At 44.7% G+C, this 68,650-nt stretch overlaps 9 protein-coding genes across 16 annotated transcripts in view; all 9 read right to left on the reverse strand.

Annotated features, from left to right (window-relative positions):
• Nucleotides 1-15,709: 15,709 nt before the first annotated feature.
• Nucleotides 15,710-16,406, reverse strand: LOC27206435 (E3 ubiquitin-protein ligase rnf146). The gene has a single exon (XM_016174871.3). The coding sequence runs from the start codon at nt 16,255-16,257 to the stop codon at nt 15,949-15,951; it is 309 nt and encodes a 102-aa protein (XP_016035889.1). The 5' UTR covers nt 16,258-16,406; the 3' UTR covers nt 15,710-15,948.
• A 7,023-nt stretch (nt 16,407-23,429) lies between these two features.
• On the reverse strand, nt 23,430-27,752 carry LOC6729238 (G protein-activated inward rectifier potassium channel 3). 5 transcript variants are annotated; one of them, XR_001599886.3, is made up of 6 exons: nt 27,412-27,752; nt 26,720-26,967; nt 24,677-24,951; nt 23,841-24,623; nt 23,672-23,790; nt 23,430-23,608 (listed from the first exon to the last, which is right to left on the reverse strand). XR_001599886.3 is itself a non-coding variant. In XM_016174869.2 (5 exons), the coding sequence occupies exons 2-5, from the start codon at nt 26,965-26,967 to the stop codon at nt 23,511-23,513; spliced, it is 1,404 nt and encodes a 467-aa protein (XP_016035890.1). In that variant the 5' UTR covers nt 27,412-27,752; the 3' UTR covers nt 23,430-23,510. The 5 variants fall into 5 exon arrangements, 2 of the variants coding, with proteins under 2 accessions (XP_016035890.1, XP_016035891.1); XR_001599885.3 differs by having other exon boundaries at nt 23,672-23,787; nt 27,412-27,750; XM_016174869.2 differs by lacking the exon at nt 23,672-23,790.
• Nucleotides 27,753-28,408: 656 nt separating this feature from the next.
• Nucleotides 28,409-29,855, reverse strand: LOC6729239 (serine/threonine-protein kinase GG21441). The gene has a single exon (XM_002104524.4). The coding sequence runs from the start codon at nt 29,726-29,728 to the stop codon at nt 28,490-28,492; it is 1,239 nt and encodes a 412-aa protein (XP_002104560.1). The 5' UTR covers nt 29,729-29,855; the 3' UTR covers nt 28,409-28,489.
• A 1,114-nt stretch (nt 29,856-30,969) lies between these two features.
• Nucleotides 30,970-39,300, reverse strand: LOC6729240 (juvenile hormone esterase). 3 transcript variants are annotated; one of them, XM_016174868.3, is made up of 8 exons: nt 39,194-39,300; nt 36,906-37,076; nt 33,755-33,859; nt 33,115-33,251; nt 32,159-33,057; nt 31,927-32,096; nt 31,586-31,866; nt 30,970-31,528 (listed from the first exon to the last, which is right to left on the reverse strand). In XM_016174868.3, exons 2-8 carry the CDS (start codon nt 37,056-37,058, stop codon nt 31,339-31,341), a joined length of 1,935 nt encoding a protein of 644 aa, XP_016035893.1. In that variant the 5' UTR covers nt 37,059-37,076; nt 39,194-39,300; the 3' UTR covers nt 30,970-31,338. The 3 variants fall into 3 exon arrangements, with proteins under 3 accessions (XP_016035893.1, XP_002104561.2, XP_016035892.1); XM_002104525.4 differs by lacking the exon at nt 39,194-39,300 and having other exon boundaries at nt 36,906-37,118; XM_016174867.3 differs by lacking the exons at nt 36,906-37,076; nt 39,194-39,300 and adding an exon at nt 35,084-35,666.
• A 1,803-nt stretch (nt 39,301-41,103) lies between these two features.
• Nucleotides 41,104-45,146, reverse strand: LOC27208053. The gene is made up of 4 exons (XM_044923421.1): nt 44,826-45,146; nt 43,389-44,692; nt 42,734-43,001; nt 41,104-42,674 (listed from the first exon to the last, which is right to left on the reverse strand). The coding sequence occupies exons 1-4, from the start codon at nt 45,085-45,087 to the stop codon at nt 41,317-41,319; spliced, it is 3,192 nt and encodes a 1,063-aa protein (XP_044779356.1). The 5' UTR covers nt 45,088-45,146; the 3' UTR covers nt 41,104-41,316.
• Nucleotides 45,147-45,253: 107 nt separating this feature from the next.
• On the reverse strand, nt 45,254-47,129 carry LOC6729241 (UDP-glycosyltransferase UGT5). The gene is made up of 2 exons (XM_002104526.4): nt 46,852-47,129; nt 45,254-46,792 (listed from the first exon to the last, which is right to left on the reverse strand). The coding sequence occupies exons 1-2, from the start codon at nt 47,111-47,113 to the stop codon at nt 45,444-45,446; spliced, it is 1,611 nt and encodes a 536-aa protein (XP_002104562.2). The 5' UTR covers nt 47,114-47,129; the 3' UTR covers nt 45,254-45,443.
• Nucleotides 47,130-47,404: 275 nt separating this feature from the next.
• LOC6729242 (UDP-glucosyltransferase 2) lies at nt 47,405-49,209 on the reverse strand. 2 transcript variants are annotated; one of them, XM_016174866.3, is made up of 2 exons: nt 48,769-49,209; nt 47,405-48,704 (listed from the first exon to the last, which is right to left on the reverse strand). In XM_016174866.3, exons 1-2 carry the CDS (start codon nt 49,118-49,120, stop codon nt 47,410-47,412), a joined length of 1,647 nt encoding a protein of 548 aa, XP_016035895.1. In that variant the 5' UTR covers nt 49,121-49,209; the 3' UTR covers nt 47,405-47,409. The 2 variants fall into 2 exon arrangements, with proteins under 2 accessions (XP_016035895.1, XP_002104563.2); XM_002104527.4 differs by having other exon boundaries at nt 47,405-48,719.
• Nucleotides 49,210-49,307: 98 nt separating this feature from the next.
• On the reverse strand, nt 49,308-51,289 carry LOC6729243 (UDP-glycosyltransferase UGT4). The gene is made up of 2 exons (XM_016174865.3): nt 50,850-51,289; nt 49,308-50,787 (listed from the first exon to the last, which is right to left on the reverse strand). Exons 1-2 carry the CDS (start codon nt 51,103-51,105, stop codon nt 49,421-49,423), a joined length of 1,623 nt encoding a protein of 540 aa, XP_016035898.1. The 5' UTR covers nt 51,106-51,289; the 3' UTR covers nt 49,308-49,420.
• A 15,502-nt stretch (nt 51,290-66,791) lies between these two features.
• LOC27206434 overlaps nt 66,792-68,650 on the reverse strand; it is a 2,484-nt gene continuing 625 nt past the window's right edge. The window contains exons 1-2 of the mRNA XM_016174862.3: nt 68,549-68,650; nt 66,792-68,328 (exon numbers count right to left, since the gene is read on the reverse strand). The exon at nt 68,549-68,650 is cut by the window's right edge and continues 625 nt beyond it. Coding sequence (XP_016035899.1) covers nt 67,145-68,323 — 1,179 coding nt within the window. The 5' untranslated portion in view covers nt 68,324-68,328; nt 68,549-68,650 and the 3' untranslated portion in view covers nt 66,792-67,144. The remainder of the gene's footprint in view (nt 68,329-68,548) is intronic.

A 68,650-nucleotide genomic window follows, 5' to 3' on the forward strand; every position in this document is an offset into this window, starting at 1 on the left:
CTTGCCGTTCGCGCCAAGAGTGTTTGGGTGAATGCCTAATGCTGCAGCAGTTGCAGTTGCATTTGCAGGGGGCGGGAACTCGCAGGAACCCAGGAGCATAGGACCTCTGGCACTCCGATGTATTCACAAGTGTACATAAAAATAAAATAAATAAGCCCGCGCTGATCTTCATTTGTTGTTGTCGCTCAGTTGACATCGCCTTTGGCATGGCATCGTCATCTACATCTCCCTGACATATATTTGCATAGTTTTGTCGAGAACAAAATGGCAGCAGCGAAACAAAAAGAAATCCGTTGACAAGTGTCTGTCAGGGACATCGTGCCGGGCAAATTTGCATGTGGTCGCATCTCACGCTTTGGACATATCCAAAAAAAGTTGGAAAAGGCTAAGACTCTAAGGACATCGACACATGGAGCACCCTTCTACCAACCGTAGACACTTATATTTCATCTCTTGTCTAAAATTTCAAAAAAAGTTATAAATAATAAGGTATTATAATAATAATAAATACATTCATTCGGTTGTGGTCTGAAACCCAAATTTGGTAGGGCACAACAATAAGAGAAGCTAAAAGTGTACCGGAAATTAACTGAAATATGGAACACCAAAGATGTTCATCATTATGATTGTACCATTTTCAAATACCTTCTTCAAGGGTATATGCCGAAAGCAAAGATTCGACTTGTCTTATATATTGTGGTGAAAATGTTGTTGCTGTATTTCCTCGTCTTTATTTTTACCATCTTGTGTTTTGTGTGTCGATCTCAAGCGCACCTTTATGGTCTATTATACTAACGGGAATGCCCCGAGAGCAACGACAATAATAAGCAAATTGATTGAAATATGCGATATCATGGTAACCGCAACTCAAACGGAAACGGCCGCTCCCTCCCGCCGCCAACAGCCCACTTCCCTCCACTGACCGCCCACCAACCCACCTCCCCCACCGCTGCCAATTGTGTGGTAGCGCATTAAATGTCGATTTCGTTTTGCACCCGCGGCCCAGATACGCAACTTGTGATACGGGAAGTACGCAGTGGTGCCGGTGGTGCTATAGCACTATAGTGGTGCAGCAGCAGTGGTGCTGGGTCACTGCCAATGCCATGCGAACGATGAAGCAGGGGTGCGGCCTCAAAATCCCAAATCCCAGCGATGACGCCCACCCAGCCGGCCCAGTGGGCAATCTTGGATGACTCTCCACCGCTTGCCTTTCGGTTGCCGAGTTGCTGAATGCCGAATTCCGATACCGATACCAATGTTAATGTGCTTTAAATAAATCATTAGCGAATTGTTTGGGGCCATAAAGAGCAATGAGGATTATGGCCAGTTCGATTGCAAGTGTTGGCCAGGCAGTTTGCATTTAATGGCCTGAACGGAACCGGGCATTCCAGTCTAGAAAGGGGAAGTGAATGCAGCTATTGCGAAAAATAGATACATGATTCGATCTTCTTACAGTTCAGTATGTACAATTCTTCAGCATGTAACCCGCTAATTGCAATCACCGTCTAGTGACAAGCGGCTAATTAGCCTCCAAGAAGCTAGAATCTCATAAAATAACACGTTGCCATGCTGACCAAAAATTTAAGACTGGGCCGTATTGATAACTGTTTTAGCTCGTGTGCGTTTGTCTGGCGGTTTTTATTGAATTTTCATTGATTGCCGATACAGATACCGAAAGCAAAGGCAGAATTCTTTTTCAATTGCCGACTGTTTTTGGGCGTTGCGCGTAATTAAAACGCTGTAAAAAGAGCAAAATGTGTTAACCAGTTAAGACCGTTTTTAGTATATATTTTTTTGCTCCCTTGGCAATTTTTTTGTGGTCAGTCCCCTTGGTGATGCAATGCCTTTAATGTCCCCACAGAGTTTTATATATCCATATATCTGGCTGTTCGGTGCCGTCTAATAGATACTTTCCATTCGGCACATGCAAATGTATGATTTCCTGGCCGTGCCATGCCGCAGCGGTCATAAATAGGCAATTTGGCGCTCTAGCCGTTTAACGCCAACATCATCAGACCGGGCTCGCAACGAATCGAATCGAATTGATTATCGTGCACTTAACACCAACAGGTCTTTAACCCGCAACGAGCTGGTATACCCTTAAAGGTTTTCTGTGCAACAATTTGGGGAAAATGTTTTCAATCAGAAACGAGGCGGTAAGTGCCGCAGGAACAGGGGTACTTCATAGCCTTGCAAGAAGCCACTTCCAATCAAGGCCAGCTCCCATCTAGAGTTTGAGCCACAGCATCATTATCAGCCTCCGTGCTGATTATCAACATGTGCACTGGCTGCTCAACAGCGCCGCATGTGCTTTTGCCCTCGATCCATAGATCAAGATCATAAATAGCAATAAGCCAGCCAGACAATGTCTGCTAACTGTTTCAGGCAATCAATCAATCCATCTGCCGCAGCAGCAACCGCTGCAACTTCACTGCGATTTCAGCGAAACGCGAGTGCTGCTGCTGCCTGTTTGGAAAGTTCATTCAGTTGCGCTTCAGTTTCTAGCTTCCTTTGGCTAAGGGGAAAGGGTATCATGGCATCTTGGTGTCTTGGTAACTGCGAGCCCGGGCGAAGCTTACAGGGTACCAGCCAGTTGATTGCGGCAAGTGCTGGTCTCAAAACGTGATCGATTGATTCGCGCGATCGCTGCAAGAGCCATGGCAACGGCAACGTCAATATGGCAAACGGCAAGTTCAACTAGCCCGTTTGACTGACTGACTGACTGACTGACTGCTTGCTGACTAGATAATTGTGGCATTCTGCGGCTGATGCCACTTTTTGCACTAAACAGCTGGGGCAGACCGCATAGCTGCATTCCAGATCCCGAGCCCGGGATCTGTGGGCCAAACTAGCTGGCAATCTGTCAGCCTGACAGTTGGCCCAGTCGCGCACAGCTCTGCCGGCTTTCATGATTGATGATTGTTGAAACGCGAACAAAATTATGATTAAATAAGTAATTGTAGCTAAACAAAAAGCAGCAGCGATGAAGACCACGATCGGCTAAATGCTAAGCGGCTTGCCAGTTTGCTTCTATGTTTTTACAATTTTTTATTTTTTGGCATTGGCCAAGTGCAGTTAGCCGGCAGCATCGGCGATCATAGCTTGGCTCGGCTTGGCTTCGCAAAAACGTCAATGTCAAAGACGGCGACTCTTGGACGACGATGACAAGGTCTAGTTCAGAGTAGTTGTCGATTTTTCTCCGCTAGCTAAGGTCAAAGGCCAAAATGCCAATCACAATCTGGACCACTCATACTCACACACACAACATATAAAGCGTGAAATGTTAGCGTAGACTAACTCCAACTTAGCACCCGTAATAAATTCAAAAGCGTTCGGCAATTAAATCGTAAATTTTTACAACTACAAATTTACAGTTATTAAAAACATAATTTGTTGTTGTTGTCCGCCGTTATTAATTACTACAACAGTCGGGTGTCACGCTGTAAAACAACAGGTGGGCAGTCGGTGAGGCGGGGAGTCGGCCCAAACGAAAGACTTAGGCAACGAACTTGAGTTCAATCAACATTTTCAATTAAAATGCATTTGTTGTTGCTGCAGTACGGCTGCTGCTGCTGCAAGGCAAGTCATGGGTGTAGTGGCACGTTTTTGTGCACATTATGCTGCGGCCAGGTGCGAGGGTCGCCGCACAAGTTGATGAGAAGGGGCCCCTCTTGATTGAGCCGATCCCTCAAGACAACCGCCTCCGTTTCCCGTGGAGACTGAGCACGTGTTCCAGCGTGGTCTTAGATTTTTTTGTGTTTTGCTATGTCAACCCTGTTGCTAATCGTCCATATTTGCCAATGTCGTTCGATCGCCTGCTCGCTGGTTAAACTGAACCATTTGCTCGACCGATGCTTATCGCCAAATGTGTTGAGTGTGCACTGGCATAACAAAAACCATAACAAAGCCAAAAACGAAACTGAACAGATGAAAAAATTAATTAGAACAAAATGCACAACGAAAAGTTATTTACAAACAATGGGCGTGTCGCGTCGAAGCAAAAAGCATTTAGAGCTCGTATTTGTTTTTGGCCAGCACAACAATTGGCCAACAATTTGTGGCAGTCCGCAAGTCACAACTGCAGCCGCAATCGCAGCCACAATGGCAGGGCCTATCGCGATTTGTGTTCCTATGAATTATTTGCTAAATTGGCTGGCCAACAATTGACGAAAAGGTTTTCCATCTGCACGGACGAACCGGTTCCTGTAAAACACACACTCGTAAACCAATGGCAGACAGTTTCCAACTAATTAGGCGTGGTGCCTTTTAATCAAAACGATTAAAATGCTTTCGGACAATATTTTTCCACGCCTAATCAAAGACTTTATGCCATTTTCTGCCTGACAGCTGTGGCCACTTGTGGCCAAAGCGAAGTGGGGACCCAACGAATCTGGACTCGGAAATGGGTGGCCGCCGAAGGGGGCGGTGGAGGCGGGGCGTGGCCATATCAAATTGTGGTACAATTTATTAAAAACGAAATATGTGTGAGCCGGGCTAAGTCGGGCCAAGTCGAGCCGGGCAGCCCGCAGACGATAACAAGTTGTCGAACCAGATGTCAAAGCGATTTGCAAATATTTGACAAGTGCAAAACAACAAAATAAGCCAACGGGTTTGCGGAAGATCGCGAGATCTGTAATAAAAACAGGGGACGGGAATTCTTGGTGGGAAAATGATGTTGTTTGGAAATAAGTCTTAGATACCGAGTATTTTGAATGTTCCAACCTATTCAATCCTGTGTTTCGAAAACATATGAATATCTCAAATAGTCTTGCAATTAAGAAAACGTAAGAATCAGGGCAATAAAATATATTCAACGAACAATAAAAGAAAATATCTTATGTTAATGCCAATAAAGACATAAAATAAATTCCCATCCGAATACGCATGTTCAACCACGTGGGCCATTAAGATCGAAATCCCTGCGTTGAATGCATTTTTGTCCGCTTATCGCGCGACCACAATCTTCCTGCGAGGGCCACAATTTCGCCGAGGCAGCGTCAAAATAATAATAACATAAAATTTTATTTTATTTTTATTTTCAATTTAATTTTATTGAAAATCATCTCAAAACAAAATCGAACCGAGAGGCAAAGCACAAAGTGGAAAAAACAAGAAAATAAAACCGTATTAAATATCCAGTCGCGTGGCCGGAGAGGGGCCCTTAAAAAACGAAAAGAAAATTTAATACAACAAGCAGCAGCAGCGCACGCATTAAAACCGCAAAAGCCTCCCCCTGTCACTCACCTTCACGGCCATTGCCATCGGCTGGAAATGGAGATGGAGATGGGGATCCTGGAGCCCGGTCCACTGGCCACTTTTCGGCCATTGTCAGCTTCGCAAAAATCTGATAAGTCGCATTATAAGAACATAAAAACACCCAAAACCAAAAACCAAAAAACCCAAAAACAAAACAAACCCAAAAACGAAACATGCACGAGGGAGAGAAAATAATTTCAGTCGAGCATCGATCCCACAACGAAAAGGAGCGCAGGGCGGGGCTGGATCCCCATCCACATCCCCGGTATTAACAACTGCAGCAGCAACAACAAGGCCAGGCCAAAATATGCAACATGCATGTTGCGGCTGCTCTTGTTGTTTTTGTTGCTGCTGTGGTTGCCACTGCAAACCCAAGGGGGGAAACTGCATCCAAGATTTTGACACAACGAGATAGGCATATACTTGTTATCAGTTGTAAAAAAATATTCAAGTCATTTTACATATATGACATATTAACAAATGGTTAAATTTTTACAAATTTTGAATATAATTAATGTATTTATGGATCCGTATAGTTTTAAATAATCTGCCACTATAGTTTCATATAGTATCTAAAAATCTGCTTATACCCTTTTCAAGGGTATTCGACGGGGAAAAAAAGAAAAAGGCGAAAACGAAGCGAAAATATTTGGGGGCCATGCAACGAAATGAAGTTGCAACAAGATACTTTACTTTACTTAAGGGCAAGTAGATGCACAACTGATACTCGGACATGGGAGAGACTTGATTTCGGCCCCACTCCCCGTTTAATTTCTTGTGCAAACTTCGGGCCACTTGATGTGGGGCGTGTTAAGGCGGCATTGCATGCTGCATCTCTCGGCCGTCTCTCTTGGCCAGCATCTGCCCTCATTTGGCCAACATCGCTGGCATCGCGAGGACATGGGGTATTGGCATTGTTTTTACGGCCTCATTGGAGTCGTTAAGCTGCGTTACGTGCGCATCATTTTGAGGTGTTCAATTAAAGTTTTGCAGTTCCCGGCTCGTGCTTGCTTTGTGCTTTGCTTTTAATTACTTCGACTTCACGTTGAACACCAGCTCTGGGTTGGAATATGGAATATGGGTTGGGATGGGATCAGATCGTCCATCCATCTTGGCCTGGTGTGGCAATCAAGGTTCGGCCAGGCCGAAATGCCGACAACAAATTTAATTGTAAATAGCAATTCCGACAACTACGGACAGCGAGGAAAACGATCTGCCAGTGGGGTCTCAAAAGTATACACACGTTCGGGTATACATATTAACTTAGCCATGAAGAATAATAAGCAATAGTATATGAAGAAAGGGTAATCAAACTTCGGGGGTTTCCTTTGCCACCAACTATACCATATTGATTCTCTTGGGCGCTCATTTTGTGGCTCATTCACTTGACTCTTCGCCTATTTATAGCCGATTTCATTTGGTGAAACTGTAAAACGCCTTTGGCCTTGCCAACTGATTGATGGCGTCGACATCGCATCGCTATAACATTTTGTTAGATTTATTTTCGGCTTATTTATTATTACGCGTACCCAGATAGTTGCTTTGATGGCGCGGCGGCAGCGTGATGGGGCAGTTTGAAGTGCATTTTTGAATCTCTTCTTTTCGTTTCGTTTGGCATTTCTCGGCTGAGTAACTGAATAACCGAATGTTTCGGGGGTCCATGGGGGTCTATCGTAGGCCTAATAAACGGCCAATGCGGAACCGCAAGCCTGCCCAAATTATTCGCCATCAGACTAATTACTTTGGCACTCGCTCGGCTGGCTTTCATCTCGTGTGGCATGCAACTTGAAGTCGAGTCTCGCGGCCAAATGCAGTCAACACTTGGGACTGGATGTGCGGCACTCTGTGGGTCAGATCGACCGCTGGCCATGGAGGATTTGCTGAATTCGCTAGCTTCACTGGCCACCGGTCAACACAACCTACTTACCGCGCTGGCACACGGAGTAAAAAGCCACAAAAGGTGATGATGGGGTTGATTACTCCGCGCGACTTTCCTTCTAACTCAACAACTGTACAAATAATCAAAAAATTTTTGGCGCATTTAATTTGATCGCCAGCACGTTTTGCTCCATTCGGTTGCGACTTTAATTGAAAACGATTTTCGGGGCGCCGTTTCGAGAGCAGAGAGCACAAGAAACTGACTGACTGCAGTCCCAATCCCAATCCAAATCCAAATGCGAGGGTCCACTATTACCCATTACCCAGTGTCAAAATCGGTGCACGTTTTCGATCGGCTTTCACCCATTTCGGTGGGCGTTGGCAAGGGCGAGAGTCTCATTTCGCTGGGGGATTTTACTGCGGCTTTCCGACTTGATGACCAACTCGAACCGACATTAGATGGAGCAAATTATAATCGTATTTTGGGGTTGAGTTCGGTTCAATTACTGATTAAATTAGGGGCAAGGCTGGAGCAAAAGTGTTTGACAATGGGCCAATATCACAAATGGATCATCGACTCGAAAGAACCTGGCAGACTATTCAGGAAATGAATCCCCATCTGCGAAGGCCATAATATTTTGGTTGAATTCCATTCCTTAATATACAGTTTTTGCAAACTTTTTACGAGTAAGACCCCCCATAAAAATCGGTGTGAAAATAGCTAAGCTCTGAGCACGCGCCCCGTCCATAAAGTCCGGCATCTCTGCCAGCGTCTCAGCCAGCACTTGACCCAATGCACAGACAATAGATTTAATTTCCATTCGTCCGATCCTCAGTTTGGAGCGCGATGCGGGTGTGGCGCATCTCCGGCCACGTTTTCTTTCTCGTTTTTGATCTCTGCGCCTCGATTAGGGCGACTCATCGCCAAACTCAGCAGACAACAGACAACAACGGCAACTGGCACAAAGGGTAATAATAGAAACAGAAATCGGGCAAACAAATTGACTGATGCCAGCCCCGCCACCAAATCTGTACCTCTGTCGCCCCCAGTGCCCAATGCCCAATGCCCGATGCCCTCCCATAAGGTGCCCTTCCAATTCATTTTATGCCCTGTTAAAAAGTACCATAACTTTTGGATCATGATTACAAATGTTATATGGATTAAATAAAGTGATAATGATATTTATCATTTCATTTTATTTTATCTTGTATTTAATGTTTTTTTAGTTGCATCCCCATTCGTCATAAGTTGTGTAGATAAACTTTCAAAATGATATTATTGTAAGCGATTTTATAAATAATTCAAAAATAGTTTCAATCAGCGTCTAAATTAAGCTATTTAGATAATGGTATAATTTAACAACGGCACAAAATAATAGTGGTAATAGTGTTATTACAACGTAAAGGGTAAATAAAACTTCGCTGTGCCGCGCCTGTCGCACATGAAATTTGATTATTTTTTTGTTTTCTGGTTACTTTTGATTCAGTTTTCATTTTCATTTGGGGAGGGGTCAGCGTTTGGGGCGTCTTGACCCGGCTTAAATGAAAAGCCATATTTCTGCGGATGCCTGGCCCCAGTTTCTGACGTGCGATCGATTGCGCCTGTCCGAAAGCGAAGCCCTCGCAAATTTGTAGCTGTCCGTTGTAGCCAAGATTTCGGTTCAGTTGGGTTTTGGCCTGATTTCGATTTTCGGATTTCGGATTTCGGGGTTAGGCAGCACAGCAAAAGTCATGCACTTGCCGTGCGGCCAACGGTCGATGAGAGCGGCTTGGCATTGCCATTGCCGGAATGGGAATCGGAATTGTCTTCTAATTAAGTGCATTTCGTTTAATTAATTTAAACTAACTGTAAATTGAGAGTTTGACTGCGAGTTTTGGGCGCGGTGGCGTCGTCTGCAAAAGCCAAAAAAAAAAAAAAAATAGCACTGGCTTTTGCCTCCTTCGATTCCAGAAGGTGGCTTTCAGGGGATTAGGCCCAGCATTTGAGCTTGTTAAGGCTGCCGACCGGGGACGACCAAGTTTATTAGTTCGTGCCTTCATTTCGTAATTACTTCAATTGATTCTGCACTGCTGATGGCAACGGTACTGCAACTGCGACTCTGAGGACTCTTGGCCAGCGAATCGAACTGAGCCCGGCTCAAACCGAGACTTCATTGCAGCTCTTTGCGCGCTTCGTTGCCTTTGATTGTAAATCAGTTTACTTTGCCATTTAGAAGCCTTTGTGTGGCTGCAGTTGTTGCTTTTGCTGCTGGCTGGCTGTTTGGGCTGGCTCTTTTGGTAGTTTGGTACAAAAGGTGAAATCACGATTTTCAAGTGCATCGCCATCGATACAACAGCGACTCCGTCTCGCTTGGGCCGTTGCAAATTGTAACTCTAACTGTACAACAGGTTCAAAGTATCTCCTAACAGGTACGCCTGCCCCGAAAAGGAGATCGGATTTGGACTGCAACTGCAACTCCAACTGCAACTGCGACGGGGACTACTCTACGAAGTCTTTAATTATCGCCCAGCTATGCCAGCGATTCGCCCCCAGCGTGGATAGCACTAAGCAAATAAACATACCATGGGGTAAAAAGTTAATAAGGCTTTCCTTATTTTCCCATTTGGCATTCCAGAAATCACTCAATTAGATCGCGACCGGGGCAGGCGAAAGGCCGGCAAATTGTGGCCATAAACCAGGGCCATGGTCATTCCGGCTCACGTGATAATAATCATGTGCGGAGTTTGATTTAATAAAGTAGCTGGCAGCCCTGGCGGGCAACTATAACAATAACTTTGGGGCCTTAATCGCGCCTAAACGATGGAGGAGGATCTCTTTTTTTCCGATTTCTGTGGAGGGGCAGATGGCTGAGAGCCGGGTCAGGAGGCTTCAACACCTAGCTGGCTGACCCATGGCCAGCTAATTGACAGTATCGTGACTAAAATCAATTTGTTGTGAGCAGGCACAGCAACAAATTTTCACGGAGGGGAGGCCCATAGTCCATAGCCCCGAGTCGGGATAACCAACTGCTCCCTCTATGAATGATTTACGATGCGTCGTTGCCGCGTTGACCCCGGAGTTCGACGTTGTTGAAACATCAAAAACACAGAAACAAAGACCCCGGCGACCATCAGCGACGCCCGCTCATAATCAGCAGCACATAAACAACATTTCGCCGACCACCGATCGCCGAAGATCGTCGGTGATTTCCTTCCAAAAAGCTAAGGCCCCAAAACCCCAAAAGCCTCGGTCCCCTTACCCATTCCGATGTGTATCCCATCATCCCATCCTATACAGACATTGGCCAGACGAACATAATCAGCCGGGGCAGTGGGTGTCCAACAGAGAGCCAAACCGAACCGATCAGCATCTTCAACATGATCATTACGTTTGTTTATTGGCGAAAATTTAGAAATTTATTGCTCATTCGTTACGATACCGAAATGTGCGTTATGTTGTGGCATTATGGAAAGCCAGCTCTGTTCTCACACTTTGGGGCCATTGACAGGTAAATACTTATAACTTATAACTAGCCACACTTTTTCTCTCTTTGTTAAATGTGCATTTAGACAACATTATCGTCAATCAACGACTGGATATGGTATGGCTATCTCTCCGGGCAAGATTAGGCCGAATTACGAGGGCTCAAACACAGGGTTAACAGGGGGTTTCCACCTTGGCGTTTTGGCTGATTGCAGACAAAAATATACGCACAATTGTGGTCAGGGGTCGTATGTTAATTACCCCAAATCACCGATCAATAATGAAAACGCTTGAATTTATTTTTGGCCAAAAAGAAAAATAATAAAACTTTATGGGTCAAGTGACATAGCCGTTTGGCTTGTTAAATGACCTGATTAGCCAATTAGAGAGTCATCAAATATGCGCATACCGAAATCCAAAGTCGATAAAAACGTTATGAATATGATTTGAATGCAGAATTTAGTTTAGAGTCTATATAAATTTGAATACCCCACAAGTGGACTTCCGTATCGGTGCCATAAACCGGAGATTAATCGCCTTGCATCCGCTGGGCCTTCAGAATGGACCGTAACTGGAGCAGCCACCCTGCATTGACGTGATAAAGCCGCGTAATTAAAATATGAACAGCGTTCATCTGTTGGCCCAAACATCATGGCCTGGCGGTGGAGAAACGCTGCTGCTCCATTTTAAATAAATGTTTTATGGCAACAGAAAGCACACAAAGCCAAGAAAAATGCCAGTCGCATTAGCCGAGGCTCAAGGATAGAAAACCGGGCACGAAGAGCGCTTGGCTCTCACGCGGATATGGTTTAGATTGGGTATATATGTGAGGGGATAGATATGTGTGTGTTGCCAAAAGGCCAACACATGGCCAAGATTCGATGCTATAGCTGTACTGAAGCTGAAGCTGCGGGAGCTAATAAATTTTCCGATGTCTGTTGTCGGCTCGCTGCCTGCCAGCCAGGCTGCCTGCCGTTTGACGCTATTGATCGTTAAGTAAATTGTCTGCAATTATGCCAAAAGGGAAAATAATAGAAATTATAACGAAACCGCTCTGCTGGCTGTTGACTTTTGTGTGGGGAGCCCGGTGAGAAGTTTCCGATTCGGCTTCGGATTCGGATTCAGATTCGTATACCTATTCGAATTCAGGCAGTGACAGCTGGATTTGCGCATTAGTTGTGCCGCCTTATCTGGCCCGGAAAATGCTGGCGATCATAATTCTCGCTTAGGTGGCAAATTGCTGGCAGTTGCCAATTGCATGTGGGTCAGGCCACTCACGAATCCCAGGGCTCCAGACGTCCTGACATTTATATATATTTATAGCTCGTGCAGCGGCCGTTAATTGTTGCACTCTTGATAAGTGAAATTTACCAAGTTTGCCATTGTGGCTTATACGACACAAGCCATCGCATAAGCCTTCGCATGGAGCACTCTTTGGCTGCCTGGCCAGCTGACTGACAACTGACTGACTGGCCAACTAACTGGGCCTGTGTCAGCCTGTGTCGACGACTATCGCAATGTTACATCCGTGCGTGCTGTCAATTAACATGGCCAACAGCCGAATCAATTAAGCACTGGCCGGCGATGCTAATAATGGCCACGCCCCAAATGGCCAGAAGCCTGTCATAAGCCAACCGACAGACAATCTGCATTCCGAGGGCGATTCCAACAGAAGTCTGAGTAGTCTGGCCAAAAGCAAAACCAAAACCAAAAACCGTTTGATTGATGCTTGTTGCCGGCTAGCAGACAAACTGCTTAATTGGTAAAATAAAAAAGTGAAATAAAATCGAAAATCTGCATTGTTGATTATATAAGCGCCGCTGGGTTGACAAATGTTTAGGCAGGACTCTGATCCTGTTTTCACACATTGTGCAACACGATTGAGCCAAGACAGTTGAGCCGTGTTTTCTTGGTCTCTTGCAAACTTACTATTTTTTGTTTGTTTTGCGTTGCCCCGCCCGCGCATTGTCACTTTCCGTTGAATGTTCGATTTCAATTGGAAATCGGTGGTACGTGTAAAAATATTTGTGCAACTGACTGCGTTTTTCTTTTGGGCAGTTTCTGTGTCTGTAACTGTTACTGTTTCTGTTTCTGATTGCTGCCTTTGATGCATTTCAAATGAGTTGATTTATGGCAAGTTTTTGGCTGACTGAATGACTGCCTCACCGACTGACTGACTGACTGACGGACTGACAGACTGCCATACTGACTGAATGACGGACCTCTGCTAACTGGCTGGCTTGTGGCTGTCGCAGAGCATGCATGAATGAAGGCTTGTTGATGTTGTGACAGCTCCAAAAACTGGCCAAACTCACAGACATGTTAAACTGCTTTAATTACTCCAGCCAGCATATGTATATACCTATCTACATATGTACATATGGCTGATTTTTGGTCCATAGATTTATGAGAATTTATGCCGCACCCAGTCGAGTCAGAGTCACAGTCGAAATGGAAGTTGAAGTTGCAGTTACAGATACATTTTGTGTCCCACTTTATGCTGAGCTGCCCTTAGCCAAAAGGAAAGTTGGACAGGGACACGGCGGAACCTATCTTAACTGACCTGCAAATAGTTTTATTTCGAGCACAGGAAAACAGCATTTGACGCCCACGCGAACACACGCCATATACAACTGGCCCACATGCTAACCTTAGCCTGCATTTTCCTAGTCTATTTTTTGTTTTTCTTTTAATTTACCAGCATCTGTGGCTGCGGGAGGACTTTGATAAATTCCGCACAAACACACAAGTAATTTGAATAATGAAGCGGGGGCCTTAACTGAGTTAGGGGGCATCAATCTGTCAACGCCGCGACGTCGCATTCTGTTGCATGCGCATGCGCACAGTTTGAGTTCGATGGGCTGCCTGCCACCGGCGGTCGGCCGCCAAAGAGCGCAGCAGTCAAGACATCGCGTGCCGCCGGTTTCGCTCCTCCTGGCCTGGAAGCCAAATCCGCAGCAGATCCGCGGATCCGCAGCTCCGCAGACGACCGCGTGGGTCGTCGCAGTCATCGTCGTCTATCAATTAAACAAAGCGGCGCGGCGGCAGCAACATCGACATCAAATGCAAGGCCGGCACGGCTGCCAGGTACTATGTTGAGTAGGACTCCAACTCCAGACTCGACTCCTCGACGCGGGGACCGGGTCTCGAGACCCCAGTCTTGGACCCAATCCCGATCCCGATCCGTCCGGCCACCCAAAACGCTGCTCCAGTTGCCATTTGAGCAGCGCTTCCGCGCTCTCGGCCAACCAGTTTCGTTTTGCTTGTTTGTCGGCACTGCAAAAATTAACGTAAAACATTTCATTTAATAGCTAAATTAATAAAAAATAAATTTGAAAAACAAGTGAGTTCAATACTGCTTGGTCGAATTTATAAAGAATTAAAATTTGTATAATCAATAATCTTTTTTTGCACTGCAAACTATTTCTTTAAGTGCAACCGTTTTGTTTGACTTGGTTTGGTTTCGTTTCGTTTTGTGTGTTTCGCGGGTCTCGTGCAGGACAAACATGGAGCATTATTTAACTACACAATTCGTGCAACTCCCACGCATGCAAACGGCAAACTCCAAACAAAACAAAGCTCCCCCGAAAAAAACGAGGCTTTTCGCCCGCAAAAACTGAAAGCGAAAAATGCGAATTGAGGGTCTTGAGGTCTGATGGCTGATGCCTGTTGGCTGGTTGGCTCTCTTAACTCTTAACTGATGGCCCAGCGACCGAAATTGGCGCAAAAATGTCACCAGCCTGCACTCCCAGTTGGAAGGAATTGGGTGGATCGAGGGAATCTCGCGCAGCCATCGATCATCGCAACCGGCTGAAAATGTCAAATTGGTTTATCAGCCCACAGGAAAGGCGGCTTTAATGTCAGTTTAGCAATTTGACAAATGACTTGCGATAATAAAAATGCTGAAAATGTGGCACGTTGCCTGCTGCATGCGGCTGTGTTGATCTGTTGAAATCCGACCATTCGTTCAATGAACCCTGGTCCTAGAGTGTGGCCAAAACCAAACTGGCCACAATTATGCTATGCTGTCCTATCGAGAGCTGCTAATCGGCGATAAGGCCAGCGCCAGAGCTTGTTAGCTTGTTAAATCACATGTAAGCGTGGCTAAGTTCGAAGATTGACGATCGCACATCGCGGCCATCGTCGGACATTCATAAATGAGCAATCGCCGGAGTGTATCGCATTTCAGTTAGTGCAGCTCAGCAGCCCGAACAACTGCCACAAATTACACGCAGCCCGGCGACAAGGGGCATTAATAATTGGCCAACTAAATGCCATATCGAAGTCGCCTGGCATGTCTTATCAATAAAACTGTTTGCCGGCCACGCCCGCACACACGCACTCCCAGGCAAAATTCGTATCGTTTCCCCTCTGCTCTTGTCCCTGATTTCGATTCCGATTCAGATTCAGATTCCGATTCCAGGATGACAAATTGCGCAAATCCATGAGATAGTTTTTGGCTCTTAGCATTTGCACGATCGCCGGGCCGTTGCATAATGTGCCGCCTAGATTTGTATCTGCTGAATGCGCCATGTTGTTGACTCAAAACGCTGTCAAAACGGCCAGCCAGAAATGATTCGTGCGATAAAGCGCCAAAAAAGACAACGGCAAACAAACAAATGCAACAAATGCAGCCAGCAGAGTTGGGCAGTTTTTGGGGTTTCTCGGACTTGGGCTAGGCCCGCTCCACTGACCGCCGGTCAGGCACGGACATTTAATAAACATTTTTGCACCATTTTTCAGCCGCCCGTTTGGCTGCCGCGACTGCCGCTGTCACTTCGGCTAATGGCCATCGTTAGCTGGTCATCTGCGGTCGGGCTTATCAATTTATCAGCCCGACTGCGCGGCAATTAGCCAGTCTAAGCGTCTAATTAAGTTGCGCCTGCACCAGCAGATACAAATGCTGATCGATGGAGCAGCCTCGGCACTTGCAGATGGATGAGCAGTCGCCGAAATGGCTGAGATGGCGATAGCCAGGCATGGCTGTGCTTTTGGCCAGGCTAAGCACTTGACTGGTTTAAAGCTCAGGTTCTTATGGTTTTCTTTTATTTGCCATATTTTGGCATACCGATACCAGCAATTATTAATCTGTTTTGAAAGTGCGTTTATTTAAATTTGTACAAACTTTTATTGAAAAGTTTTGATGTAAAGTGTACTTAATTTATAATTTTTGGTTTTTGCTTTTTAGCCCTTACATCATTTACTGAAATACAGTGATATATTACAGCAATCATCCTTCTGCGAAGCATTTTCCAAGAAAGATCAGACAAAAATGTTTGACGATGTGATATAAATATATATAGAAATATATAAGGACAAACAATATCACAAAGCCTTCGTTACGATACAATCTAGTCCCGCCTGCTCGTCAATTCCACATCCCGGTAGAGCTGTTCGAAGAACCAGCACTCCTGTTCTGAAAGGGTCAGCACAAGCGTGTCCATTTCAGTTCCGGGAAAGAACTCGAGTTCCTCTGCAGAATTATTGGACGGAGGAGGCTGGATGTCCGCTCTGAAGTCGCGTCTGCAGAGGGGACAGCGTGAATCCCGACCCAGCTCCAAATACTTCTTGAAGCATGCCGCGCAGAAGGAATGACCGCAGGATATGAGGTGCGGATACTTCTGCTCATCTAAACAGAAAATGCACGGGTAAGAAGTCATGATCACTAAATCGGAATTCCAAGTGCGGATTTCGCGTACTGGCTGCACTTGTGTCACTCTTATATTGTTTGACAGGTTGTGGAATACAAAATATAAGGGCACACACACATGTAGACAACGCTCTGTTTAGTAAAAAACTAATTTTTTTTAGGTTTCCCAGACCTTTTGCAATTATCGTCTGGCTTGCTGTGATTCAACGATTTTGGCCACACTTAACTGGCAACATTTGACAATAATAAGTTATTTATTGAACAATCTTATAGAACAAGGTAATTTCATATATTTAACTATGGAAAAGAGCCAAAAAGTTGATTAATTTCGGCATGAGTTGGCAGGAGGTCGTGATGCGAAATCTGGCATAATGCCGACATATATCGATAACATTGTTAGCAAAGGCAACACCTCACCACTTCATCCCAGCTGCACCCAGTTCTTGATGAAGTTCTCATTGAGATCGTGTTCGGATCGCCGCAGCCCGTTCCCAGGCAGCTCTTTTGCATAATTCCATTTAATCTCGGCCAGAGTTGAGGGCAATTTTCAATTTGCCTTGCCGACGACGCTCCTGTGGCTGTTATTGTTAATACTTACTCGTATAGCCATTGTTGTTGCTGAGTCGCCGTGTTGTTGCCATTCAAATTGCATTCAAATCAATTACATTCGAACTAAACATAATTCATGTGGTATGGGTTAATACAACAAATTACAACTGACATTTAAGCAGAAACATGAAACGGACAATTTAACATGAGCCGCAGCCAGAAAGCCAGAAAAAGAGAGACATAAAGCTCCACGAGCTCCACAAAGCCAACTTTTGGGGCTTACTGGGCTGAATGGGCTGGCTGGCAGGCATCATATGCAGTCGAAAAACGGCCAAAAAGATACAGATACGAAAACCGAATTCAACTTGAGTTTCAAGTTGGCCCAGCCGCGGTCGACAATCAAAGCATAAGGCTGTGTGACCTTCAGTATCCGTAAAATGAAAATAAACAAAAAGACTGAAAAGGCACGAAAAAAAGTGCAGCCCCACCACACACAGGCTAAACAACAATAAAATTCTTTTCTCACGATTGTTGACTTTAACACTTGCAAGGGGAAAAAATGACCAAAAAGCAACGTAAAAAGTTTCGAGTGCGAGGTTACACTTAAAGAAGTTAAAATTGTATTATTTCAAACAAATTTACAAAATTAGAACATTTAAATCGCACTACAAGAAAGCCTTGATCTTTATATTTTTGATTCAGAAAAAATGCATTCTTCAAAATGAATATAATTTCAGATGAATACAGGTTCTCCAAGTGTACGAGTATTCACTGTCATTGCCTGCGAGTGAGAAATAAGCCTCGGCACAATGAAAATGAGCAACTGCTACTGGGAAGTGGTTGCCCGATCTTGCGACAAATTTGCAAGCGGCGATCTTCAGGCGGAAGACGTTGAACTGCCCTGCTCCACATGCATTTCAATGGAAGCGCAATCGAAGTGGAGATAAATGTTCTGGTCAGCTTTTGTTTTACTTAATTTTATGTGCTTTGCATACTTTCGCAGGGCCAGGGCACGGTATTAAGCATTTTGCCAGCGTGCCGAGCTCATTTATTTGCTGCACTCTGTTTATCGATTGAATGCATTCTGGTTTTTGCCTTCTGCAATTAAGTGAAATTTATGTTACTGCTGGTTCGTCGCTTGAGTCTTTTGTTTGCGGGTCGCGCGCCAAGGCACGTAAATTGCCAAAAACACAGAGACGCAAAAATGTGTTTCCTACTTAGCGTGGGCAGACAGTAAGCCGGCTCTGGCACTGGCCAGCTCACATTGGCTATCCTGGTCCCCAGCTCCTCGGCTCCTCATTTTAATCCGCCGCGTTGGTGGCGTGCATACATAATGCATAATTACCGGTTTCACTTTTCTCTCTCGTCTGCGATTATCTTGGCATGCCTTGGCGTTTTTATTCCACTGTACAGATATTTTATTTTACAGGCATTGCGGTTTTATTGCCTCGCTCGTATGGTTTCTTCATTTTTAATTTTTATGATGTGTTAATGGATATTTTTGTGACATGACCTCCTGGCGTGCCGTTGTCGTTCGTCAAGCCCTGTCCATCCGTCCGTCGGCCGGTATTAAGTTCAAAGCCTCAAAGGGGGGAGAACCCGCAGAAGAAGGAGCAGGAACTCGCTTCGAGCCCCAGCCGTATATTATGTAATCTCTGCCAGTAATTGAAGCTATTTAAAGCTCGTTACATGGCAAGGACAGTGGAGCAGACCAGGGCGTTCATCCCAAAAGGGGCTGTCAATCAATCTGAGCGACTTAGTGCAGTCAGTGGGCGCTAGGTGGCGCCGCCACTGGCCCTCTCCCATTTGGCCAATCATCGCGGTTAAGTGAGCTCCACGCAACCGAATGTGACCCAATTCCATCCCGGCTGGCGACTATCGACTTGTCGCTCAAATTGCACGCACAGAGCCCTCGGACGCGGACTGATTACAGGGCCCAGGGCATGCAATTTGCATCAATAAAACTGGAGGCAGGGAACTGGTATCTGCAATCTGCATTTGCTGCTCCTGCTGCTGTAGGTCAGTTTGCAAAGCGCAAAAAGCAGTCCAGGCGTTGATTTGTTGCCCGCTTCTGCATTCTGGGCCTTCAATCAAGTGACGATGGGCGCAAACAAGCAGCAGATGGACTCATGCCCCTCCCCGACTTTCATCTCGGCCGCGTCTTAACCCAAAGCTTCTCTTATCGGATAAGAGCCAGGCCGATGGTTTGACGGGTGTCGGAGCCACTTGATCGGCCAATAATTACTTTCTCTGCGGCCTGTTATTGATTTCGGCTGATTGCCGCCATAATTTTATTATGCATCATTAAGATAAAGCTGCCCCAGCCATTTGCAAATTGTTTACAGCATATGAAATCATCTTGAATATGCCCAAATCTCCACCCATCACATCTCGTTCCCCAAAATCTGTGATCATTTTCACAGGCCTCCGAAATAAGACTTTCCAAAAAGCCAAAGACCAAAACATTATTATGTGCAAATGTGAAAGGGACCGTTGAAAAACCCATCAAGAAGTTCGGAGGGAAATAAAATTACATATTTGGTTATTGGTCATTTGAATAGAAGCCTCTTGTAAATGTTACTTTTTATGAATGGCCCGAAATGATTCATATTTTATATTGCCTAGTTACTGCAAGTTGATTTTGGGGCCTTTGAACTCTCTGGTCAAGCATCCAGTTTCGTCAGAAAACCATCAAGCATGAAGGTTATAATTTTGAAAAATTAAGACGGCAACCATGAAGGATAAGCGTGCAAAAATTAAGCAATAACTGGAAGTGGCTTTATACAGTATAGTTCCAGAACACTGAAAGTACAACACATTAAACTTATTCGATTTGAATGATCTATACTTTTTAAAACAGTAACCAAATTTGCGGAAAATTGAAAAAACCCAGATTTCCCAAATTTGAAAGCAAATCGATTGGGATTTAAAAAACAAACTCAGCGAGGTATAACAGTCCATATTTGGGCTACTTTTTTCAATGTTATGATCAAAATACCGAATATTTTTTCACAAAAAATTAAAGAAATGATTTTTGCAAAAATATGAATATTTAAGTTGGGTTTTTTGACTATAACTAGACCAAAAATGGCCACACAGGTAAAATAAGTACCGTTTTTTACTCCTAATTACCAATTCTAACCATCCATATCACTTTTTGACGGACTCCGTAAAAATAATTTTTTGCCAAATTTTCGCATTTTTTGTAAGGGGTACCATCATAAAAATTTGCGAAAAATTTGAAAAACCCAAATTTCCCAAATTTGAATGCAAATCGATTGGGATTAGAAAAAAAAAACTCAACGAGATATGGCATTCCATATTTGGGCTATTATTTTCAATTTTTTGACCAAAATACCTAAAAATTAGGAAAATGATTTTTGGGTTCATCATTTTTAAAGCGGCTTGCCCTTTTATATTACTTTTTCTTAAAATCACTTGTGCACAAGCTTATACATTGTTACATTTCTTATGTGTCAGTCGAAGCTGGCTAAATTAACTTCACTTCACATCAGAAATCCACGAAAATAACAGAAATTTACGGCCAAGAGGGAAGAAGGGGAAAACTGCATCTTCCCTGCAGTCTTCAAGTGTTATTTTCTGACAGCTCGGACGTCAACTTTAAAGTGAGATCTGTCATAAAAGAGCCAGCGCCGCTTTTGATTTTGATATTTTTGGCGGGTCTTTGGGAACAAAAAATAAGATCGCGATATGGGGGAAAAAAGCTGCGAGACTTGCAACTGCCCAAAAATGTATGCAGATTTTTAATTAAAGCGCGTTATCAACAAAGCCCGGCTACAGCAAAATAACCAAAATAAAAAAACAACGCAAACCGGTTGACCCGATAGCCAATTTGGTCGGGACTTCAGACCCGACATTTTGATCGTCTTGGAGTGGCACTTCCTTAATTGGAGCAAGCATAACAACAAGTGCAAGCGCTAATTTATTATGTTATTTAATAAATACAATTAATTAGGAGGGAAGCGAGGAAGAGTGCAGAGGAGCTCAACGAAACTTGGCCACATAAAAATTACTTAATAATTTCCATCAAAAATAATTAATTTCAATATTATTCAAGCAGAGAGTGGTTTTTAGCCGCCGGCATTGCAGCATCATCATCAAGTTGAGCATGTCAGCGGCAACGGCGTGTTAAGCATTACTCTTGGCCTGCCCTCAACCCCTCCCTGGCCAATTGCGACATAAAAATGCTTATTACTTACAACAGAACATGCAGCACGCCCAGAGGCGACTCACAATTATATATACATTCTCATATATACCATACCATATTTTGGCATACCTACTGCCCCGCTTCCAACTCTCCTGGTAACTTAAATCAATTGCGGCATATAGCGGCAAGGCTCAAGCTCCGACCTGGCCCAAAGAAGATGAAGAAGATCTCTTGGCCTGTTCGCTACGCTTGAGTAATTTCGCTTTTTTGGCGGCTTTGTCCTTAGTGGCAAATGACTTGGAGACTCCTGGCCGGCGGTTTATGGCATTTTATGCTACTTATGCAGCGCTGCTGCGTCCCCGAATGACCGTAATTAATCAATTTGGCCAAAATGGCAGCGAACCAGCAGCGGATCGGCAGCGGGCCGGCAGGACGGCAAAGAGGGCTTACAGATTGGTCAGCGGCAACAACGTCCGTGTAATAACAATGAAAACAGCGTGTGTTGCTGACCGACTCTCCTGTATTCGCTGTACCCACTGCCGGCTTGTACTGTACTCATGCATATCCGCACACCATAAATTATGTTCGCACAGGGTTAAGCGCATTATTTAAGCATTCATCACGCGCTCTCCCCGATCCCATAGCTCAGTTTCGGGACCAGTCTCAGTCTCAGTCTGGGTCCCAGTCCCTGATGGAGCTGGAATCCCCATTGGCCACCGTTGCCGTGTAATAATTTTTGAAATTTATGTAAACAGTGTTGATTATGGATGAGTTATGTAGCATGTTCTACCTTTTGTTTTGTTCGCACTGCCGGCCGCAGTTAATTTTAAGCTTGTTTTGCAACTTCGTTTATCAGCTCCCTTCCTCCAGATCTTTGAACGAAAAAAAGCCACCTGAGTCATCCTCCCAATTGATGTCTTTATTAGGCCGCAGTCACTGTCGCTACTCGGCTGTCAAATATTGAAAGCTGACCAGCGGCGCTGAGCTCTACTATTGATATATTAAAAGGTCATTATTGGAAAATATTGTTTTTTCCTATCTTTGTCAAGGAATTCTTATAGGCTTGGTTAATCAAATGTAGTTGCTCCAATATCTAACCATTATTTGCAGATGGGTCCACGTCGATGCATGTCAACTTGGAGGAGCATTCGACTTGGTTAGCCCGACAAACGGACCACGTTCATGCATTGTTCGCGTGTTTGTGCAGCACATTAAAAATTACACGAGAAATTGTTTGGCACAACTGGCAAACGTTTTTCGGGTGGCTTGGAGCGGGAATTATGACCCGCGGGGCCAAGTGGCTGGAGTTGAGCCATTTGGGTGGCGCCTTTTGTCTTCGAAACGTGCCACAGTCGGAGGCAAAGTCGCAGTTGAAGTCGCAAAAATAGTGTGCCACATGCGGTGCTCGTTGCCTGCAACGTTTCATGCGCGAATAATATTTTAATTCTGTCGATCAGCCGGCACGTTCGTCGAAGCCAATCACACAAGAGCCAAACGGGCATCGACATTTATGTCCCTCCCCCCAAAAAGCCCCAGAGTGCTCGAGGTGCCCAAAAGCGACGCATGTCACGGGGAGTTGTGGGTGCTCGACTCCGGCTAATGGGGCTCTTAAGCATGTGAGCTGATAAAAGCGACAAAACATTTAACAAGTAATTAAACATAAAGCGCGCCCCACATGAGTGCCTGCCTAGTTGGCTGGCTGGTTGGTTCTACTCCACCACGGCAACTGCGCCCCAAACTGGGTTAAGGACGCTGCACAGCACTCAGCATTACTGCACCACCGAACCACTGAGCCACTGAACCACCATTCTGCACTCCACCCCTTGGGACAGCCCCCGCCTATGGCAGCCAACATTCATTTCGATTTCGTTTGCGTTCCTATTTAGTTTTTTATGCCGATTTTTTGTTTTGCCATTTTTCTTTAATTTTTTTCGGGTGAGTTGTAATAGAGTTGCTGAAATTTGGCATTGTATTTATGGCCCGGGCATTGGGGCATACCAGGCATCTGACCCACACCCACATTTCATTAGATATCCACCCTGGGAGCGGTGATAAATGCGATAATAAATATTCAAGTTGTTTTTCTGTGAGTGTTATAATTTAGTGTTGATTAGTTTGCGCAAATAAGAGTTATTGATTCAATTTCAATTAAAAGGATATGTATGTTTCTCGCAAGCGCCATAGCCCCGCACTTCAACACACTCGATGTGCAATACTCACCCTAGTCCACTTTGGGGTCGCCCACGAACAAAAGACTCCAGCAACGAACTTGTTTTGCCCAGCGAGTGTTTGTGTGTGATTGTGTTGGGCTTTTTTTTGGCACCTCTTGCATTGATATGGCCGAGTTATTAATGATGCCTAATGAGTGGGTTGGTCCCCAATGCAACTGCTACCTGGCAGCGAGCGGGGCAATTATGTGTCATTTGTATGCACAGCCCAAGCCCAGGGACATGCAATTTGGGTGTAGTCTCTGACTAAAGCGTTTATTAACTTATTTTCGTAGGGTAACTCGTACATTTAAGTGCGTGGATAGTCGAGGAGCATTACAAGGGCACCGAGAGCTGCCAGCGCAGGCGGCTTTGCCTTCCAGGTGTCTGATAGCCGGAACTGCAGGAGCACCTCGATTGGGTCGAGGGGGAAGCTGTAATAACAATATCTCACAATATTATGGGTCACCTTTCAAGCAGCCAGGCATTTAACTCACATAGGACAAACACGATTACAAACTATAGCAACACGAGGGACGAAACACTGGAATCTGCGCCTAGGAGGCCTGGTCAGAATGATTGTGGGACAGTTGACGCATGGTAAAGGTAGTTTCTGCTGGACAAATCACAATGAAAAACAATGGATTTCGCCACTCCAACTCTTACCTGGTGTGCGGAATCCCTCCTGGATCTTGTAGATCTCGTTCAATTCCCGAGCACTGCACAACGGAGTGTCCACCTGAGTGGTTTCGTTAAATCGACCGTAGTCGATTTCATAGGCCTGCAGATCCTTGTTGTACAGCACCACTGGATCGAAACGATGTCCCCAAAGGATCTCAGTGTTAATATAGCTGGATCTGGCTTGAGTGCTCTGTCCAGTGGACTCCACGGTGCCCTCCAGGATCACCACGATTTCGAACTTATCCTGCAGCATATCAGTGGCATTGAGATTATAGAGCGGTGAGTTCTCGTCGATCTTGTGCTCGATGACCATGGGCCAGATGAAGAACAAATCAGAGCCGGAGTCATCAGTACCGATCTCCAGTTCTGTGAAGTACTGTGTCATCACCTCACCCTCCTTGGTGCTCTTTGTCCTGATCAACTGAGCCCTCACTCCGGCTCCAATGATGTGTGACTTTCGCATGTCACCCACACGGAACATCAGCGAAAGGGTGCCATCACGTTGGCAAATAACGGCGTGTTTGGAGAACAACAAAGTCTGTGCCCGCTGTTTGGCCCTTGTCATTTTGGCAAACACTATTCCGGCCATAAATGCTGAAGACATCACGCCGTATATGGACTGGAAGCACATCATGAAGATGGCCTCTGGACACTCGGGCGAGGTAGTGCGCACTCCGTATCCAATAGTATGCTGCGTTTCAATGGAGAACAGGAAGCAGGAAGTAAAGCCATCGATGGCCGAAACACAAGGCGCCCAACCGGATTCCTCTAAAAGATGAAATTGTCATAGAATCACTGAGTGCTCTTTATATCTAACAAACCTTGGTTTTCTGGCAGGTGAGGCTCCTCCAAGTCTCCGTGTGTGTATATAATTAGCCACCAGATGAGCGCAAAGAAGAGCCACGACAGGATGAAGCTGAGTGCGAAGGCCAAGAGAGTCCACCGCCACTGCCAATCCACCATGGTGGTGTACATGTCCTGCAGGAATCGAACTCGCCGTCTTTGCAGGTGCTTCTGCACCACATTGCAGTCACCATTTTTGAAGACCGCTCTTCGGCGAACACGTCTCATGCTGCCAGGCCGGAAATTGCGAGATCTGCGAACAGAAAATAAAAGTATTTATACATAATGCCTAAAAGTGTGCAATGTATTATCAATCTTTTGGATTTCATTTATATTTTATGTAGCTTCAACCTTATGGTCCACATTTGAAATTTGAAACTATTTATTCATTAATTTAATATAGGATAAAGAAATTATAAAATGTGCCCACTTAAAGTAGATGTCCCTTAACCCTCTTTGCCTGGAGATTCATATTCATCTTTCCTATTACAAATGGCAATGAATATGATTTCTATGATTTATGCAAGTGTCAGATAAAATTGGATGTCTCGACGTCGTGTTTTTTAATTTGCGTAAATTAAGTGTGCGCTTTTGCACTCGTCTGTTTTTGGACTGGACACACGAGAAGTGCATCTAATTAACACAGTCGCGAATGCCAATGTCGCAAGGCGGACAAATCGGACAGATTCAGATCGCAATTACGATTCACGGCAATCTGACCCATCCACTCTTATAACACTTAATTACAGCTCTCCCACAAATTGTTTGATTTATTACCCCTCTGCTTGTCACAGCAGTGCATTTCCAGAGGGCTGGATGCACTTGTCGATGGTTACACCCACGTGACCTGGCATTTCTCGGATGCCAATTACCTTAACCCCACATTGACACTCGCACTACTCGATTAATTGGCATTGTGCCGATTGCATTAATGCCGGCTAATCAAATTTGGAGCTCAGTGGGCTAAATTTGTGCCATATGAATCATTGGCTCGCTTTGTAGAATGTCGACAATAATTAATTACATTTTTGAGCGGCCCACGCAATAAACAAATAAGAAAAAAAAACGAAATAGTAAAGAAAGTGTCTGGGAAAAGGGAAGCTGTATCCGATGGGAAATCATTTGGACAACCGTTTAGCAGGTGACAAGTGTGAGAACAAGATTACGTCAAGATTTGGAGAAGGCACAAAAGTCAGACAGGCTGGCCTAATGAATCGCATTCGTAGAGCGCATCTAAATCATTTGCACTGCAATCTGCAGCCAGGAAAGCAAACTAGAACCGTGGGCGTAGCCATATAAATTACAACCGCAAACTGCGAGCGGCACTCTGCTAATCAGCTAAACAAAAAGCCCAAAAGATGCGACAACGTGACACGGACGCACGGCGATGATGGAAGTCAACTTGTCGGCAAGTTCAAGTTGAATGTCAGGCCCCTTGACGAGCTAATTACTTGGCGGAAAGCCGGCGGAACTTTGCGTAATTGGGTAATTGTTGCCCGAAGCTCCTATTTTTACTTTCGCAAGTATAGTTCTTACAATATTTATAAAGAGCTCTAATTAGCGTAGTGGTGTAACAGGAACTATGCATTATTAAAAACCTCACAAAAATATATACAATTTGGATCATGCGCACCCTTTGGCCAGCGAGTGACTCGATCCCTTCAAGGCCTCGTAGTAGACTCCCGCCTGCGAGGGCGTGTGCGAGATGCCCCGCATGTACTGGCGCTTCCACTCCTTCATGTGGGCAAAGGTCTCATCCTTGTCGCCGCCGACAAGGGTTTCCGCGTCGGTGGGATCCTGCAGCACCTGGACATCGCTGAGCGGAACCTGCATCTCTCTAGACGTTTTAACTTCGCGGTGCTGAACGAAACTGAAGCTCCTCGCCTGACGATTCAGCCCAGGCCAACGTTAAAGTGGTCTGAATTTGGCCAAGCAATTAGAGCTGCTCTAACTAATCGGCACTTATTGACCCAATCACTTAGCCCGGGAAAATAGCTTAGAAAATATCCACAACCACTCACCTGCAGCTCGGTTGGCGGGGGAACGGCTTGCCATTTTGGGATAGGCCATAGTAGCTGGTCGGCCTATTCGGCACAATTGTGATGGGATAGGATTGAGGATTGCTGATCACACTGTCCAGCGAATCGGGATCCGCTTCGATGGCCTTCTTGAGCGGTTGGGTGTTCTGGTCGCCTCCATTTGCCTGTGTTGTTTTTGGTATGGCCGTAGAGGTGGGGGCCGCCGAGTGGGTGGAGAAATTAAAACGCATCTGTGGGAGGTTGAGGTGAAGGAGATGCCTTTTCAATTAATTCCCTTGGCGTCGAGTGGGCAAACAGAAACTTGTGATAAGTGCAACCCAGGTGCGAGAATCTATTTTTTTGCCAACGTCGTCAGCTGATTCACACTGATTTTTGAGGTCCGCTGGCAAAATATACAACCATATACTTTATCAGTTTATTTTATTTATGGAATAACGAGCAAACATTAGCCACATTATTCAACCATAAAAATAGCAGATATTCGCCACATTGTTAAACGATTTTTTATAGGCAGCTGCATAAAATCCAGGCTTGAGTTACTGAAATTTAAAGCGCTTCCGCAGCTAGCTTAGATTTTCGCACCTTTCTGTACTTTTCACAAGATTCGAGGCAAGCACTTGTAAGTCGAATAATTATTGAACATCAGCACGCTTAAGCTTAAGTAGTTTTATCACCTTTTAAATATTAAATTGATTGACACCTTCAAATCGAGATTTTGTTAGATCGCCATTGTTTTGCAAAAGAGCCTCAACATACTTTTGGCACTTTAAGATAGCATGTGGCGAACAGATAATAGGCACAATGTTTTAGTTTCACAAGCTCCGTTTCGTTATGTTTTGCCGACGCGTGTCGTTCCAGAAATGAGATGATCTGGGGACTGGAGATCAGAGGGCACTCGGTGCTGTGCCCACAGAAGCCGCAGCCACAGAGCAACTGTCACAGCGAATCTACGGATCCGCAAGTCCGACCAATGGATTAAATGACGGCCGACTGAAAGAACATTTTTCCAACTAAACAAAACTTGTGAACAGAAAGCGGTGAGCTGTAAGTGACACACACATACATGTTCAGGAAGAGAGAAAATTACACACTGCACATCGACGATGCTCTCACAGATACTGTTACCGAAAGATACAACTTGCGGCTGTGCCGCGGAAAAAGTTCAATTGAAATGATTCGTAAATTGAAAGCGAAGCGGAAGATAAGTGCGATAAGCTCATCTTATCAACGAAATCAGAAGGCAGAGACACTTCTCAATGCAGGCGACCTTGAGTCAACGACGGGGAAGGGGTGGCGCTCGCTTGATATTCTGTGGGCCCCCGTGTGTTGTCGCAATATCGATAGGTTAGCCCAGAGAGTTCTGATTTATCAGATACGACTGTCACTGGATCTCCCTATTTAAATAGACAGCGCAAACAATGGCCCTCGTTTGTATCTTGGCTCGGATTCGAGTACAAGGTGTCGTATACGTAATATCTCAGTGTTTACCGTCGACTCACGCGCATTTTGGCTGCATTGTGCAAACACAAATAATAAATAAATTGTGACGTTAATAACAAATATATATGTCCATATAAGCATCGCTGTGCAGTCAACGGTATGGTCATGCGTAGTTAATTTTGACGGCATTAAGCCAATTAAAAGCGTTCACTGCCATCATAAATCTTTAGCTATTGTGATGGCCTCACTTGAACCTATTTAAATTTATTGAAATTCTAAACAATCCGATAACACTGGAAATTTGTAACAGCGCTATAGGGCCAAGAACTGATACTGGCCGAGATCAGCGATGGGGACACGATAGCTGGGGTCGCTCACTAGCAGTCCATCGATCAACTGGGTGGCCTCCGGACTCATGACACTTTTCATGTCCTTGGGATACGTGGGTCCACCACTCATGATCGCTGCATAGACCTTCTTCTCATTTTCACAGGCAGTAGCAAAGGGCATTTTACCGCATAGCATATAAAACAGAGTAACTCCCAGCGACCAGGAGTCCACTTGATAATCGTATCCCAACATTGCGATCATCTCGGGTGCCATGTAGCAAGGAGTGCCGCAACGGACGTTCAACTTGCTTCCACGATAGTGAGTGGCCAAGCCAAAGTTCGCCACTTTGACCATTTTAAAGTTCCACTGGTCGGATGTAAAGCAGACCCGCAGATTCTCCGGCTTGATGTCCCGATGAATTACCTGAAGTTGGTGCATATGCGCCAGTGCCGATACCGTGCATCTCATCACCGATCTGGCACACGCCTCCGACAAGATACCGAGCTGCTGAATCACTTCCTGCATGTCACAGTCCAGGTACTCTAAAACCAAGTACATATAGCGCTCATCCTCAACCGTGTACATCAGCTCGATGATGTTTGGATGCGACTGAAGCTGCCGCAGCACCTCCGCCTCCATATAGGTATCTCCGCAGTCGTTGCTCTGGGTCTGCTTGTTCACCATCTTCACGATGCACTTGGTCTGGCTGGCCCTGGTTTTCCCGCGATATATCAGTGTCCTTGTGTTTTGCACCACGGGCTCTATATGGCTCTCAATGTAAAGCTGAATGGCTTCGGGCAGGTCGAGAGACTTCATGCACTCCAGGGTTCCACTGTCAGACCGACGTTGGCGCCAACGTTGACAAGAATCCACCATTCGCTGGAAGTCCTTGTTGATGCTGTAATTGACACTAACTACTTCTTCATTCTTACAGCAGCAAATCACAATGTCGGTTTCGCTGAAACAGCTCAGCGATCTTAAATGCGATCCGTCAGTCCGGCGGAAATTAGCGATTGCTGATCGCAAAACCACATGGCGTTTTAAAGAGTCGGTGACTTCTTGTAGCAGAGCCGGAATGTCCTTAAAACGGGCTTGAGAGACGACCATATTAACGCCCTTGAAGTGTCTATCTCCGTTCCGCAGGAAGCACACCCGCAGCGCTTTTTTGTGTAGTGGAGGACCTACCCCCCTGGAGGCAGAACAAGTGAATTGGTCTGACATAACGCGTTAAAACGTTAAAAATATTGGAAAATGAATGTGGTGTAAAAAAATATACGAAAGAGTAGTGAGATACTAAGTAAAATCTGGAATTGTACTGTGTAACCTGGCTTAGCTTCCCTAATTTGTGAAGGCGATTGCTTGGCCATCTCCGTTTCCATGCGGTAGAAACAGGCATGTTTCGCTCAATGCTCTTCCGCAATTCCCTGCCCCAGAATAATTTATGATCCACTAAATTGTGAATGGCAGCGACTCGACGCGGATGAAGAGCGCCAAAGCCGCTGGAATAATTGAATAATCAGCTTTGTCGCCCAGTGTGTGTGCGACCCCCGATACTGGAATGAACTCGCAGCTGCCCCCTGACAATCCGTTGGCGGCCACTTAAATCGCGTCAAGTGCAAATTTGTAGTCCATCAGAGTGCCACATGGGGATCCTGGGGTGTAATTTGTTTTAAAATTCACGCAACGGCTATTTCTGTAATAGTCAACAAATCGATTCGGTTGACTTTCTCAATTAACCACCTGTTGAGAAATTTGTATATTTATTGTTAAAATGATGCGAAAAATTAAGTTGGACGTCAGGCCACTGGTTTTTATCTGGATCACGTTTGATTTATACACAGCATTTTGCTTCTGATGGCATATATAGAAATATAACGATTGGGTTATTGGGTTATTTAAAGGCGTTCGATTATAAATTTATGCAAGGCAGCTTTCTGCACAAGTCACTTCATATTTTTTTTGGTAAAGTAAAGTCACAAAAATTAAGAACTAAATTTATTTTTCTTCTTAAAACTCTTATTATTGTTAACATTCGTTCTCTAGCTGTATACAATTTGGCATATTCTAAATTGGAATTTGAAATCAACTCACCTTCTTTTTAATCGCATGTATTCTTTTTGCATTTCCATCCTAAAAACTAAGGAAGTCGGTTATAGTCAGTCTGATTTTCAAGGATTCAAGTATTGTTATGTAAAATATGGATAACATACATGTATGCGTATGTAAAGAATGTCACGGGTTCTTGTATCGGCTAACTTTTCGATAGATTGTACACACATCAGATTTTTTTACATTTTTGTATTCTACATGTATATCGAATGTAAGTTACAAATTTAATAATTGATTGTTAACATTGATATTGTTAAAATTTGATTAATTTTGAGAGAGGATAACCCCTACGCTTGTTCAAATTGTTACTTCCCCAAACTAAAATATTCTGCGACAAATTGAAAGACAACGGCTAAAATATAATATGTTTAATTTACATTAACATCGTGTGTTGGATGTTTGCATTAGATAGACTCTGACTATTTACACCTGGTTATTGTGGATACACGTGTAGTAAGGAAAGGCATATCAACGTTGGTTTATGGAAGTGAATAGGTGTTGGTGTGGATAAATGCTGGAACACTTACAAACTAGTTGCTAATAATATAGCTAAAAATATAGCTAACAATTTCTACGAGCTACGAAAATTGTACAATGAATTTTGCATTTAAATATTCTGGGTTTCGTGCGATCTTTCACAAAATGGCAATACGAAAATAGAGTGTGTGAGGGTGAGTGTGGTGTGTGTGTGTGTGGTTTTGAGAGGGTATTTGGATGTCTTTTTACATGGCAGCCCCATTGTAGTGCTGATACATCTCATCCCAGAATCTTTGACGCTCCGGCTCGGGATTGGTTTTCATCGCCAGATTTGCTGAAATGTCCATGTAGTTGAGACTGTTCATCACATTGGTGGGATCGATTGGCGCCCACTTGGTGGTCAGCATAGGATCCTCGGTATCCGGCGTAGGGGAGCTGTAATTAGCATTGGTTAAATTCTATAAATCGTTTTCATTCATCCTGACTACTAACCCATATTTGGCGAAATTCGTCCACATGCGCACCATTCGATTCTTGACCTGCACCTCCATCGACTTGGGATCCAAGCTCAAATTGAAGAACCCGAACTTGAACAGATAACCCAGCTCATCGCCGTGGCAAACACCAGGTCGCGGAATACCCAGCATCCGTTTGTAGAGCCCCAAAGATCCATCGAAGGAGAAGCGGTACATGTAGACAGGTGCATTTCCAAACTTGGCATGATTCCGGGCTGTGCGACGGATGCCCTGAAGGAACATGAGATCCGTGAGGAGCTGCCAAAGATACAAAGTCAATTATTATCTATAGTCTTGTACACTGGAAATCTCACTTACCGCAATCATCTCGTCCACTGATTCAATGCCCACATGCTTGCTTCCCAAGTAGAAGGATCTTATCTCACGGGTCACCCTATCATGAGATTGAGTCACATTCAAATCTTGAGGAACCAGGCGGCCAAAGTCGTTCTCAATGATGCCCAGCAATTGGGGATTCTTGCGAAGTCCTGGTAAATTATTTAAGAGCCATTAAAGTGATCCTCTTAGACGTTCTTACAATTTATCTTACTTCTTATAAACAGCATGGCCTCGTGTGTATTGTAACCCGTCATATAGGCCACATCGCTATTAAAATTCTGCGAATGATACATATCGCTAGGGTGCTGAGTAAGGAACGGCTCCTCGTAGAATTGTTCCTCCTGAGAGTCTTGATTCCAATATCCCTCCACCACGGGCACAAATGGCAAGCCAATGTTATTCCGCTGATCCTCCGCCGTGATTGTTGTGGGCGCTGCTTCAACCAATTTCATGGCTGGAACCCGTCGAAGAAAGTCAAGAATATCCTCGGTGTTATTGGCCCCCACGTAACCCAAATTGGCTGCCAGCCGAGCAGCTCTCTGGCTCGAACTGGCTGACATGGACCAGGGATTCAGTGCCGATCCACTTTGGGAAATCGCTCGGTGGAAAAGTCCCTTGGCCTGGGGAGAAAGTAGAAGCAACTGGACGGACGAAGCTCCTGCTGACTCTCCGAAAATTGTAACCTGATTGGGATCTCCACCAAATGCGGCTATGTTATCCCGCACCCACTTGAGCGCCAGCACCTGATCCTTGAGACCCTGGTTACCGGGAGCGTCAGGTCCTGCGGTTAGGAAGCCCAGTGGACCTAGTCGGTAGTTCAGGGTGACCAAGACAATATCTTCGGCCACTAGATAGTCCGGTCCGTAGAGGAAAGAGTTGCCGGAGCCAAAGGAGAAACCTCCTCCATGGAGCCAAACCATAACAGGAAGCTTTGGCTGCTCTGCAGACTCATCATCCTTGGGCATTTGGGTTGTGAACACATTGACAAACAGGCAATCCTCGTCTCCCTTGAAAGTGTCCAGGATCATGTTCTTGTGCGGACAGCTCTGACCTTCCCGTGAAGCATCACGGATTCCAGACCACGGCTTCTCCGGCTCCGCAGCACGGAATCTTGAATAAAAGACCTTGTTAGCTTTCAGCTTATCTTGGACTTGGACTTGGACCTACCTTCTTGCTCCTGTAGGCGGTGCTCCATATCGCATTCCTTTGAAACTATAGTAGCCTCCACGCTCTCCGGATCGATACTTTTGATAGCGACCCCTGACTTTTCCCAACGAGGTAGTGGCCACTATCTCACGCTCTTTCTGTGAATGATTTTAGCAAACAATGTTAGTCTATGTATAGCACCAATGATAAGTTCAGTTGTAAAAGTCTGTTTTGACTGAAGAATTCAACTTCAAGGCCCACGAATTTGGCTGCCACTTGCGAATGCAAAAAATCTGAGTTGCGCAACCAATTTGCATCGAAGTGCGAACTCGAATAGAACCGGCGAAAAGAAGTATGCCATGTGCCTGGCCAAAGTTGCGCAAGCTCCTCGGTCAATTTCCATAAAGCCAGTTTCCCGCCTCCAGTCACCTGCCAAGTTCTTGACTCACTGGCCATCTAGGGGGTGTGTGCATATGCCAGCCTCTTTCTTTGCTATTGAGTCGACCTCAGCCCCAAACTGCACCTGCATCCATGTTTGGGCAGCTGTCCATGTTCACGTCCAAGTTGAAAATTGATTGGCCACCACCAATTCGGCAATCAAAAGAGGCTGTAAACGCTTGGCATTTGCTGCGGCCATGGTTCAAGGCCGAAAAAGACTCACCCGCAGAGATCTAACCACCTCCTGGACCACTCGCATGGCCCGCGATGGCAACAGTTGGACAAGCGAGTTCGGATGCGATGTCAGGGTCTTCCATGCCGTCGTCTCCTGCAATTGAAAATTCCAAAAAAGTTTTACTATGCACTGGGAAAAACTGTTAGAAGAAATAAGGAAAAAACTTCCGTAAATAAGTTTACGCATCTGGTTTCCCACTATGTTAAAAGTCAAAGATTATTAAACTCATGGTTTTAATACGAAATATGAGATCCATTTCCATGTTGACAATGATCTTTTTTGAGTGCAGTTAACAGCAATTTAAAAAACATGCAAAAGCCCATGCCCAGGCCAAGTTCATCGGGCTCGATGACAATTTTTTGGGGCTGTCCGATTTGTAAAGCGGCGTTAACTGTCAACGGGCAACCTTCACCGACTGCGCCGCTTAATTGAAATGCCATTTGCATAACTCAAATGCTCGGTTTGCGGCAATTAGGCAGCGGTATTAGCATGGCTAACACCAACAACTGGAGTCACGTGCTGTCGGAGGAAACGTCAATCTCGATCTGACGGTTGTTCCCAGGCCGAACTGGGCGTGTGTCCCGGGCTAAAATGGGCTTATATTTGCCTGTGATTCATGGCACAATTGGGTGTCAGTTGGTGGCTGTGGAGCACCGAGATTCAAGTTCACCTCTAACACTGTTGTTATGCTAATTACGTGTGCCATATACCCTAACTTGGTGGATATTCGTCGGACTATAAGGCACAGCCATGGCATCGAGTTCAATTGCTGGCAAGGTATTCGGAAATCGATTTGTTTAGTTTTTCGACATTTTTGTGTGTGGTCTGGGCGCTATGCTAATGTGGGTGTAGCTGGTTTATAACAGTTTCCTATCGAGATCCGATCGATGTTGGCTTTAATTATAACTGTTTAATGCGCTCGTTGGCCAGACAGGCTGCGTGTTCGATAACCAAACACACTTTGGCTTAAAAGGCGCTTAAGAAGTGGGTCATTGTTCAACGCGCAAAGCGCTTGAGAGTGCTGGGAAAATAATTAAAGTCTTCCGATCAATCTTTCGCTTTTGATTCGGCTTTTGGGCTTCAGCTGCTCTAATATGCAAATGAGTGAGAGCCGGACAACCAGACAGGCAATAACAACATCTCTGGTTGCATTGCGAATCTCGCATAATAATATTTTCGCCGCTTACAATGCAAACCTTATGCAATGGGTGCCGCTTTCACGCTTACACGCTCGAAAGCCAAAACTAAATGCGAAATAAAATGCAGATAGAAAGCCAGCGATGCAATTGTTGCATAAGAACCATGTTCAATACGAACCGCGGTAGAACTGCCCATGTGGGCCACCATTTGCGGCATGTCCAGTGACCCGGAAGCGTTTTCGCTTTTTGTTGCATTTTCCGGCGACATTGTTGTCGACGTCGTTGTGGTGGTGGCGATTAAAAAAAATGCTCTGGCTTTGCCCCGCAAATCTTGCAAATCACCGCCATACGGATCGTAACCATCCCGCGCCTCCTCCGCGGATGACTTTCTCTGCTCGGTGACTATGATTCGATGGCCGGATTCGTTCGGTCGCTGCACACAAATTGCCAAGACAATTAGACCGATGGCTAGCGAAAGAGCTGCGATCGCCGCTCCACGTTGCCAATTCCGGGGACAGGGCATGACGAAAAGCCGGGGGTGAAAAGGCAGTGGACTCGGCTCTTTTGTTTTATGCAACCGCCTGACAACCGCACAAACTCGCAGCACTTCGTTCCGACAAGTGCAGTGGAACGCGGAGCCGTAAACTTTGATTTATTGAACTCGCAACGGAGGAGTGACACCGTCAAACGAACAGTCACCGCTAAAAGTCTGACACCCGGGATCAACGCTTCGCTCTTCCGACAGCAACTGTTGCGCTTTTGAGCGTCTGAAGCCTTTTGAATTAAATTCCACTTGCTCCTCGATTTTCCTCGATTTTTCGCCTCGGTATGGCAGTCATTAAAAGCACCGTAGGAATTGGGAAAATTTCGGGTATGCCAGAGCTGAATTCATTACTTGATGGTATAACTTTACCACTAACTATATAACATGCTAATACAATTTAATGTTTGCCTAAATAGAGCTCGCGTATTTATTTATAAATCTGGCAGCTATACCTATCCTCTTTTAATGGGTATTCCCTGATCGAATATGCTTTAGCATTCAATTTTGCCATCTTGTTAGAGCTGCACTTGTTACTGTCTGTCCGTCGGCTGTTCGGTGTTTTAAATACATTTTTTGGTTTGTTTTGTTCAGTTTTTAGTGCTTGTAATCATTGTTTTTATGGCCGGGTTATGTAAGGCACGCAATGGCCTAGTGTATGTACATTTCGGGCTTTGTTCGTTCGTGTATTCTTTTTGAGTTGGACCGGCTTGTCGTTGATGTTGGGCTTTTATCAGTCAATGTTATCCGACCGGCAAACGGAAATGTATCTCTAGTTTAATTGCCTAATTAATCAGCTATGGCCTTAATAATATTTATTTAATATATTATTATAGTTAATCTTTCAGTGCTCACATTTCTGCTATAAAAGGGCATTGTGTTGCACCAAAGTTCAGCAAGTTATTCACTTGCCAGATTGCTGCATTCCAAATGTCATGCGCTGCATGGCTAATGCATTAATTGCATTGCCGGAGAGATTCGTTTTCAGTAGGGCTGCTCAGAAGGCCAACTGTTATTCGAAGCCCCCGCTCAACCTCACCTGCCCCTGACCACTTGTTTTGGGCCACTGGCTGCCTAATTAGCAGGTGCCAAAAAGTATTTTTCACGCGCTTCACTTCCCTCCATAAAACAATAGAACCGCGAGGCATTTGCAATTGGCCAGGCTTAGTTGCTGTTTGGTGAGCAATAAAGTCCATTAACAGGCACATGTAAATGCAGTGACCGGCAGCCACACAATTTGGCGAAAACACTTGGCCATAAAGCGACGTCTTCTCGGGTGTTGAATTACTTTTGGGGCGGCAACAAATTTGCGACACGATGTCAAAGTCACACAACTGGTCGAGTCAGCCGAGATGGCCAGAACTGGCACGCTTCGTAAAGATTCTTTTGTCTCTGCTTAATTTATACAAGTTGTTCGCAGATCGCACAACAATTTAGGAATACGGGTTCTTGAACTCACCTTAAGCTGGTTGGATATCTTCCCAGCACGTGCTATTGCCGTGCCAAATGTGGACGGAGCTATGGCAATCGAGGAGCTGACATCACAGAAGAGTATCACCCCCAATCCAAGGAGCAGGAGGCTCAGCAGCGGTCGAAGTCCAGTGGTTGTCATTGTGCGTTTGCTTGTTGTCTGGGTAAACAAATCGGAATAATGCATTAGGCGATGGCCCGTGTTATGGCCAAATGTGTTTGCTAAACGTCAATGTCCAAGCCGAAAACGAACCGAACCGAATATCGAATCGAAGTGCGCAACGCTTCTGAGCCAACTTCTTGGTCAGGGCCAAGACAAAGACGCGAATGTCAACAGCTAGCTCGGCTTGGCTTGGCTTTTAGACGCTCTTGCGCTTGACTCCGGCCCCACTCAACTTGGCTCAGAGTCACTAACTCGGCTCAGTTTTCAGTTTTTCCACCGCCGCTCAGTGGTGGTCTCAATTTAAATTGCTTGCGATTATTTTCGAATTTGTTCACAGCGCTTGTCTTGGGCTAATACAGACATTATTCAATTTTGTTTTGCTGCTGCTGTTTTTATTGCCGTGTTATTTTTTCCTTACGAGAGGTCACTAAATATTTTGCATGCTCACAGGGCGTATGATGAATTAGGAATTCATATGGCTGTAGGTTTATTCCACATTATGGCGTGTATGCATATAAATTTATTTAATATATTTTTTACATAAAAAGACAGACCCAATGACAATGGACTAATTGAATGGCAAGACCGGAAATCAGGGCGAGAAGGTCTCAAAGAAGCTAACGAACTTCGTTCGTGGTATCCATAAATCTGTTAATCAACCAGAAATGGAAACCTTTTGGCCTAGCTAGTAGGGGTGTTAATTATAGTTCCGCTTCCTTAACAGTTTCGTTAAACTGGGCCATAACACAAATATGTATATACCAATATTGCCAATAAGCACGCCCCCAGCAAACCAGCAAACCAGCAAACCAGTAACCCAGAGCCACTTCCTCCTTTTACAAAAGACACGACATTGCCGCTCTCCCCTCTCTAGCCTCTTGTCTCACTTAGCCATTTGTAGTTGCCACAATGCCATGGCAACACTTGCACTTTCCTTGAAAGTTGTTCGACCAGCTGGAGATGCAGAGTAGCCAAAAGAGAGGGAGTTGCCGATCAGCTGTGCGCTTTTCTCTTCTTCCATAAATCCAGCTTATTAAAAATATGCATTATGAATACAAGAAACATATGCAAATTGGACTTGGAATTTTCGCAATGCTGCATAGGCAACGATTGAGCTGAAGCCAAGTATTCCAATAGCAGAATGTGGCTATTTTGTAATGACCAGGCCAATTGAAGAGCTGGCAGCCGAAGTAAGAGAGAGTCAGAGAGAGGGCCAACATAAATTGCCAGCTAAACGGGTCGGAAAATCGCAGTGACAGCAGCTGATCGGGAGCTGCAAATGCAACTGGGATCGGGATTCAGGCCGAAATGGAGGTGGCGGTGGTGATGCAGACTTGGCCTGGAGCCGGCCAGACGAGCTTGCGACGCCTTACGTAAGCGGCGAGCAAAACAAAAAAGGTAAATATTGACTGAGAAAATAACATGAAAAAATTAAGCCAAGCCAATGACTGAAAGAAATGAAGAGATAAAGCGAGCCAAAAGCGAGAGAGATAGAGAGGAGAAAGAGAGAGGTGTGAGAAAGCGAGAGTTTGGCCAAAAAGATGATGGCCCAGTGGCTTTTGGCGTGCGCCGCTTAACAGTAAATTTCGCTTGACCCATTATATAAAATGGTAGCCGGGGCCAGGCAGCAAAAACGGAACTAATTCAAAACTATTTTCAAATTCGCCAGGCCCATGCCCATTCGAATGGCATCTGCTTATGCTGACACATCTGCTCGGGTCTGGAGTTTCATTAACAAAAGCTGGCTGGCAAATATTTCACCAGCAAACAGACAAATATTTGACACACATATTTTTCTTGAACCCTGCTCAATGACTCAACAAGACGGCAACTGCAGTGCGCGATTTGCAATAGATTTGTGCGGTAAATGTGTCAACCTAATAGGCGTCAATCAGCATTAGATTTGATTAGTTCTCGGAATTACTTTGACCACCATTTTTGAGCACTAAAACACTTTTTCAGCACCATGTAATTGGCTTCGTGTGTTGGGCAAGTTCAAGTTTGTGGCCCGAGTCTTTGGCCCGACACATCGATTGCGCTCTGTTCAACTCAATTCGATTCGATTCGTTTCAACTTCTTTCGATTTCGGCTTCAATATCGGACTCTTCGCGTACCGGAATGTTTCGTGCTCCACGTTCGACTGTCGCCGACAAACTGAAGCTGCGACTGTGCAGCGGTGCGCTTAAGCGTCAAATTGCTGCGGCTTATACCTTAACCAGCTGTGGCATGCAAAACATGCCGAGCAGTCTGGATGATCGGTAAAAATGGTTATACGACATGAGCGGAATTCGTAGTTGGTAGTGTAACTTTTAGTGTTCAAATTCCGGACTCACCGTAGTCGCAAGACCTCATTCAGGCAAACTAAAGTACTTTCTTGGACTGTAACGCTTTTCCTAGAATATTATGTTTCTTAAATGTGAATAGTTGATGAATTTCACTATATATAAGTCATACAGCTTATCAGTTGTTTTTTTAAATTTAATTAAATAAAGTCTCTGCTAATTTGTAATAATAACTGCAATGAGGAACAAAACACCTTTGTTACTTTAAAACACTTTTCCCTGAATGATTAATTGCTTTCTAGTAACTAATTAATAGTTAAGGCCTCTTATAAAACTAATGTCACTGAAAGGGTATTCCCTCGGCTAGCAACATGAAAATATATACATATAAATTGGCTTTCAGACGATGGACACCAGATTAACAGTTTGTTTGAATAGCTGTGCTTCTGCGGTCTGAAATTATGGCCGTACTCATTTCGGGTCCGCTGTCACGCCGGCTCACGCATAATTATGCAAAATTATATATCAAATTCAATTTTGGCAATTGGTGGCCTGCCCATAGTAAGCTTATTCTAGTGCCAGCCCGTCCCCCTTTTTGGGCATTTTGAAGAAGCAGATATCTAAAGTCTTGCTCACTTCAGTTTGTAGCTACAACTGCGGGCCCGTGAAATTGGACTTGTTTATTGCCACCGCGGAAAAGCAGTTGACACTGGGGCTAGAGATGGCCGGTCTCGTTTACCGTTTGAGATCAAGGATGCAACTAATAATCTGTGGCACAATAAGCCAAGGCAGTGCGATCTCGGTGAGGAAAATAAGCTGGCCAATGGCAATGGAATGACAACTGTAAAGGCGACTAAAGTTAACGTTAAACAATTAATGGTAGACGCCGGATGGAAATGAACTTTTCACGAAGCCCGTGTAATTAACCAAGCGATTGCCCAACTCGATCGTCAAGGCATTTAGTTGCTATATTAGCGGAACAATTAAACGGGGGAATCTTCCACTGATTAATCGTTCTCGGAGGAGGCTGGTTGGTGACCTCGTTGCCGTTTGTTCTCACTCCGGTGCTTTGCAGCTAGGTTTACTATTTAGCCAAGCGCAGATCGTAAACAAAAGAATGCCGCCGCACTGTGCAAATAAACCCCGAAATGGAAAATTAAAAACACACTGAATACAACCACAATAATATACGATTCTGTTCATGAATTCATATTTTGTGCATTCTGTGAGCGGTCTGAATGTCTGTTGTTCTGGCCTTAAACTGTGCCACCATTTGTCATTATTGTTTGGCTCAAATATTTGGCAAAGCCTCAGTTACCATGACTTACGAAAATTACAGCAGAAATATCTTGAGTGGAGTTTACTGCTGTTGAAACCAGATCGGAATGCGTAGCCTTTAGGATGGGAAGATTTACAGTTAGCGATGCTGGTGAAAGGCGGAACCTGCGGTGGATTCTCGGAGGATGCCCAATATCAAGGACAACTACCGGTTTTTTCACTGCTGACGTCAATAGGTTCGTCTCAGAATACGTCATTCCAGGTGTAGAATCTTAAGAAAGCAGAAGCTTTTTGATTATAAAACAAAAACATTTAAGACGGGAAACATATGTTTATTAAAATAGGAATTTGTTTACGTATAAATAATACTAAGGTAGCGGTTTCAATTCATTATATATTTTCAATAAGATGAAAAACATTTGTATATAATATATTTAACATTTTAAAACAACTGTAATTAAAAAAAAAAAACAAATCGGTTAACGGAATGGTGGATATAATTCAAACTTGCGCACAACATTTTAATGAGACAACTGAACTTATGCTATAAAGCCGACATTAACTAGTAATTTTACAAGCACACTTTTGAGATCATCTTATATATTAACAGGTAGCTAGTTAACAGAGCTTATGCAGCAATAACAGATAACAATACATGTAAACACAATACACATAACCTATTGTGTTTGCGGTCTTCGATCAAGCAGGCTAAGATGTTGAGAAACAGTTCCTATCTCTTGAAGTGACCTTCGCCTTGTACCAAATTTTTGAAATAACTTGTAGACCACGTAGATCACAGATCCAAAGACAATACCAAAGCGGAGACCTAACAGGAGCACCCAATCCCATTCGTAGTAAAGAGGAACATCCTCCGTCTTAAGGCGCATATGCGAGGCGTCACCATTCCGCAGGGCGTATTCCGTCCACCAAACTGCTGTGTCCAAAGGACTCATGGGTCGGTCCCTGAAGGATTGTGACATTTTCTTGGCATTCAGAGCATATTTTGGGTTCTCCAGCAACTCCCGAATAGTGGAGGTCAGAATTTCTAAACTCATCTCATTGGCGTCCAAGACCTCGGCCATGCCACGCAGATTAACATTTCGCAGATTAATAAACTGGTCGAAGAACACTGGCAATCCCAAGATCGGTACTCCACTGTTAACAGCCTCCATTACACTTAGCAGACCCCCGTTTGTGATGAAAAGCCGAGTATTGGGATGGGCCAGAACCGCTCGCTGCGGGGGTTGTTCAGTCACATATACGTTGTCCGATTTGTTTGGCGTATTATAAAGTTCGGTTGTCCAAACGACCCTCTGCTTGAATTGGACTACTGATTTCATAAGGTTTTGCTGCATTTCTTCAGGCAAAAACTGCACCATTATCTCCTGTCCCATTGAGAAGTATATAACACCGTGCTCCGCGTCGTCCATAAATCTCTGCAGCTTCGAATCGCACGGTTCAGCTGGCTCGGTGAGATGCAGTCCTCCGACTTCTATGATGTTCGGTACGTTAGATCGTACCCTGCCCATACTGAAGTGATTGTTGACCAAAATCACTGAGTACTTGTCCAGCATTTTGTAAAATTTCTGCTCCGAATAGCCAAAAAACCGCTTAAAGATGCGCAGTTGAGATGGTCGAATAATGAGGTGCTTCAGCAGCTTTTCCTCTGTGATATGGACCCAGTTGTACATTTTGCTGAGGATAGAATTGCCTCTGGAATATCCCAGCGATGAGATCGGATCGTTGATGCTTGGTGCAAAGTTTCCAGCGACTTCTTCGGTGTTCCAGTTGATATTACTACCGGAAAAACCCATCAGTGTTGCATTATAGTGCTCCACGACACCATAAAGCGCTTCTAGGGCAGACGGTTCTAGCATAACTAGGTCAAAATGTTCATTTCTGTCTTGTAACATCTTTTGAACACCTTTGTCGCTCAGTATATCCGAGGACATATTGTAGAGCATTGACACAGTCAACAGGCTTGCTATCCATTTGCTGCCAAAGAAGTCCAAGACTTGGTCACCCTCGATCATTTCTTCGTTGAAACACAAATCGGATTATAGTTAATATACACAAAATTATAATATGACTCACCCTGGAAACGTTTATTTAGCTTGGGAACGTGTATATGTCGAACTCCTTCGATATCGGACGGCATTCCAACTGGTGTGATCAACGTGACATTGTGTCCCCGTTTAACTAGAGCCCTTGCGAATGGACGCAAAACCAGATTATGTGACCGGAAGTGGTAGGAAAATATGCCTAGGATGTTGGCAGCCTGCACCGAGTCCTGGTACAGATCCTGTTGCAGGAACAGGCAGAGCACGACAGGCAGCCAAGAAAACTCGAGGTGCATTTTTACAATTCAGTCCGCTCATGACGGAGCTCTGTCCATAACTGAACACAATCAAATCTAAGGTGTCGGCAGAAAGCGTTACTGATAACATAAAAGTTTTGAGTGTACCTCGAGTGTATGTGTATGTATGTGAATTATTATCGGTTATTAGTTGCTTGTCTGATAGATATTGCCTTACATAAATAATCGGAAATCTATCCTATGCCAATATCATTACTCAGAACGTGAGCGCAAGGAATGCTGAATGCTTATGGTATTGGTAACAAAAATTGCTCATATCTTAAGGCGAGTTGAGCTTGTAAACGGGTATAACAAAAACATTGACGAGGGTTATATATATCTGCAATGTTTGTTTATTACTAACTATCTCTTTATTGATTAGCTGTAATGCAATTGATAGCCTAAGCCGTTTGAAACGTATTTCTTTAAGCAAACTGAAACGAAAAAGATCACTGACACAGCAATCAATCCAAATCGAAGAAAGGAAGTTACTATGGTGTCTATCCTGTAGTAATGTATTAGTGGGATCTCATCGACATTGAGGCGAATGAGGGATATATTCCGATTCCGTAAAGCGTACTCCGTCCACCAGACAGCCGTATCCAATGGGCTCATGGGTCGGTCCTTAAAAGTCTTCGATATTTTATTGGCCCTCATGGCGTATTTAGGATTTTCAATCAGTTCTACAATTGTTTTAGTAAGTGTATCTGCATTTAGATTGTTTATGTCCAGGACCTCGGCCATGCCCGCCAGCTGCCTCCAACGCAAATTGCTAAATTGGTCAAAGAACACCGGTAGTCCGAGCATCGGAACCCCACTGTCCACCGCCTCTATTACACTCAGGAGTCCTCCATTTGTAATGAAGAGGCGCACTTTAGAATGGACAAGAATTTGACGTTGGGGTGCTTTGTCAATAGCATATATATTCTCAGTTTTGTTGGGCATGTTAAAGAGCTCGTTCTTCCAAATAACCCGCTGCTTTAACTTAGAAAAGGACATAAGCAGTGTTTCCTGTAGGGTTTCCGGAAGGTATTTTACCATTATGTCCAGACCCATCGAAAAATAGATAACACCGTGCTCTGCTTCGTCCATAAACTTCTGCAAGCTCTCATCGCACGGTTCTGGGCGTTGGCTCAAATGAATTCCACCCACCTCGATGAGATTGGGAACATTGGATCGCACTCTGCCCAAACTGAAATGATTGTTGACGAGGATCAGCGAATACCTGCCACGCAATTCATAGAACTTTTCTGCCGAATACCCGAAGAACTTTTTAAAGACCCGCAGTTGAGCAGGTAAAATTATTAGATTCTCCATCAACTTTTCCTCGTTGATGTGAATCCAGTTTTTAATTCTACTCACGATCGAGTAATCCCTGGAGTAACCTATTTGTGAAATCGGTTCATTAAGGCTTGGCGCTGGATTTCCCGCCAGCTCTTCAATGAACCAGTTGATGCTTGTACTTGTTAAGCCAATTAGAGTGGCATTGTAGTACTCCACCAGGCCGTACAGTGCATCCAGGTTGCTCGCCTCCATTATGATTAGATCGAAGCGCTCACTTTTGTCGTTGAGCATCTTTTGAACGCCACTGTCACTTAGAATATCTTGGGTTATATTGAAAAACATTGTAGCAGCCAAATTGGCCTCCTTCCATTTGTTGATCAAGAAGTCCAGAACTTGATCATTCTCAATAAATTCTGTGCGGAACACAAACGTAAAGTTGAAGGTTGATAAAAGTCTGGTACTCTTTTAAAAATGTTCAAAAGTCAAGTACAAATTAGCCGCTATTAGTCGGTATAATTTTCAATAATTTGTTATACATTGAATTACCTCGAATGCGCTCCATCAGCTTGTAAACGCGAATATGTCGAACTCCCTTCAAATCGGGTAGCATACCATCTGGTGTGATCAAGGTAACATTGTGCCCTCGTTCCACTAGTGCCTCGATCCACGGCCTCACCACCAGATATGCGGAGTTGTAGTGGTATGGAAATACTCCAAGGATTCTGGCACTCTCCGCCAGGTTGAAGTTCACATTTGGGTGCAAAAACAGGCACATGCCGAGTGCCAGCCAAGCAGAGCTAAGGCGCATTTTCACGGTTGTACTCCGTCCATGACCGAGGTCTACTCGCAAATGAACGCAATCTAATCTTCACTGTCGTCAAAATCAATAAAGCTGTGTTCGATTACCAAGGGAAATGATAACTCATTTATTTTCAAAGCTTTATGAGTTCAAAGAGAACTTTAATCATTATAAACACAATGGACAATGTGGTGTTATCTATTCATAACATAAAACATTTTCATATCTAAACCCTTTCGAGTCGCCGGTTACAGTAACTTTGTTCATTACATCTTTACAATACACTTTTGAGATCAACTTATATATTAACAGGTAGGTGGTTAATCGACTTTTTGCAGCAGTAAAAGAAAACAATACTTGTAAAGTTATTGTGTTTGCGATCTTCGATCAAGCAGGCTAAGATGTCTTAGAGGCTCTTGCAGTGGCCTTCGCCCTTCACTTGTTTTTTGAAATAACTTGTAGACCACGTAAATCACAGATCCAAATACAATACCAAAGCGGAGACCTAAAAGGAGAACCCAATCCCATTCGTAGTAAAGAGGAATATCCTCCATCTTAAGGCGCATATGCGAGGCGTCACCATTCCGCAGGGCGTATTCCGTCCACCAAACTGCTGTGTCCAAAGGACTCATGGGTCGGTCCCTGAAGGATTGTGACATTTTCTTGGCATTCAGAGCATATTTTGGGTTCTCCAGCAACTCTCGAATAGTTGAGGTCAGAATTTCTAAGCTCATCTCATTGGCGTCCAAGACCTCGGCCATGCCACGCAGATTAACATTCCGCAGATTAATAAACTGGTCGAAGAACAGTGGCAATCCCAAGATCGGCACTCCACTGTTAACAGCCTCCATTACACTTAGCAGACCTCCGTTTGTGATGAAGAGGCGAGTATTGGGATGGGCCAGAACCGCTCGCTGAGGAGGTTGTTCAATCACATATACGTTGTCCGATTTGTTTGACATATTATAAAGTTCGGTTTTCCAAACGACCCTCTGATTGAATTGGACTAAAGATTTCATAAGGTTTTGCTGCATGTCCTCAGGCAAAAACTGCACCATTATCTCTTGTCCCATTGAGAAGTATATAACACCGTGCTCCGCGTCGTCCATAAATCTCTGTAGTTTCGAATCACACGGCTCAGCTGGCTCGGTGAGATGCAGTCCTCCGACTTCTATGATGTTCGGTACGTTAGATCGTACCCTGCCCATACTGAAGTGATTGTTGACCAAAATCACTGAGTACTTGTCCCGCATGTTGTAAAATATCTGCTCCGAAAAGTCAAAAAACTTCTTAAAGATGCGCAGTTGAGATGGTCGGACGATCAGGTGTGTCAGCAGCTTTTCCTCTGTGATATGGACCCAGTTGTAAATTTTGCTGAGGAGCGAATTTCCTCGGGAATAGCCCAGCGATGAAATTGGATCGTTGATGCTTGGTGCAAAGTTTCCAGCGACTTCTTCGGTACTCCAGTTGACATTACCACCTGAAAAACCCATCAGTGTTGCATTATAGTGCTCCACGACGCCATAAAGCGCTTCTAGGGCAGACGGTTCTAGCATAACTAGGTCAAAATGTTCATTTCTGTCTTGTAACATCTTTTGAACACCTTTGTCGCTTAGTATATCCGATGACATATTGTAGAGCATTGACACTGCCATCAGGCTTGCTATCCATTTGCTGCCAAAGAAGTCCAACAGTTGGTCACACTCGATCATTTCTGCGTTGAAACATAAATAGAATAATACTTAATATACTCAAAATTACAAAATGACTCACCCTGGACGCGTTGATTTAGCTTGGGAACGCGTATATGTCGAACTCCCTCGATATCGGGGGGCATTCCAACTGGTGTGATCAACGTGACATTGTGTCCCCGTTTAACTAGAGCCCTTGCCAATGGAAGCACAACTAGATTATGAGAGCTGAGGTGGTAAGAAAATATGCCTAGGATGTTGGCAGCCTGCACAGAGTCCTGGTAAAGATCCTGTTGCAGGAACAGGCAGAGCACGAAAGCCAGCCAAGAAAACTCGAGGCGCATTCTCACAATTCAGTCCGCTCATGTCGGAGCTCTGTCCGCAAATGAACACGATCTAATCTAAGGTGTCGGCAGAAAGCTCTACTGATAACATAAAAGTTTTGAATCCAGGTGGTGTAAGTATTTGTGAATTATTATCGGTTATTAGTTGCCTGTCTGATAGATAACGCCCTAGACATAGAGTAAAACGATCGGAAATTTAATATTGCAATGTCATTAAAATGAGCATAAGGAATGCTGAGGAGGATTGTGGTATTGGTGACTAAGAACATTTTCGAGTCTCCGGATATAGGATATTCTCATGGATGCAATCGTCTAAGTCTGATACGATATTTCAGAAACAGGGTGTAGACCAAAAAGATCAGCGATGCAGCGACTAATCCAAATCGTAGACTAAATGCTAAAATACTGTCAATTCTATAGTATTCAATCAGTGGAATCTCCTCCAAGTTAAGGCGCATCCGTGTAATATTCCGGTTTCGTAAGGCGTACTCCGTCCACCAAACAGCCGTATCCAATGGACTCATGGGGCGATCCTTGAAAAATTGCGACATTTCCTTCGCTTTAAGATAATAGCTGTCGCTTGCAAGCATATGCTTTATAGTTTCAGTTAGAGTATCTTTGTTCAGAATATTGATATCCATAACTTCAGCCATTCCAGATAATTGCACCCAACGCATATTAGCAAATTGGTCGAAAAACATCGGAAGTCCGAGCATTGGAACTCCACTGTCTACGGCCTCAATCACACTCAGTAATCCCCCGTTTGTGATGAAAAGTCGGACATTTGGATGGTTCAAAATATGTCGCTGAGGGGCTTGTTCGATAACATATACATTGTCCGATTTGTTGGGCATACATAATAGTTCGCTCTTCCAAATAATACTTTCCTTTAGCTTAGCAAAAGTCTGCAACAGTAGCTCCTGAATGTTTGCAGGAAGAAATTTAATCAGAACGTCGTTGCCCATCGAGAAGTAAATTACTCCGTGATTGGCCTTGTCCAGAAATTTCTGCAGCTCCTCATCACTTGGTTCAGGGGGCTCGCTGAGATGAAGACCTCCCACCTCTATTATGTTTGGTGCATTGGCTCGAACTTTTCCCATGCTGTAGTGACTATTGATTAGCATCAACGAGAATCTGTTTCTTAACTCATTCATTTTCTGAGCGGAATAGCCAAAAAATTTCTGAAATAAGTGTAGTTGAGCAGGTCGTAAGATCAAATAGTCCACCAATTTTTCTTCCATTATATGAATCCAGTTATATACGCGACTGAACAGAGATGTTTCCAGGGAAAAGCCGACCGGAGAAATGGGTTCGTATATAGATGGAGCTGGATTTCCTGCCAATTCGTCCGTTTGCCAGTTAATCCGTATACTGGACAATCCTATCAGCGTGGCGTTGTAGAACTCAACCAGGCCATAAAGAGCGTCTAGACTAGATGGTTCCATGATGATCAAGTCGAATCTTTCGCTTTTGTCATGCAGCATCCTTTGAACGCCAGGATCACTTAGAATATCGTTGGAGGCATTATAGAGCGCCTTTGCCGTAAGTGCGCTCTCCGTCCATTTGTTAATCAGAAAGTCCAGCACTTGGTCTGACTCAAGCATTTCTAAAAAATAGAGAAATCAATAAACAGAGACTTTAATAAGGTGACTAACCTTTTATACGTTCGTTTAGCTGGGCAACACGTATATGTCGAACCCCCTCGATATCGTTTGGCAATCCGCTCGGTGTGATAAGAGTCACATTGTGCCCTCTCTCTGCCAAAGTCCGCACCAAAGGCTGCATCACAAAAAATGGTGAAATGTGGCGGTAGGGAAATATACCCAGTATGTTAGCAGCCTCGGCCTGATCCTGGTGAAGATCCTGTTGCAGAAGCAGGCAAAGGAAGACAGTCAGCCAGCAATATCCGAGGCACATTTTCACGGATTCAGTTCGTTCATGTTGGAGCTCTGACCACAACTGAACAAATCTTATCGGTATTCCGCGATACCCATAAAAGCTCCTCATTATTTACAACCAATAACAATCAAATGGTTTGATAATTTTGAATTGGAACACTTTAGAATTAAATGAAAGCTCATTGGTTCGGAGTAACGTTAGAGAGTATGGAAAATAACTTTTCTGAACTACACCATTGGTAAAATGTTATTGCACCTATTAAAACATATTTTGACATACTCCTTATTAAATTTAACCTGAGCGATCGATATGTAATAATTGTTTTTTTAATTTTAAAATTAACATTCCTTTAAGATAATCAAGATCAAGAAAGCGCGTACCTGGACTTACAATCAAAATCGAAGAAATCTAGGATACTACTTCATTATCGCTCATGCGCAATTGTATCTGCGCAAGCACTCTTTCCCTTTCCTGAACTCTTCTGTGCCTATTGCGATTCTTCTGGTACAATCTCCAGCCCAGAAAGATCAGCGATGCACAGACGCAACCAAGGCGAACTCCAAAGGTTAGTATGCTGTCGAGTCTGTAGTATCGCATTAGAGGAATCTCCTCCACATTGAGACGCATATGGGAAGTATCCCGATTCCGTAGAGCGTACTCCGTCCACCAGAGTGCAGTGTCCAGAGGACTCATTGGCCGATCCCTGAAAGACAATGCCATTGCTTTAGCTCTCTCAGCATAGCTAGGATTTTCAAGAAGCTCGTTAATAGTTTCGATGAGTGTGTCTGCGTTCAAGTCGTTGGGGTCCAATACCTTAGCCATTCCGGCTAACTGCACTCGATGTATATTATTGAACTGGTCGAAGAACAGTGGAAGTCCCAGCATGGGAACTCCGTTGTCAATCGCCTCCATCACGCTCTGCAAGCCGCCGTGGGTGATAAAAAGCCGGAGATTGGGATGGGCCAATACCATTCGCTGGGGCACTTTATCCATCACGTATACGTTTTCCGATTTGTTGGGTAGCATAGACAGCTCGCTCTTCCAAATCACCCTCTGTTTTATCTGGAAGAAGACCAGCAGCAGCTGTTTCTGCATATTTTCCGGCAGATATTTCATCAGAATATCCTGGCCCATTGAGAAGTAGATGGCACCGTGCTCCGCCTCGTCCAAATATTTCTGTAGTTCCTCACCACATGGCTCTGGGGGCTCGCTCAGATGCACTCCTGCTACCTCAATGATGTTCGGCACATTGGCTCGCACCCTTCCCATGCTGAAGTGGCTATTAACAAGGATGACCGAGAATCTGGCCCGCAGCTCATCTAGCTTCTCCGCCGGATATCCGAAGAACTTTTTAAACAATCGCACCTGAGCGGGACGGTAAACAAGACTTTCCAGGAGCTTCTCCTCGGTGATATAAATCCAATTGGACCACCTACTTAAGAGAGAGCTATCAAGAGCAAAACCGATAGGGGATACGGGTTCATATACACTCGGAGCCAGATTTCCCGCCAAGTAGTCGATATGCCAAGTCATGTGCATACATGAAATTCCCAGAAGGGTGGCGTTATAGAACTCAGCTAGCCCGTAAAGTGCATCCAGGTGGCTAGCTTCTACCATGATCATGTCAAACCTGCTACTTTTATCACGCATCAACATCTGAACACCATTATCGCTCAGGATAGCATGGGAAACGTTGTAGAAAATCGTGGATGCGAGAACACCTTCCCTCCATTTATCACCCAAAGCGTCAACGAAGTGGTCGTTATCCATAAGAGCTGCAGGAAAACCATTATATTCAATTTAAAGAACCTATGGCACTGAACGTCGTATTACTCACTCTGCATAAGCTGGTTCAGCATTGGCACTCGTATGTGACGTACTCCGTCTATTTCGGCCGGATAATCAGCGGGTGTGACCATCGTTACCTTGTGTCCGCGCTCAACTAGCGCCCTTATCAAAGGTCGTACCATCTGAAAGGGGGAGGGAATGCGGTACGGGAACACGCCCAGGATGTTGGCCGCTTGACCCAATTCCAGGTAAAGATTCAGGTGCAAAAGCAGGCCGAAGGCCAGCCAAGCACAGCCGAGCCGCATTTTTACGCTGTTAGTCCGCTCATGTCGGATCTCTGTCCTAAAGTGAACGCAATCTTATCTATACTTTACCGATCAACCGCAAAAGTTCCAGTTCGTCGGAGTACGAGCTATAAAATTGGTTGATAACCCATATGTTCATGAATTTGGGAACTGATGGCTCACGTTGATTTTTGTTGGCTGCGCGAAATGTACTAGATTTGGCGCCATCAGGGAAATTTTATTCAAAGCCACCCTTTTTGATTATAGTGTGTTCTCTTTCAATCGGGAATGTAGTCATCTCCTTCTAAAAGCACCCCAGTCCGCATGCGCTGAATTGGCCATCTAGAGGGTTTTTTTTTCCATTTGCTAATAGGGGGAGTATTTTGTTTTCTAAATTTTAACCAGAGGGCGGTACATCCAAATTTTGGTTTGTACCGTGTATTTCATTTTTTTTATGGATCTTAGACATAATTATAGGCAAGATGGGGTGCTTTCCTATAAATGAATCAGGTGAAATCCTTTCCAAGCCCCGTATTATTGGTGACAAATTTTGAGGAAATATTTACGTTGCAATTAAACTAATACCTATTACCTCCTTCTTGCTAGTATGGATTGTTTGAATACTATGAATAGTTGTCTGGCCTATGGGCAGCTCAAAAGTATACGATATTGTCTAGGAACATCGCAATGTGCGCGAGCAAGTCAACAGTTTTTGTTGCATACTTACAGCCTGCAAATGGTAACTTCATAGTCTTGTGTGGGCAGAGTAAATCAACGCAAGTGGAATAAAATATTTTAAATAAATGATAATATTTCATGAAGGCACTGGCCAGCCTGGCATTCACATGACCCCGCAAGAATGTGGGAAAATGCAGCATTTAACCTTTTACGGCCCCCGCAGGTGAAGGTGTAAAATGCCATCGCTCCCCATTTCGCAGAACGCAGGCTATGACCTCGTAAATGCAACTGTGCGTTTTATATTTTGACTATAACTCAAAGTGCATTTCAACGGCGCCTCTATTTGCATCCTGCACCCGTTCGGAAGGCACCGATTGGGCGGCTGTGAGTGGTGATGTGGGGCGTGGGTGAGTTTATGTGGGCGGTGGTGCCGTTCAAACATGCATGAGTTGCATGAACAGGAGTCTAGAATGATGAAGTGGGACCTGAATGCACTGCGACTGGGGGATGCAGTCCAATCAAGGATTCGGCGGAGTTGGGGAAATGGGGTTCGGGGGCTGGCAGCCCAAATTAACTTAACACTCATAAATCAGCGTTAACGGCGACCGCAAAAAGCGTTGCATAAAAAATGGTTATGGCTCCTCTTTTCGGGTCTCCTTTTTTGGAGTGGTTGTCCCTTTGACGGCTGGCCCCGTACATTGGAAACTGGGATCAGAGTGGCAACAATGCATCGTTGCATTCCAAATAAACAATTCTCGTAAAATGCTACCGTTTGCATTGCTGAGTTGATGGCTGCAACCATTTTGAATAGGCATATCAGGCTGGAGGCATCGAGATGATAGTCCATCACTGAGCGATGGATGTATGCCAAAGTGGTTCAGTATCAGTTCAGTTTAAACGATCCTTTTCTGCAGGTTTCCAGAGTCTAATTAATTAGAATTGGCCAATACTTCATGCTCGATACGACAGATTCGAACCCTCAACAACGGATTACCATTTCCGTTCTCTATTTGTCGGATATGCTGGGTACTTCTGCTGTAACGGTCGGGCAATTCACTCCAGTTTGCCCAAAATTGCAGCCGTCAATTTTGGTAATTAAATTGTAGTGCTCAATTTGCCATCTCTTTAATCGACATCCAATCATCGTTCCGAAGTAATTTAGATGGACTCCAGTTAGCGTTTTTGCCCCCACAACACTGTGCATACTTAATGGTGAGCGGTGCAAAAAGTGTGTGTGGAAAAATGGCTTCAATTGCAGTGGAATGCATAATAAATAAGTGCAGTGACAGGCGTGTAAACGCTTCCGACGGAAATGTAAATGATATCAATGCGGCAACTCGAGCTGGCAATATTTATGCACTTTTGATTCGGACCGCGGCGCACTAAATCACAATTTGCCGCCAACTGGCGATGACAAAAGCCGGGTTGCCGACTTGCCTTGTCCTTGGGAAAACCAACCGCTGCAGCAGCTGGGCGTCGCATTTTTTTAAAGGACCTCTAACTTGACGACTCCGTCTCTTTCACGCTTTTTTGCCTCGTTAAATATTGGGTGTAATTTATGCGACCAGGCGCCACCGGAAGCGGAAACGAAAGCGGAAGCTGTCTAATTATTCAACGGCAGTTAGTTAATAGAGCGTCTTGGCCATCCATCCTCCGTCCTTTTCCGTGACTTGTTGCCGTATTTGGTGTGCTTATCGACTGATCCTTTGGCCGACTGCATCGGGACTCGGCTGCTTTTAATTATCTTAATGGAGCCGCACGGCGTATGCGCAATATTGACTTTTGACGGCGTGCAAATGCCTGTTGTCCTCGCACGCTAGGTGATAGGATATAAAGGAGCCGGAATAAGGGCTCGCTGTCACATTGCATCAAGCGCAAAACAATAAAACGCTCGCCAAGCCCGCCCGGCAGGTGTCGCTGCCGTGATAATGTCAACAGCGGAAACAATAAAAGCCGCAGTTGTCTTTCGACTTGGCTGCGGGCCCTGCACGGCAAGAAGACATCTGGAGGATGTGCCAAAGTGGGAGTGCCTTCTCCAGATGAAGATAGCAGCTGACGGGGCCGGAAAGGTGGGGAGTCTTTAATGTGTCGTTCTCCTTTTCCGGTTTCTTCTTTTCCACGGAATATGACACAGAGAAAATACAACGCCACACCATCAGGTGCCTTCTTTCGATTATCTTAAAGGAAATATTTATATAAGAAAATAAGACTTCAATTTTTTGTTTCTTATATTTTCTTAACACAAGAAATATTGATCAGAATATGAAACGTGGTTCCTGGTTGAACGTTTTGCAAAATTGATTCTTTTATTTAATAAATAAGCATTAGAAAATGTGTTACTCAAATAAGCACTTTAAGTTTAAATGACCAATTTTATAAATATTTTTTTCAACCAAGAACTTAATACACGTTGCCTTGCAAAAAACGAAATGATTGATTAATTTTTCAGATTTTTCTCTGTGGAATTAGCCGCTTGAAAGGCCAGCTGTTAACTTGATAATCCTATGAAGCCAATGCCATTTTGACGACCCAGCAAATGTTTGCCATTGGCTTTCATTTCCGGTTGGGCCCAAAAGTTGTCAAAGGGTTAGGTTAGGCATCCTAAGCGTAAAGTTGGCCGAAACGAAGTCGGTTCTGGCCCACATAAATTGCCAGCTGCTGCTGGCAGCCACTTCACACGCCGCTGACAAGCGTCAGACTCAATAAATAACGTTTCGCCGGCGGGCTGTCTGTCGGTGGTTTTTTCCATTGGTTTGTTGGAGCCTGGTTCTGGTGCTGCTTCATAAATTGATGCTGGCACTGGGGCTCGGACCGCACGGCCTTGAACCACCGACCGGGCTTTTACCAGCGGGCAGGGCCAGCTGCTCTCCTCTCGAGTGTGGCCAATGCAACTTTAGTTTGGGCTTCTGATTGTGTGTTTGCCATTGCTTTGCATTGTGTTGTGTTCTGCGGCTGGCCGCAAAGTTCCGCTGCCTTTCCACTTTCCACTCGACCCGAGAAATTAAAATTTATATGTCAAGCAGGCACGGCTGAAAGTTCTGCACCAACTTTGTGGCAGGCAACTTTTGTGCCACATTGAGCGCAATAATGCAAACAATAACAATATTACGCCAGCACCAGGAGCACTTCCTCCCCCGCTGCAGGATAATGCAAACTAATGCCGAGTTGGCCGCAGAAAGGTCACAGGATGAGCCTGTGGCTCCGGTGGCTCCAGTGGCTCGTTTTGTTGCCATTATTGTTATTGGACGGGCGAAATGCAAACGCAAATGCCAGTGCAATCCTCAATGGCCTTAAAGTGTCAGCTGTGGTGCTGCTCTTTGTCCTCGTTTCTGGCCTGCGAGGACTCTAATTGCCGGCTACAAATTCCAATTAGCCGCCCCGAAATCTCCGGCCTGCGAATCGGATGCAATGCACCCGGCATTCAGTCCATTCGGCTGGTCGACTTTTATGAGCATAAGCGAGGCCAATAAAGCGCTCAACCTCATGCGATTATCGCCTCCGCTTCCCCAAACTGGAAAGCCGGCGAAAACAGGGAAATTGGCCAAAACATCCAAGGCAACAAACAGGCAAAAACGGCCAAAAACAGCCAGAGGAGCTGTGAGCTCTCGACTGCAATTGCAACTCTCCTGCTATCCTGCTTTCCGACGGGTCCTTGCCAGCTTTTAAGCGTTCAAATATTTATAAAGCGAAAAATGTTATGTTGACGCGCTGGCGGCCACTTTCAGCTTTTTGGGGGTCAGGAGCTCGGGCGGAGCCGACGAAATGGAGTTCAAGTTAAGTGCCGAGAATTAAATGAAATGCGGAGCGAGGCGGGCCATTAACAGAAGTCCACACTACTTCAAAACCAGTTCACCTAGGAGTCATGACTAGTGACACTAAATCCTGTGGCTCATGGCCTTCAATAAAATCTTCCATAAATTTCACTTTCGTCTTATTTTGCGTGTTTATAGATATTCAAGGTTTGAAATGCAATATGAGTTTTTTATTACATTTTTGAAAAATCTTTCAATTACATTTGTATACTTTAACTGCTGCAATACGACGAAACCCAATTACGTGATTAGAGCATCTCATAAATCTTTAATGTTCCTTTCGTTGGAATGCAATGTTCAATGTAGCACATAATTATTTATTTCAATTCATTAATGCACCCCATTCGCTCATAGCCATGGAATGTCATGTCTAGACGCTCGCATTGTTATAAATTTTAATCAACGCCACCATTTATAATTCCTCAGTGCAGCCGCAAAAGCCGAAACCCCTTCGAAAGAGCTCCTTGGAGCGCCAACAAAGCGGCCATGCATTCTAAATATTGCGCATACGCCGCGTTGTGCATGCACACACAAATGTCAGCGGGATGGGGGAAAGCTGGTAGCTGGTAGCTGGTGGCTGGAAGCTGGTGGTTGGAAAGCAGAAAGCCAAAGGAATATGTGGACTTTAACTAACTGACTATGACTGCAGGCAGTGTCAGCGTTGCGTTGCGGCATTAAGACCTCAGCTGAAATGATTACATGCCTGTTTAGATTTGTCAGTGGGGCATAGAGCCTTTTGGAACGGCTTGGTAGTGCGGTGTGTGGATGGGGAATCGCCTCTGGCAGCCAGCTCATGTATCTCGCAGTTGATAAATGATCAAATTAAGCCTGGCATACAGCCGACCTACATGGCAAGAAGACGGGAAAGCAGCTGCTTTAAACTTCTGCTCGGCGTTGTCTTGCCACAACACAACACTTTCGCTGGGGCCAACAAAGAAATTGTGTATGAAAGACTTGGAGGGTTTTCCTTTCGGCCCCTCCCCCCATCGTTTCCTGGATTTTTCCTGCTTGGCATGCACCGCTCGTCTTCTACTTTTGCTGCTGCTGCAACCTGCTTTACTTTTGCGGCATCTTGCTGCTACTGTACACTACTTTATGCGGCTGCCTGCGAGCACAGGGGCTGGGTTTTGTGGCACAGCACACATACACACACTCTGGCAGAGATAAAATAACACGCTTCATGCTGCCTGGCACTAAACTATTTGGAAAAATCGGGCACGTTTTCATTTAGCTGAGTGCACGCGGCTGCCACAGTTGCCAGCCGTCCAAGTGGAAGGCCATGCTGCCAGGCAGCCAACAGATGCAAATGCAAGTTATCGAGATTTATGGTGAATATTTTGGGCCTGCATGTGCAATAGCCGCACATAAATATCCATTTTAGGAACTCGTCTCTCTCTGTGTGCTTAGTGCCAAGTGCTTGGGAGGCCCATTAGCCAGGATAATGAACGGCAGAGCCTTGACCCTGACTATGTAGACTTTGTCTTCGATTTAATTGTCCTACTGGAATCCAGCACAATGTAGGTCAGCATTTTGGTCTGCCCTGCAGCACCTCCTGGCAAACTAATTGCAATAATTGAGCTGAGCTGGTAGTTTTAATCACCGACATTGTCTATGGGTAAACAAGGACCTTTGGAAGTGACATGTCGCAGACAAATAATTGCAATTGAAACATGTCTCTGGATATATATTATGGCATTATTTACCAAACCTCTATCGATTTGCTCATTTGTGCCCAAATGAATCTAATTGAATTTGTGGCCATTGGTTGAGCATAAACGCTCTAGATTGAATAGTTTCGGCCAACTTTGGCCGTGATTAATTCAATGAAGTCCTTACATTTGTCATTCAGTGCTGGCAAAATTTGAATAAATAATTTGGCCTTTTTTGTATGCCGTTTGTTAGCGAAAATGTTTCATTTTCCACGGCCAGTGCTGTGAATGAAGTCAGTGCCACAGTCGAAAACAAGCATCTAACATATCTCCTCCTCGATGAATGGGCGTGTGTGCAAGTGTGCGGTTGGTTGGTGAGTTGGTGGACGTGTGTATCCTGCGGTTCCCTGAAAATATGAGCTAACTGCCTGCTGCTGAATTTATTTGCGGTTCTGCAGCAGCAGGAGCAGCCCTGCTCCTCTTTATGCAATCCATGTGTTGCGGAATGGAAGAGCTCCTTTTGGCCACTGCCGTTGACAGTTGGTTGCCATTTGCGCCGCAACAGAGGCAGTTGAAAAATGCACTGAATTTCATTTTCCACACTTGCTGGTGAAAATTTAATTTTTCCCAACGCAGCCGCCTTTTCATTCCATTTCACACCCTATTAGTCTAGTCGCGGGCCGGAAAGTGGCGCATTATGAAAGCAATTTTGGCAAGTTTCAAGTTGCCTCAATTTCTGTTAACAAAACTTTGCCAGATGGCTGAAAAAAGTTTACGCGCCACCGCCTAGCAAGCAACTAATTGCATTTTCCCAGATGCAAGATGTGCATTCAACGATATCTTGTCACATACATATATTACCATCAATCATATCTGGGATATTACTAAACAAGTACCAACATTTTAGAGCCATATAAGGCTTTTTTGTTTGCGCATTAATTATGCACACCATGAACCAAACACGCACACACCCTTAAGCGCATTACGTGTGTCTGGCACGCCCCTTTTGACTGCGAATTTAAAATGCAAATTCACATAATGGCGCATATCATAAACACACCTAACCGCACTTTGACATGTGTAACATTTCGACCGCACGCCCACCCCTTTGCCAAAACGAACAAATATTCGGAGGCTGCGACACCTGGCTGCCACTGATTCCATTCCGGTTGCATCGCAAATTCCAAATCCTTTTACGGTGCGTATACGTCATATTTGCCCAATATTGCATCACAAACCGGGCGATGGCTTAATTACGAAATGCAGCTGGTCGATTTTACTCGATCGAAGATTGATGAGTTGGTCATATCGAGCACATAGGACCTGATGTTTCATTAGGCCAAGAGCTCCGTCACGCCCACAATTAAAAGGCTTTAATCTTGTGTCCGCACATATATCCATTAAAGATTTATGGCTCGACCATGTATCTGCCATTAGGCATTCCCTTTGTTCTCGACCGAAACAAAGAATCTGGTCCGTGGGCTTCTTATCTGCCTGTTGGTCTGTTGATTCAGGCAGCCCGTCTCCGTTTCTTTTGTCCTTCGGGCTCCTTGATGCTCTGAGATTCTGAGTGTAAGAGCCGCATAATCCTTTCTGGCAATTAGCTGGCAAATCAATGCCGCCTGTCAGCGCCTATCGGTCGAATCTCCGAGCCACCAGACACGAGTTGAGTTAATTTGATTTATGCTCCGTTAATTGGACGCCCGCACCCAATTGGCCAAAGTGCGAGGGCAAACTGAGTCGGTCCACAAGGAGTCGACATTAATCCACTAATAAAAGCATGAAAGTATTATGTGTAAGCGCGCACATAAACACGTTCGCACACACACGAAGAGTCAGGGTGGAAGGAAATCTTAGGTGGGGTTTTAGTTCACCCACCCACGTGCTCCTGCTCCTCCAGCAGCATCAGCACGTCCTTGACTGAAAAACATTAAATATAATTAGAGTTGTGTTGCATCCCCTTAGCACGCAAACACACAAACACAGCTAAGCTCACACAGGATGCTATCCTTAACAACAGTTGAACATTAGCTGGTGCTTATGACATGCCAGCATCCCTAACAGTTTTCCTTGCACTTTCAGGCTGCCTTGCACTAAAAGAAATATACCTTTAATGTGTGTGCTAGTTATGAAACAATTAGTTTAATAAATATTAATTTGATCTTCCAAATTCGTTTAGCACTTGCCGTTTAAGGAGCATAAAGAACAGTAACCTGTTCTTACCGTATTACCCTATGCCAAACAAGGCAATTTAATCAGTTTTTCCCCGAGTGCCTTCTATTTAATTTACTTGGAAAGTTCTCAATTTTTCTTTCTTACTTCGAATACTTGGGTACTTTGGCAGGAAAACGTTAGGGAATTATAAGCAGCCAGCTTGTTAGTCACACTCGTTTGGCTGCCAGCTCAATATACCATCAAATAGCTGGCCATCAACAAGTCAGCACATGGGGATCGAAAAAGGGGAGCTGCTGAAACAAAATCAATGAAAACAATTGGTGTTTCACCCAGGAGGAAAGCGTGCGACGACAAGGACCAGGACTTGTACTCCGAAATGGAGGGGGCGGGACACAGATTGAATGACTGACAAATGCACTTATCTCCAAGCCAGTTGGCCGAAGCTTTTGGGGATTTGCATACGCAAGAGCCGGCAAGGAAATACACAATAACATGCACACTCGACAACAAAATCCCCGACAAGAACAACAAGTAATCAAACAAAATGAAATCGCAAAAAAGCCAAGTCCCCAAAGTCCTTCGCCCGAGTCCTTAAAATGCATGAATAATAAAGGCACTGTAAATCATCTTCCCCCTTTCGGGCGCTTGTCGCTCGAAAGTATGCAATGAATTTCGAGTGATTGAATTTTGTTTGATTAGAGAATAAGCAAACGTTTGTAGTCAAGCGGACAATATGCCCGCTCCCGGCCACATTGTGCATTCTTTATTGTGCGTATGGAACCCTGAACACACACGACATCGGCGGACATAAATAAATGTATGGCAAAATAATAATAACTCTCGTTGCGACCATAGAAATCTTGCACATAATAAACAACTGCAGCCACTATGCCACTCGAGGGTCCGAAGTCAGTAGTCCTCAGTGCGGATTCCGGACGAGAGGGGCCTTCCATACTTTTTAATAAAAGCAAAATGACCGCAAAAGCTCTGGGGAATTGTTGGTTATATTAAAGCAGGCAAAGGGCAGAATTTCCCAAGTACACATTGAAACGGCCCGCGGGTAGCTCAGCTCAACAAAGGGGGCCGGGCCGAGGAGGCTGGCCGGCCGGGTGAACTCGGGAAAAAATACAATAAAAATTACTCAACCGAATGCATCATAATGTTTATGTCAAAAATGAACAACAGCATGAAAGGGCCTTGGCCAAGTCCAAGGAGCTCAGCTCAGCCAGCTGGCCGGATAGGGCCAAGATGCATTTCCTGTCCCCAGGCGGAGGTCTTTGTTCCAAGAAGCTCCTCCTCCTCGGATAGTAAGGGCTGCAGCTGCAGCTAAGAAATACACTGCCATCTAAATTGATTACGGGCAAGGTATGAGCGAGAAATAAAACGCAACGATGGGCTCTGCAAGTCCGACCTCCTTGGAATCAAAGCCACCTTAAGGCATTTTGTGGCAGCCACAATTAAAGCTGGACCGCAGCTGACAGTCTTTCCGGCTCAATCCATGGCATACCTACCTCCCTACCTCCCCTTTAAGCCACCTCGAATATTATGTTGCACCCGACTGCTCTTGACTGCCAACGGCAGTGCGTTCGGTTGTAGGGTCGGGGTAACGCACAGCTTTTAGCTGCTAAAAACGGCATCACATAATTATGAGGTCTCACTTTCTGGGCAACTCGTTTTTTAACGGATATTATAGAGCCAGCGATTGGTGTGGACATATGAAGGTGACTTTGGTAAGCTTTTTACGTAGAAGGTATAATAATATAAAGAACGTTCTAGCTGAACTGTGCAATAGAGGACTGTCCCATAGGACGCAGTCTATAGAAATGATTTTTAGTTTTCAACCTCGAGGCTTGACTGGATTACTGGGTATTAAGAAGTCCACGTATGGAATTAAGTCCTGAAACATTTGCCATTAGGCAACCTGCTCGACAAGCATCATCTCCAGCTAGCAACCACCCTGCTGGCCACCAAGTGTCATAGAGAAGTGTACTAAAAACAGAGAAAAAACACATTTGGAGCGGCATTGCCGTGCTGTGTATTATTCCAGTGTTTTTCATTTCCTACTCCGGCAAAACGCCGCAAAGCGCCCAAGAGCGCACTTCATTCACACTCGATGCGTACTGCCACTGGCTGGGGCGACAGTTGCCTTTACAGGTGGGCTATGAGGAAAAAAAAGAAGAGCTGGAAATGGGTGGAAAAAAAATGGCTGAAATGAAACGACTTCACTCCACTCCAGGCCGACAGCCACCGGTGCTGTTTTCATGGCAAAATATTTACGATTTGGCATGTAAAGTGGCGTTTCTTGTGCACTTTTCCGGCAAATTCACACCCCCGCCTGAAGGGGCCTCGGATTTAAAAGCCACCCAGCTTTCCACGCCCGGCCTTTGTTTGCGCTGCAATCCTTTTAATGCTCCCGTCAAGTGTTTGCCTTTGTTTGCCTTTGCCGGCGATATTTTTTGTGGTCCGAACCTTGGCGTTGATTAAAATACTCGATTTGGTCCATTTGCCTGATTGCACAGATCACGGATCACAGCAATCATATTTATTTCCATAAAAAATGCACCAGCCCCGTCCATGGCGGTATCTTGGACGGGTCTCACTGGGGGACACTTTTGCTCCCCAGTTGTCCTTGAGCTTTCGCTGTCGAGTGTCCTGGGCATGCCACGCCCCCACTCCCCCAGCGCCCGCCTGTCAATTTGTCTTTTCATTTTTCTTTTGCCGCTTATTTCCTGGCGCTGCCGTTGAATGCATTTTTAATTGGCTTCAAATTTCCGGACGAGCCTCTGAGTAAGACGAGGCACAAAGAGGAGCAAAATGAAATTGAGTTTTATTATTAAGCGCTCGGGTGTAGCGGGCAATAAGCTCTGGAATTGATTGTAAAACTTAAGCGTCCAATAAAACGTTCAACTTGATACCCCCGGTGAGCAGACACCCACGGCTATATACTTATTTTTAACCAGCTCTGTCACATTGAATATTTCACCACTACTGCGAAGCAGACTGAAGCACACTCGTTTTGTAAAAATTTATTGAGTGTATTAATCATGAAGTGTTTTACTTTTTTTGCAGATTTCCCTAAATGTTTTCATTTGAGTGCCAGCGGAATTGCCACTAGGCTATCGAAGCAGCGATGGAATCACTCCTTTGCACCTCCCCTTGCCACTTTCCCATAATTCAGACCACAATTCCCTGACCTGGTCAAACAAACTTTGCCGGACGGTGGGAAATCTTTGAACTATGTCTGGGGCTGGGAAGTGCTTGGCCATTTCTCTCTTTCCCCAAGTCTTAAAATCGCACTTTGAACCACTTTGGTAGCGTTTATTGATTTCGATGATGACCCCAAATTGCGGCAATGAAAGTTGACCACACTGCTGGGGCCTTGGCCATTCCAGGTGGGCGGAAATGAGGAGGGGCTGATGAAGAGCAAGGTGAACACGAGCCGAAGGCCTTGACATTTTGCGGGAGCTTGGCAAAGTATTTAATTAAAATGAAACGCAATCACACCCGCACTTAGGGTGGGATGCCCATATATACAGTATGTAGATATATATACGTATATGCAGGAAGCTCACTTAATCCATCTGCACTTCAGGGGAATACCTTTCGCTGCCGCATTTTGCGGCAATAAATTCAAAACCAACTGCGTATGATGCTCAACAAACTGGTAACTAACATGCACACACACACGTGTCAAGAGGGTCGATATGCACACTCACACACACACAGGCAGCCCAGGAACACTCATACGCAGTGTGGCCCAGTGCAGTGCTGATCTCTCCTGTGGGCTCCTCTGCACATTTTTGTTACCAAGATTTTAACTGTCAGCAAGTTGGGCGACTTAATTTGAATTTACGGCACCGCCAGGGGCGCGTCTCTCGCCTCTCTGTCGCACACTAGCCCCACCTCGCTCGCTCTAGCTCGCTCTCTGGGGGGCCTAGCTATTATTTTGCACAAACAGTATTAAATACTGGGTTCCAGTTGTGGTCCTGGTCCTGCTTCTATCTCTTTTCTGGTCTCCAGGTCGAGGTCCGTCCAAGTAAACCTGTGTTCGTGCCTGCTCCATGGCCCACTGGGTCTTTGGGGTGTGTTGGTTGTGTGTGTTCCGGTGTTTGGTTGTGCGTTGTGTGTGGGTGACAATAATATTCAAATTCCACTCTGTTGCAGTTCCACTGCCAGCCTGCTGTGGGCGGTGGGTAATGGCCGCTGGGCGTGGCAATGACACTTTTACACTCCATATATCTGCCTAGGAAGTCGCCACTAGCCTGGTTACCCTTTCAACTGCACTGCAAGAAGTCTCTTAGCTATTTAACTCAGTTTAAAAAAAACATTAAATATAAATAATATCTGGGAATGGTTATGACAAATGACTGTAACTGCCTATATACTTTGCTTTATTTTAGCTCATATTATATTAGCTCATCTATTAAATTTGCTTGAGATATTTAAGCTGGTAGTCTATAATAGTGTAAGACCTAGATAAACAGTCTATTTGACCCATTTAAATCTTAACTTGTTTCCAAGTCTAACCAAACCATTTACTTGCCCCTCAGCCATAAGTAGAACCATTTTATTTGGCTTGCAGTAAATATAAATATGCTTGTGGTGTATTTATCGCCCCGGCATGGGTTTCTGCGAGTGCATTTCTCAAGCCCCGCTTGCGTTTTCATATTTATGTGTCTCCTGATAGCGGCGCTGCAGTCAAAAGTTTTTCTTCTAGCACTCGGTTCGTTCGTGTGCGCCTGTGTATATGCTAATACTTTAGCGCACATGGCAGGGCGCTATTATCGCGACTGCCACTTGGGCGTCGAACTTCCGTTTTGCTCCTGTGGCGCTCCTCCTTTCTGCCCCTCAATGGAGCGGATGGAGTGGGGATGCCGGGTGGGCTGGAGCACTGGAGGACTGGAGGATCTCCCGGCACTGAGCTCTCAGCACTGAGCCCTCAGCTCGATGGCAGCCCAGAAGCATTTGCAATTTCGGTTTGCATTCGAGAGCTACAGTTTCAGTGCTCACTCAGCTCAGTCTGAATGTTGTAAAATGAATTTTACTTCATTTTGATATGTTCTCCCAGCTGGTTTTAGCACCAAGCACATAAATACTTGGGGGATGTGTGGGGCGTTCAGTTTGTTTTGCCACTATCGCAATGATAATAAATTTTATTAATCTCGCCGTCGCCCACACGCGGAGTAAAATAGATGGAGGAAGCTCCCGCTCCCACTCCCTCAGCCGACTTCTCCGCTGATCAAGTGCTCAACTAGTCGAAGGCATTTGTAAACGCGGTCGCCAACAAGAGCGAAGGATACAGGACGAAGAAGGCGTCCTGCCACTTATTTCCATTTACATTTCGTGGCAGCTGCCGCCAGAAGACACTGAATGCCGCTGAGGCAGTTGCAGTTGCAGTTGCCATTCCAGTTGCGTTGGCGAATTTATTATGTAATTATTGTTGTGCATTCTAATTGTGTGCAACATTTATTTGACTTTCATTTCCCACGCTCGGGGGTTTTTTGCAAATTAGCTGAACGCCAATTAGCGGTGCTGAGGACAGCGAAAAACATGTTTCGATTATCACTTCAACGAAATTTGAGTGTCAATGCTGCACTTTCTTAATTGCAAGCTTGATACAGGCATCCTTTTCTCTACACAATTTTTAAATCTTTCACTTTAATAATGACCTCATTCTGTTTCCATTAGCTCCGACTAACCCAGTGCAACTTCAGTTACCAAGCTAATCAGCCCACTTTCAAAGCGGTCACCAGAAAATTAAGCCACCACTCTCTGAGCGCACCTAAATCCCAGGGAAATCTCTGCACTAAAAAGCGGAGTGGAATACATATACATGTGGCTACGGACCCAACTGGCTAATCAAAAATTTATTTAATTTCTTGGCCACTCAAAGGCTGGCCGCAGTGAAAGTGCGTCCGCATTCTGACATCCCGATGACCCGGCATCCTGGATGCCCCCGAAGACAAGAGGCGGTGGCCAGTAAATGCCGGACATCAAATTTAATGATGTCAACCATGAGTCGCTGCGATGTCCATGTCCTGCGTTGCAACTGCCATCTGAATGCGGGAAATGCAGTCTAAAAACCAACAAATGCCGGAAATGCGACGCTGCAGCTGCCGTTGCTGTTGCGATTAAACTTTCCGCATTAAATATTTCGTCCGGACCGAACCGGCAACGAAGTTGGTTGCTGGTTGCAAGTGGAACTGGGACGCCGGGCGGATGTTGCGGCTGCCTTTTTCGCCAAATCTAATTGCAAATTTCATGTAGCCTCGGCTCATGGCCCACGTCCCCGCCTCTCGCACCCGTCGATGCGCCACGCCCACTCGACAACTATATAAACATTGTGGCCACTGGCAACTGGCGTTTTTTTTTCTTGTCCGCGTTTCCCGTATGGCTGCAGTAAATCATGAAATTTATTTAGCAACATGCGCGCGTCCAGAAGCGCCGCAAAAAGCCGGCTAAATAAATTGCACAAATGCTGTCCGCACTTCGAGTGGCAGTGGAGGCCATGGCAACTTCCTTTTGACCAGCTCCCGGCTCCTGGCCTTCCCGGGGCGGAGTGTCATTAATTTTGATGTGTTTTTAATTCGGTTTTGTTGGGAAAACTCATTGACAAAGGCTCGAAAGAGCACACGCCTCAGAGAACGAGCGAGCGAAAGAGTGCAGCATGGAAATGCTGTTTGGGATTTAATTAAAACTAATGAAAACTTTTGTGCCCACCCACTTGTTCACCCTGTGCAGCCCAGTAGTCAATCTTGCAATTTCTGGCCAACGACAAATGACAGGAGGCAGGCAGGTTTTTAAGGTCCTGCAGCAGGACGTCTGCCAACTGGCACAAGCCAAGCCCAGCACTTGGCCGACATTTCACCAAATCCAAACCGAAAGAGGGGCTTTTCGGGTGCGGCACGGACTTCGGATTCGACCTCCGGGCGCATTGACAGAAGAAAGTTGAAAACACTTTGGCCACAATTGTGCAAACCGAACAAAATGAGCTGCAACCACGCACTTGAGGCCAACTCGGAAATGAGCAATGAAAGTGCGTGGCCATGCAATTAGACAACTCCTCCAGGAAGTGGACAAGATGCAACTTTTATGCAGGGAAGCACTCCAGAGAGGTGCACGAGTTTAGGTTGGAGGACTTTGGCGCTTGAATATGATTAAATCGCTTTAATTACAACACAATAAATTAAAATACGAGGGTAATTGAAAATGTGAATGCCGATAACATCTACATAATTATTGTGCATTTTGTGATGAATTTAAAATGGCAAATAAATAATTGAAACCACTTGTTTATTTGCGCTGAATAAAGAAAAAACAAATATTGTTTGCGCTGTGAAATTCAATGGGCTTATTCATAAAATATAAATAAAATGGGATCGAAAACAGCATATTGATCTTATAAACTGGGTTTCAGACTTGCAATTTTATTAATTGACCCTAGCTGAAATAAATCCAAGAGACCATTAATAACCAAAATGTAGGTTATATTTTAATTAATGGCTTATAAAAATATAATTGTTTTGTATCACTGAATATTTTATATTATGACCGCACTGTATGCATTTGTAGAATTATTACCGTTCATTAGACTGTGGCAACTGATATATTTTTGCCTAAAATATCCATTCAAGATCCTTTTGAATAGCCAGCATATGAATTTGTAAGCCTTTATCGGCAATTCCAATGTCGATAGAAAATAAATGGCTTTCAAACAAATAATTTGGGGAATGGTTACCATGCGCCCTAATTTTTCTTCCTGCCGTGGCAAAATTTAACAGGGGTAGGTACCCTTAGATAGGAGCAGGGCCTCTTGCGCACAAATGGTGGTTTGATCCTGGAGGACGGCGTTTCGCGAAGGGACATCGGCCCAATGGAGCTTCCTTCGATGCATCGTGTGGTCGTGGGCAATGGAGAAGTCTCCACCAGTCCACCATTACCACGGTATAAAATGTTGATAAATGGAGCGTGAGAAGTTCTTTGATTTTCGGCATGCGTCTCCTTTATTTCGTGGGATTTTAGTTTTGTAATCGCATAAACTGAACAATTGGATGCACTGCCAGTTGGCTTAATGTTCACCATGTAGGAATAAGAGGATCCCTTCTTCAGGACATTACTGCCCTCGTGTTGGAGCTGCAGTTTCACGAGAAGATCGCCAATCTGGCTGAAAATCTTATCAGTCTCTGAGATAACTTTCACACATTTTCCTCCCTTGGCAGTTAATGGTAGAGGTTTCCTTTCGCTAACTGCTGATTTGGTGGAAACCTCAGGATATCTAATCTTTTGGTTCTTTTTAGGTTCAATTTCGAAGGTGTCTTGTCGGCGAAGGCCTGAAAGTGGAATCAAGCTTGTGCAATTTGACTGCGGAGTTGGTTCTGCTGATCCAATTTTCACAGGAACATTTTTCATCTGCTCTAGCGTGCAGCAAATCTGTTTCATACCTGCCATAGTTCGAAGCAATAGTTTGCTGTCTTCTATTGTCATGTCGGACAGGAGATTAGAGGTAATGGTAATGGATGTATCCTTCTCCCACTCCAATCCAGCAATACTAAGAGTCTCCAGATCCTCCTTGAAGCGGCGCTCACTCTCTGCTTCATTCAATTTAACCAATGCCTGAGAGCTTAGGTTAATAGGCATATCTAATTCTGGTGGTGGTTCTATATCCTCCAGGAGGGGAAAACATTGCTGCTCTATATCTGCCTGAACCCTTTTCATCCGTTCCTTTTCTATGGAACTAAGTATTGCTTCCAAATCTGAACGATCTGCAGAATTCGCACAGTCTACCAAGATAAAAGGCGCAGCCTGATCATCTATCTCTTGGGATTTGGCTTCCACGTTCAGTGGAATAGCCTCCGTGTTGACAACTCTCGATGGTTTAGGTGGTTCTACTTTTGGTGTCCGATCTATACGACCCTTCCTCTTCATGACGGCTGAAAAAAATAATTATTAGATAACAAAATATTCCTTTTTTTAATAATTATTAAACATTTTCCACCATCACATTTTCATATAGACAACCTAATTTTTTATCGTGCACTTTTATATGTATCATTCAATCGCATCTCAAATTAGCAGCGCCAATCGCATTGTGCTGCACTTGATTGTGGCCAAGTCGGCAAAGCCGTGATTAGGCCAACAAGAAACACTCACCTGGTCGCCAGGAACTCGACGCAGCCACTCCCACGGTTGTTGTTTCGCTGTTGGCTCGGCTGCAAACAGAAATTTAAATCCCTCAAAAGTACTCGGCGAAGA

This window comes from Drosophila simulans, chromosome 3R (assembly GCF_016746395.2).
Source record: "Drosophila simulans strain w501 chromosome 3R, Prin_Dsim_3.1, whole genome shotgun sequence".
Lineage (NCBI taxonomy): Eukaryota > Metazoa > Arthropoda > Insecta > Diptera > Drosophilidae > Drosophila > Drosophila simulans.

Excerpts from the sequence above, each read along its gene's own strand:
- LOC6729238 (XM_016174869.2), bottom strand. The coding sequence starts at position 26,967 with ATGCGTTTTAATTTCTCCACCCACTCGGCGGCCCCCACCTCTACGGCC. Across the intron at positions 24,952-26,719 it reads CCCCGCCAACCGAGCTGCAG|ATCTCGCAATTTCCGGCCTG; the intron begins GTGAGTGGTTGT and ends TTCTGTTCGCAG. Across the intron at positions 24,624-24,676 it reads TCACCTGCCAGAAAACCAAG|AGGAATCCGGTTGGGCGCCT; the intron begins GTTTGTTAGATA and ends TTCATCTTTTAG.
- LOC6729243 (XM_016174865.3), bottom strand. The coding sequence starts at position 51,105 with ATGCGGCTCGGCTGTGCTTGGCTGGCCTTCGGCCTGCTTTTGCACCTG. Across the intron at positions 50,788-50,849 it reads GCTGAACCAGCTTATGCAGA|CTCTTATGGATAACGACCAC; the intron begins GTGAGTAATACG and ends GTTTTCCTGCAG.
- LOC6729242 (XM_002104527.4), bottom strand. The coding sequence starts at position 49,120 with ATGAGGAGCTTTTATGGGTATCGCGGAATACCGATAAGATTTGTTCAG. Across the intron at positions 48,720-48,768 it reads GCTAAACGAACGTATAAAAG|AAATGCTTGAGTCAGACCAA; the intron begins GTTAGTCACCTT and ends TCTATTTTTTAG.
- LOC27206435 (XM_016174871.3), bottom strand. The coding sequence starts at position 16,257 with ATGACTTCTTACCCGTGCATTTTCTGTTTAGATGAGCAGAAGTATCCG.
- LOC6729240 (XM_016174867.3), bottom strand. The coding sequence starts at position 35,428 with ATGCCCTGTCCCCGGAATTGGCAACGTGGAGCGGCGATCGCAGCTCTT. Across the intron at positions 33,860-35,083 it reads ACATGGGCAGTTCTACCGCG|GAGACGACGGCATGGAAGAC; the intron begins GTTCGTATTGAA and ends TTTCAATTGCAG. Across the intron at positions 33,058-33,114 it reads CCGCCTACAGGAGCAAGAAG|ATTCCGTGCTGCGGAGCCGG; the intron begins GTAGGTCCAAGT and ends CTTTTATTCAAG.
- LOC27208053 (XM_044923421.1), bottom strand. The coding sequence starts at position 45,087 with ATGCGCCTTAGCTCTGCTTGGCTGGCACTCGGCATGTGCCTGTTTTTG. Across the intron at positions 44,693-44,825 it reads GCTGATGGAGCGCATTCGAG|AATTTATTGAGAATGATCAA; the intron begins GTAATTCAATGT and ends TGTTCCGCACAG. Across the intron at positions 43,002-43,388 it reads CAAACGGCTTAGGCTATCAA|GTAAAAATGCACCTCGAGTT; the intron begins TTGCATTACAGC and ends GCGGACTGAATT.
- LOC6729241 (XM_002104526.4), bottom strand. The coding sequence starts at position 47,113 with ATGCGCCTCGAGTTTTCTTGGCTGGCTTTCGTGCTCTGCCTGTTCCTG. Across the intron at positions 46,793-46,851 it reads GCTAAATCAACGCGTCCAGG|AAATGATCGAGTGTGACCAA; the intron begins GTGAGTCATTTT and ends GTTTCAACGCAG.
- LOC6729239 (XM_002104524.4), bottom strand. The coding sequence starts at position 29,728 with ATGTCAGACCAATTCACTTGTTCTGCCTCCAGGGGGGTAGGTCCTCCA.